This window comes from Triticum urartu, chromosome 5A (genome assembly GCF_056163025.1).
Source record: "Triticum urartu cultivar PI428250 chromosome 5A, HENAU_Tu73, whole genome shotgun sequence".
Taxonomy (NCBI): Eukaryota; Viridiplantae; Streptophyta; class Magnoliopsida; order Poales; family Poaceae; genus Triticum; species Triticum urartu.
The window spans coordinates 399,199,275-399,271,363 of NC_141877.1; the positions used below are offsets into that span (position 1 = coordinate 399,199,275).

Sequence of the window (72,089 nt, forward strand, 5' to 3'; positions counted from 1 at the left end):
ATAAGATGATCTCTCACTAAATTATCAAGAAGTGTTCTCCCTGAGTATGCACCGTTGCCAAAGTTCGTCGTGCCCAGACACCACGTGATGATCGGGTGTGATAAGCTCTACGTCCATCTACAACGGGTGCAAGCCAGTTTTGCACACGCAGAATACTCGGGTTATACTTGACGAGCCTAGCATATGCAGATATGGCCTCGGAACACGGAGACCGAAAGGTCGAGCGTGAATCATATAGTAGATATGATCAACATAGCAATGTTCACCAATGAAACTACTCCATCTCATGTGATGATCAGACATGGTTTAGTTGATTTGGATCACGTGATCACTTAGAGGATTAGAGGGATGTCTATCTAAGTGGGAGTTCTTAAGTAATATGATTAATTGAACTTAAATTTATCATGAACTTAGCCCCTGATAGTATCTTGCTTGTTTATGTTGATTGTAGATAGATGGCTCGTGCTATTGTTCCGTTGAATTTTAATGCATTCCTTGAGAAAGCAAAGTTGAAAGATGATGGTAGCAATTACACGGACTGGGTCCGTAACTTGAGGATTATCCTCATTGCTGCACAGAAGAATTACGTCCTGGAAGCACCGCTGGGTGCTAGGCCTGCTGCTGGAGCAACACCAGATGTTATGAACATCTGGCAGAGCAAAGCTGATGACTACTCGATAGTTCAGTGTGCCATGCTTTACGGCTTAGAATCGGGACTTCAACGATGTTTTGAACGTCATGGAGCATATGAGATGTTCCAGGAGTTGAAGTTAATATTTCAAGCAAATGCCCGGATTGAGAGATATGAAGTCTCCAATAAGTTCTACAGCTGCAAGATGGAGGAGAACAGTTCTGTTAGTGAGCATATACTCAAAATGTCTGGGTATAATAATCACTTGATTCAATTGGGAGTTAATCTTCCAGATGATTGCGTCATTGACAGAATTCTCCAATCACTGCCACCAAGCTACAAGAGCTTCGTGATGAACTATAATATGCAAGGGATGAATAAGACTATTCCCGAGCTCTTCGCAATGCTGAAAGTTGCGGAGGTAGAAATCAAAAAGGAGCATCAAGTGTTGATGGTCAACAAGACCACTAGTTTCAAGAAAAAGGGCAAAGGGAAGAAGAAGAGGAACTTAAAGAAGAACGGCAAACAAGTTGCTGCTCAAGAGAAGAAACCCAAGCCTGAAACTGAGTGCTTCTACTGCAAGCAGACTGGTCACTGGAAGCGGAACTGCCCCAAGTATTTGGCGGATAAGAAGGATGGCAAGGTGAACAAAGGTATATGTGATATACATGTTATTGATGTGTACCTTACTAGAGCTCGCAGTAGTACCTGGGTATTTGATACTGGTTCTGTTGCTAATATTTGCAACTCAAAATAGGGACTACGGATTAAGCAAACACTAGCAAAGGACGAGGTGACGATGCGCGTGGGAAATGGTTCCAAAGTCGATGTGATCGCAGTCGGCCCGCTACCTCTACATATACCTTCGGGATTAGTATTAGACCTAAATAATTGTTATTTGGTGCCTGTGTTGAGCATGAACATTATATCTGGATCTTGTTTGATGCGAGACGGTTATTCATTTAAATCAGAGAATAAAGGTTGTTCTATTTATATGAGTAATATCTTTTATGGTCATGCACCTTTGAAGAGTGGTCTATTTTTGATGAATCTCGATAGTAGTGATACACATATTCATAATGTTGAAGCCAAAAGATGCAGAGTTGATAATGATAGTGCAACTTATTTGTGGCACTGCCTTTTAGGTCATATCGGTGTAAAACGCATGAAGAAACTACATACTGATGGGCTTTTGGAACCACTTGATTATGAATCACTTGGTACTTGCGAACCGTGCCTCATGGGCAAGATGACTAAAACACCGTTCTCCGGTACTATGGAGAGAGCAACGGATTTGTTGCAAATCATACATACAGATGTATGTGGTCCGATGAATATTGAGGCTCGTGGCGAATATCGTTATTTTCTCACCTTCACAGATGATTTAAGCAGATATGGGTATATCTACTTAATGAAACATAAGTCTGAAACATTTGAAAAGTTCAAAGAATTTCAGAGTGAAGTTGAAAATCATCGTAACAAGAAAATAAAGTTGCTACGATCTGATCGTGGAGGAGAATATTTGAGTTACGAGTTTGGTGTACATTTGAAAAATTGTGGAATAGTTTCGCAACTCACGCCACCCGGAACACCACAGTGTAATGGTGTGTCCGAACGTCGTAATCGTACTTTATTAGATATGGTTCGATCTATGATGTCTCTTACAGATTTACCACTATCGTTTTGGGGTTATGCTCTAGAGACGGCCGCATTCACGTTAAATAGGGCACCATGAAAATCCGTTGAGACAACGCCTTTTGAACTATGGTTTGGCAAGAAACCAAAGTTGTCGTTTCTTAAAGTTTGGGGCTGCGATGCTTATGTGAAAAAGCTTCAACCTGATAAGCCCGAACCCAAATCGGAGAAATGTGTCTTCATAGGATACCCAAAGGAGACTGTTGGGTACACCTTCTATCACAGATCCGAAGGCAAGACATTCGTTGCTAAGAATGGATCCTTTCTAGAGAAGGAGTTTCTCTCGAAAGAAGTGAGTGGGAGGAAAGTAGAACTTGATGAGGTAACTATACCTGCTCCCTTATTGGAAAGTAGTACATCACACAAAACTGTTTTAGTGACACCTACACCAGTTAGTGAGGAAGCTAATGATGATGATCATGAAACTTTAGATCAAGATACTACTGAACCTCGTAGATCAACCAGAGTGAGATCCGCACCAGAGTGGTACGGTAATCCTGTTCTGGAAGTCATGCTACTAGATCATGATGAACCTACGAACTATGAAGAAGCGATGGTGAGCCCAGATTCCGCAAAATGGCTTGAAGCCATGAAATCTGAGATGGGATCCATGTATGAGAACAAAGTATGGACTTTGGTTGACTTGCCCGATGATCGGCAAGCAATTGAGAATAAATGGATCTTCAAGAAGAAGACTGAAGCTGACGGTAATATTACTGTCTATAAAGCTCGACTTGTCGCAAAAGGTTTTCGACAAGTTCAACGGATTTACTACGATGAGACCTCCTCACCCGTAGCGATGCTTAAGTCTGTCCGAATCATGTTAGCAATTGCCGCATTTTATGATTATGAAATTTGGCAGATGGATGTCAAAACTGCATTCCTGAATGGATTTCTGGAAGAAGAGTTGTATATGATGCAACCAGAAGGTTTTGTCAATCCAAAGGGAGCTAACAAAGTATGCAAGCTCCAGCGATCCATTTATGGACTGGTGCAAGCCTCTCGGAGTTGGAATAAACGCTTTGATAGTGTGATCAAAGCATTTGGTTTTATACAGACTTTTGGAGAAGCCTGTATTTACAAGAAAGTGAGTGGGAGCTCTGTAGCATTTCTGATATTATATGTGGATGACATATTATTGATTCGAAATGATATAGAATTTCTGGATAGCATAAAGGGATACTTGAATAAGAGTTTTTCAATGAAAGACCTTGGTGAAGCTGCTTATATATTAGGCATTAAGATCTATAGAGATAGATCAATACGCCTAATTGGACTTTCACAAAACACATACCTTGACAAAGTTTTGAAAAAGTTCAAAATGGATCAAGCAAAGAAAGGGTTCTTGCCTGTGTTACAAGGTGTGAAATTGAGTAAGACTCAAAGCCCGACCACTGCAGAAGATAGAGAGAAAATGAAAGAAGTTCCCTATGCTTCAGCCATAGGCTCTATCATGTATGCAATGTTGTGTACCAGACCTGATGTGTGCCTTGCTATAAGTTTAGCAGGGAGGTACCAAAGTAATCCAGGAATGGATCACTGGACAGCGGTCAAGAACATCCTGAAATACCTGAAAAGGACTAAGGATATGTTTCTCATATATGGAGGTGACAAAGAGCTCATCGTAAAAGGTTACGTTGATGCAAGCTTTGACACTGATCCGGACGATTCTAAATCGCAAACCGGATACGTGTTTACATTAAACGGTGGAGCTGTCAGTTGGTGCAGTTCTAAGCAAAGCGTCGTAGCGGGATCTACATGTGAAGCGGAATACATAGCTGCTTCGGAAGCAGCAAATGAAGGAGTCTGGATGAAGGAGTTCATATCCGATCTAGGTGTCATACCTAGTGCATCGGGTCCAATGAAAATCTTTTGTGACAATACTGGTGCAATTGCCTTGGCAAAGGAATCCAGATTTCACAAGAGAACCAAGCACATCAAGAGACGCTTCAATTCCATCCGGGATCTAGTCCAGGTGGGAGACATAGAGATTTGTAAGATACATACGGATCTGAATGTTGCAGACCCGTTGACTAAGCCTCTTCCACGAGCAAAACATGATCAGCACCAAGGCTCCATGGGTGTTAGAATCATTACTGTGTAATCTAGATTATTGACTCTAGTGCAAGTGGGAGACTGAAGGAAATATGCCCTAGAGGCAATAATAAAGTTATTATTTATTTCCTTATATCATGATAAATGTTTATTATTCATGCTAGAATTGTATTAACCGGAAACATAATACATGTGTGAATACATAGACAAACAGAGTGTCACTAGTATGCCTCTACTTGATTAGCTCATTAATCAAAGATGGTTATGTTTCCTAACCATAGCCAAAATAGTTGTTATTTGATTAATGGGATCACATCATTAGTTGAATGATCTGATTGACATGACCCATTCCATTAGCTTAGCACCCGATCGTTTAGTATGTTGCTATTGCTTTCTTCATGACTTATACATGTTCCTATGACTATGAGATTATGCAACTCCCGTTTACCGGAGGAACACTTTGGGTGCTACCAAACGTCACAACGTAACTGGGTGATTATAAAGGAGTACTACAGGTGTCTCCAAAGGTAGATGTTGGGTTGGCGTATTTCGAGATTAGGATTTGTCACTCCGATTGTCGGAGAGGTATCTCTGGGCCCTCTCGGTAATGCACATCACATAAGCCTTGCAAGCATTACAACTAATATGTTAGTTGTGAGATGATGTATTACGGAACGAGTAAAGAGACTTGCCGGTAACGAGATTGAACTACGTATTGGATATCGACGATCGAATCTCGGGCAAGTAACATACCGATGACAAAGGGAACAACGTATGTTGTTATGCGGTCTGACCGATAAAGATCTTCGTAGAATATGTAGGAGCCAATATGGGAATCCAGGTCCTGCTATTGGTTATTGACCGGAGATGTGTCTCGGTCATGTCTACATTGTTCTCGAACCGTAGGGTCCGCACGCTTAAAGTTACGATGACAGTTATTATGAGTTTATGCATTTTGATGTACCGAAGTCTGTTCGGAGTCCCGGATGTGATCACGGACATGACGAGGAGTCTCGAAATGGTCGAGACGTAAAGATTGATATATTGGAAGCCTATATTTGGACATCGGAATCGTTCCGGGTGAAATCGGCATTTTTCCGGAGTACCGGGGGGTTACCGGAACCCCCCCCCCCCCGGGGGGGGTTATTGGGCCTACATGGGCCTTGAGGGAGAAGAGAGAAGGAGGCAAGAGGTGGCCGCGCGCCCCTCCCCTTCCTAGTCTGAATAGGACAAGGGAAGTGGGGCGGCGCCCCCCCCCTTTCCTTCATCTCTTCCACCTCTTTCCCCTCTCTCCTTGTCCAACTAGGAGTCCTACTCCCGGTGGGAGTAGGACTCCCCCTTGGCGCGCCCACCTTGGCCGGCCGCCCCCTCTCCCTGGCTCCTTTATATACTGAGGCAAGGGGCACCCTAGAACACACAAGTTGATCCTCGTGATCGTTCCTTAGCCGTGTGCGGTGCCCCCTGCCACCATATTCCACCTCGGTCATATCGTTGTAGTGCTTATGCGAAGCCCTGCGTCGGTAGAACATCATCATCGTCATCACGCTGTTGTGCTGACGGAACTCTTCCCCGAAGCTTTGCTGGATCGGAGCCCGGGGAGCGTCATCGAGCTGTACGTGTGCTAAGAACTCGGAGGTGCCGGAGTAACGGTGCTTGGATCGGTCGGATCGGGAAGAAGATGTACGAATACTTCCTCTACGTTGTGTCAACGCTTCCGTTGCGATCTACAAGGGTACGTAGATCATACTCTCCCCTCTCGTTGCTATACATCACCATGATCTTGCGTGTGCGTAGGAAAATTTTGAAATTACTACGTTACCCAACAGTTCTCTAGTTTCTCGCTCGTGCTTTGTCTCCTCTTCTCGCTCTCTTTTGCGAATAAGTTATCCACCATATTTTGCTAGTCGCCTGCTGCAGCTCCACATATTTACCTTGACATACCTATAAGCTTAAATAGTCTTGATCGCGAGGGTGCGAGATTGCTGAGTCCCTGTGGCTCACAGATTACTATTACACCAGATGCAGGGCCTGATGATTTCGCTCCAGGAGACGCGTTTGAGCTCAAGTGGGAGTTCGACGAAGACTCTCAACGTTACTATGTTTCCTTTCCTGATGATCAGTAGTGGTGCCCAGTTGGGGGTGATTGGGACCGTGTCGCATGTTGGGTTCTCTTTTATTTTGGCGCAGTAGTCGGGCCATGAGTGTTTGGATGATATAATGTTATTTATGTACTTGATTGACGTGGCGAGTGTAAGCCAAGTATGTTATCTCCGCTTTATGATTTATATTACATGGGATGTTGTGAAGATTGCCTGACTTGCGACATATGCCTTCAATGCGATTATGCCTCTAAGTCGTGCCTCGACACGTGGGAGATATAGTCGCATCGAGGGTGTTACAGCCTCCTCCAAGGCCTGGGCCTCAGGGGTTTCTCCAACGATAGGAGTGTGAAGTGCATCCATGTTCCAGCGGCGAAGTTCTTCTCTCCGCTGTGAAGAGAGGGGTTCGGGGCGGTACTCTTCATGAACACGCGACGGATCACCGCCCCCATCGCCTCCGTCTTCACGGGTGAAGCCAGGAGGACTGCGTGGTCCATTGACCATAAAAACTTCCGCCGCAGGGTCGCTGCTGTCGCACTCGGATGCAGTCTCTACGGAGCCAGTCGACAGATCGAACAGGCCGTAGAGGGTTTCGTCGGGCTCGATTGCCGCGACTTGGGGGGTGGTTGACTGGCAAGCCACCGCATGCTTCACCCACCGCTGAAGCCTCGATCGACCGAAACGTTTGCTCCGGCGGGCCGCAGGGAGGGGGGAAGCCACAGGATTTGACCGATACTGGGTAGATGGCTGCCGCAGGAGGATGTCGCGGATGCACGCGTGAAAGTGTGTTGCCCCGCAGACAGGGAGTGCGTCGACGTCGAGTGGAGCCTCCTGAAGCTAAGCGGAGTCGTCGGCGACAAACATGAGCGCGCCGAGACGGATCTCGCGGCCCTCAGCCAAACCTCCGCCTGAAACCATGATGAAGGGGATCGGAAAAATTGCAACTTCTCCAAAAAGTCGCTAAGACACCTGCCCTACGGTGGGCGCCAACTGTCGTGGTTTTAAGTCTGACAGTAGAATGGGGGGTAGGAATGTAGAGGCAAGATCTTAGCTATGGAGGAGTTGTACTCGGGAGTTTTATGAGTTCAGGCCCTTCTTCGGAGGAAGTAACAGCCCTATGTCTCGGAGCCTGGAGGTGGTCGACTGGATTATATGTGTGTGTGTTACAGAAACTGCGAACCCTTGTCCCCGAGGAGGGGGTGGCTTATATAGAGTTTGCCAGACCCCTCCCACCCTCAGTTACAAAGGTTTTAAGGTACATAAAGATGGAGACGTTACGGGTAACTCCTGTAATAAAAGTACATAATGACCATTAAGGCTATGACTTAAATCCCGACCGTTGCAGAGTAGAGTGGCTCTAGATCTTCTGGTAGTCGAGTGGTTGTCCGTTCGGTCGAGTGTCTTCAAAATTGTCGAGTGGAACATGGCTTCATGGTCGAGTGGATGATGATTTTTCTTTGACTACTTCTGGTTCTTTTAGAGATGTCCTTGGGGAGGGTATCTTGGACAGATCTATGACCCTACCCTAGGTACATGGCTTCATCAGTAGGTGCATGCAAATACTGACAAACTTTGTTCACAGAATAAGAAATATCAGGACGAGTGAGAGTTAAATATTGTAGTGCACCTACCACACTTCTGTAGTTTGTTGCATCCTCTTGTCCAAGTGCTTCACCACTTTCAACTGTGAGTTTTTCCGAAGTTGAGATTGGTGTACTTACATATTTGCAGTTTTCCAATCCTACTATCCTGAGTATGTCATGAGCATATTTCTCCTGAGACAGAAGTATACCATCTTTTATCTGTTTGACCTCTATACCAAGAAAATAATGAAGATCTCCCAAATCCTTAAGAGCAAACTCCATCTTTAAATCCTTGAGTAAACAAGTGGTGTCATCTGAACTTGATCTAGCAATAATAATATCATCAACATATACTAGAACATATACAGTGACATTGCCTTTTTGATAGAAAGATAGTGAGGTATCTGCCTTGGATGGTATAAACCCAAGTTGTTGTAACTTTGTGCTCAACCTTGAGTCATGCTCTTGGAGCCTATTTCAAACCATACAAAGCTTTGTCTAACTTGCAAACAGAATGATGGGTGCTTTTGTTCTCATATCCTGGTGGTTGTCGCATAAAAACCTCTTCTTACAGAACACCATGAAGAAACACGTTCTGAACATCTAGCTGCCTTAAACTCCAACCCTTAAAACCGCAATGGATAACACAAGTCGAATAGTAGCTGCTTTAACAACAGGACTAAAAGTATCATCATAGTCAATACCAAACCTCTGCTTGAAACCTTTTGCAACTAACCTTGCCGTATATCTGTCTATACTTCCATCAGATTTCCTCTTGATTTTGTATACCCACTTACAATCTATAACATTTCTGCCCCTTGTTGGTGGTACTAGGCGCCAAGTTTTATTTTTCATAAGTGCTTCATATTCTATATCCATGGCCTCCTTCCAATCTTTACTAGCAAGTGCCTCATGCAAATAAGTTGGCTCACCCATACTAGTAAGGAAAGCGCGTTTAATTTTGTCATACCTTATAGTACCGTCTTTGTACTCCTTTTCTTAATAATACCAGACTGAGATCTGGTGTGTCGATGAGGAACCATAGAGATAGCAGGAACACCAGAATCCCTATTCACTGAAGATCCAGCCAGATCCGCTGCATCCGACCGCTCCAGATCCGATGATATCTCCCTCGCGATCGGTGCTCCAGTAGAGGCGAGCCGCGTGTCGCCCTCGTTGGCCGCCCGCTCGGTCACACGGGGCGAGGCGTTCAGGCTGGGTCCCGCCCCTGTCGTCTGGTCGGCCACTGGCCCATTCGTCGCGCGCGTGGCGCTCGGTGAGCCGCACCGGGCCGTGGTGGCTCGGCTGGAAGGGCCCATGCTGATGGGGCTGTCGGCTGCTGGCGCATGCAACGCATTGAGATCCTCCTGGGATCACGCGCCTGACATGCTGACGAGAGAATTTTCCTGGGACCGCGCGCGTGACATGCTGGCAAGAGAATTTTCCTCGGATCTGCTTTCTGGATCATCCTGGGATCCCGTGATAGCTTTGGTAGCATCTCCTTGCATGAAATCACACCCTGTAGCTGCATTCTTATCATCAAAAAGCAAATTTTCTTTTGGATTAGTGACATGATCAGCACTATTTAACTCGCTCCCATGATCTGGACTAGACATATACTCCGGAAGCAGTGCAATTTCTACACGAAGAAGGGCTCCGGCATTTGGATGGAGTTTCACAAAAGGGAATATTGTTTCATCAAATACGACATCACGAGAAATATAGATACGACCAGTGGAGATCTCAAGACACTTGTACCCTTTGTGAAGATTACTATAACCAAGAAACACACATTGAGTAGACCGAAACTCAGGTTTGTGATGATTATATGGACGGAGATTAGGGTAACAAGCACACCTGAAAGTTTTTAGGGAATTGTAGTCTGGTGTTTGATGAAACAATTTTTCGAAGGGAGTAATGTGTCCAATAACTTTGCTAGGAAGACGATTGATAAGGTAAGTGGCAGCAGTAAAGGCTTCATCCCAATATTTCAATGGCATGGATGCATGAGCTAGAAGAGATATACCTACTTCAACGATGTGGCGATGTTTACGCTCAGCGGAGCCATTCTGCTGATGAGCATGAGGACAAGAAACATGATGAGCAATACCAACATCACGAAAGAAAGAGTTGAGTTTCTCATACTCTCCTCCCCAGTCACCTTGGACTGTGATAATTTTTCTGTCAAACTGACGTTCAACAAGTTTCTAAAATTCTTGAAAGATGGAAAAAAACTTCAGATTTGAATTTAAGCAAATATATCCAAGTAAACTTGCTAAAATCATCAATGAAACTGACATAATATTTTTTTTCTTCCAAAAGAATCTCTTGCATGACCCCATACATCACTAAAAATAAGTTCCAACGGAGCATGAGACACACTATTTGACCTAGGATAAGGGAGTTGATGACTCTTTGCACATTGACAAGCATCACAAACAGACTCAATACTTTGACTAGATGACAATGGAAGATTGCCTTTATTCACTATTTGCTTAACTATGACCGAAGATGGATGCCCTAATCTTTGATGCCATCTTGCCAAGGAAGGCTTAACGACGGAGTGAACTTGATGACGACACTTTTGACTAAATGCTCCGGATGTGATGGGATACAAGCCTCCAATGCATCTACGTGGTGAATGAGCTCCCTCGTTGCCCGATCCTTTATGAGAAAATAAGTGGGATGTGTTTCAAAGAAGACATTATTATCGGCAGTTAAACGAGACATAGATGCAAGGTTTTTGTCGGCTTGTGGAACATGAAGAACATCTTTTAGAGCTAGATCACGTTTAAGAGTAAGGGAGGAATTAATAGATGCTTGACCAATATGACAAATATCCATACCTCCGCCGCTAGCGGTGTGAATCTGATCATTGCCGAAGTACCTCTCCCTCATGGACAGCTTCTCAAGTTTATTGGTGACATGATCAGTAGCCCTTGAATCTGCATACCACACGGTGCCATCTCCACCACCTTGCTCCCTGATTGCTGCAGCTACATGGCGAGCATCAGGAACATAATCCTCATCGAAGCGGTGCCAACACTCCATGACCTCATGGCCAGGTTTCTTGCACAGTTGACACCGGACGCGGCTGTTGGAAGAAGATGACCCAGAGGGAGCGTTGTGGTTGGAGTAGCCACCCCCTCCAGATCGTGTCGGGGCATTGCTATTGGTGTAGCCACCCCCGCCAGAGCGCATGTTCTGGGTGTTGCCGCGCCCGCGCCCGCCACTGCGGCTCCGCCCTTGATGATCGCACCCAGGCCCACGGCCACGTGACGCGACATTGGCAGAGGACTGGCGGATGTTCGTCCCGTGAAGGAGATTCAGGCGAGCGTCGAAGCTGAGGAGCTGATTGAAGAGTTCCTGGACCATAACTGGTTCAACACGGGCTGCAAGGGCCGACACTACCGGGTTGTAGTCGAGGTCGAGACCGGCCAAAACATGGGAGACGATCTCGGCGCTGCCTAGCGCCACTCTTGTGCAAGCAATTTCTTCGGAGAGCATCTTGATCTTAGCAAGATACTCAGTCATGCTCAAGTTACCCTTCTTCAGGTTCGTCGGCTCAATGCGTGTGTTAATGGCTTGGGCTTGAGTCTGAGCAGTAAAAGTGGCATGGATCGCCGCCCACACCTCCGCTGGAGTCTGCAGGGTGACGACCTGTGCAAGGATCTCGCAAGACAAAGAGCCCATCAAAAAACCTTGAACCTGTTGCTGCTGAGCGTACCAAAGATAACAAGCGGAGTTGACGATCTGTTCCTCCTTCCCGTCCTTGGTGACGGTGAGGGTTTCCGGCGGCGCCTGGCTTGTCGGGTCGAGGTGGTGAGCCATCTGTGCGCCCTTGATTTGTGGCAGTACGATGGCTTTCCACATGAGGAAATTGTTCCTCGTGAGCTTCTCCTGTGGTGGTGCGCCTGGATGAAGGGGCGAAGGTGGATGATGAGGTAAGGGAGGTGATGAGCACACTCATGGTGCTTGATTGGGTGGAGGAAGAAGTCATGGCGCGGTTTTGGCAGGGCTAGATGCAATCTCTTCTCGATTTAGGAAGAAGATGCTCTGATTACCTTGTAAGATAATGTGGGAAGCGTTAAACCCTTTGCTCGGGCCGCACTTGTATATATATTGGTAATGGCGTGGCTTACAAGTTGATACGATCATCAGATCATTTGCAGGAGGTCGGTAGGAGAGTCCTGGACAAAAGAAGAGATAGATGAAGAATACAAGTTAAACATAGAGTTCTATCTCTATACACCTATTCCAACATGCGCAACTCCTCCATTGGCGCGCCGGAGCCATGGATGCACCATGGGCGTCGTCCGACGCAAACATGGCGCGGCGTGCCCGACGTGCGAGGCAACAGGTGCGAGAGGCGGCGGTAGCCCTCGCGGCGATGGACGTCGGCGAGGCGGAGTCGCATTCTCAGGCGTCTCGTATGGTGCAATAGTCCGGGCGTCGCGACCATGTCGTGGTGGATGTCCCCGGCTCGTCCCAGGACGGATCCATCATCGATCTGACATCCACCGGGACAGTTTGGGTTCCGGGCTCCGACGAGGAAGAGTAAGGCATGAGAGACGGCGGTGCCTTGAGTCCCTTGAGCCGGCTCATGTCCCATGCCCTACACTACCTTGCCGGTGACCGGACCAACACTTGGGGAGCGCAGCCGCCCGCCGGACATAGGCACAGCGGAGCCGGACGAGCTCCGCTTAAAGATCGGTTTACGTAGCATGTAATAATATGAATTTGAGGTTTCTAATTTGAGGTATCCGGTTGCAGAATCAAATATTTGAGGCGTGACCGATTACTGTGCGCAGACGTGCGTCGCGTTCGCGGGCGTTTGAGGGCTTGGATTTGCCAAGCCGGGCTGTCAGTGGGAATTCCATATGTGTGCACGGCACAGAAGGTACCGACGCCTACAGGAAGGAGGGGCACAACTGCATCGATGACCGAAAGGGGAAGGGGCTGGCGAGGAAATGGTGATTTCCTCTGCCCTTCCCCGTTCTATTTATATTTTATCTATGTTTTAAGTAGTTTATAGTATGGATTTGGCGTAGTTTTGCCGTTGAACTCCGACGAACTATGCTCCTTTTATCTGACGTGGGAAGTGAGTGTCTCGCAAGGCATCATAAGAACACTCTAATCTTTACCGAGACTTGAGTACTCCAGAGATAGGTCCAACCCTTTTCTTCATAAGAAGAGTTGGAGGAGCTGGCCCTTCCTTCCAGTTCGGCTTCTCTGTTCCGTTTGATCAATATTAAAAGCCTATGAGCAGATCGTACTGCGAATGTTCATGTTTTCTCAAATTGCCATGCCCAAAAATCCTCCACATTATTAGTACACAAGTGTATTTGTTTGATTGCTTGTACATCCGTCCAGAGGAAAAATTTGTCCAAGATATTTGTGCGCCATGAAGCAGAGTTACTATCAATCATTTCACTCATATGGATTGGGGGTTTGGCACGAGACACAAAGGGGCACATGGATAATTCCTTCGGAATCCAGTTGTGATCCCAGACCCTATTTGTTTGTCCATTGCTAATTCTGCGAATAATACCGTGTGTCGAAGCATCTTTCCCCTCCATGTGCAAAATGAAAATTTGCGTGAAAAGTATCTTTTTTTAGAAGAGAGTGAAAAGTATCTTAGTTGCCATTCGGTATGTAGCCCCCATACCGTAGCTCATATATGGGCCGGCCCATGTAGGTTTATTCTCATCGGTTTTATGAACCTTCTAGAAGGTTCCCCGAGTTTTCTCTGGGAGTTTTTCTATTTGGTTTTTTCCTTTTTCTTTTTTCAGTGTTCATTTTTATCATGAATTTTCTAATAGGTTTTGAATATATTTTAAAATTCAGGAAGTTTAATTATATTTGTGGTTTTTTTTCAAATTCGTGAGCATTTTAATTTTCTTTTGATTTCTAAATCCATGAAGCTTTTTTTAATTACTGAACAACTTTCATATCCACAAACAACATTTTTTTTAAATTAGTGATCATTTTTTCAAATCCACAAACTTATTTTAAATTGATGACATTTTTAGAAGTTTGTATTCATGAATAGTTTTTGAATTCACAAATATTTTGAAACTTATGACCTTTTTTCAATCGCAGGAACTTGTTAAAATCCACGAACTACTTTTAATAATTATGAACTATGCATGAATTGTTTAATCCATAAATACAGGGAGCCAGTTCCGTCTCTAAAACTGTGTTCTCAAACAAAAAAAGTTCGTCTCTAACCAACAACTATTGGTTTTTCCTGAACTAGCAGCGAACAAGCGATATGAACTAGTGCACGAGGAGCGAACGTACCTCCTTTTTTTTGAGGGGCTGCGAACGTACCTTTTTTTTTTTAAAGAAAGTTCAAGTTTTATTCATTAGAAATAATCATTACATCGTTTATGAGGATTGGTATAATTGCATTATGTGGTTCCTTAAACTAATCAGAAATGAATGAAAATCTAGCCAACTTAACAAGTTCATGAGTAACTTTATTTACTTCTCTATTACAATGGTCGAATTTAGAAAGAAAAATCGCAAGCTAAGTGAAAACAGTCATCAAAAATTGCAGCTGCTGCACCCGACGACCGTCCTCCTTCATTCATGGTCTCGATCACCTCCATATTATCTGAATTAATAATTATGTGATTACAACCCGTCCTTTGCGCAAGTGATCGGCCAAATTTTAATGCCAAAACTTCAGTCACCAACACATCTGCACACCAGTCAATCTTATCATTTCCCCCACCGATGAACCTACCTTTGTCATCTCTTAAGACAGCCCCGATCGTACCCCTAAGAAGGTCGTGGTCAAAAGAAGCATCAACGTTAAGTTTAACAAATCCTGTCTGGGGGTTAGACCATCCTCCTTTTTTCATGGAAGCCTTCGGCGAGGAGGCATTAACAAAATTGGCAGCGAGAGCGCGTATCCCCATGGATATCTGTTGTGCATTCTGAGTAGTCTCATTGTGTACCAATTTACGCCTTTCCCATCACAAGTATCAGGCTGATATGGCAATCATGTCACGCACATTACGAGTGCCCATAATACATAGTTCCTGATCTGGTAATGAAAGTAAATATTTCAAAATTGCCTCACCCGCATAGTCTATTTTACTAGCTCTGTCGATAATATCGTTCATTCCTAGTTTTTTTCAGACTTCTTTTGCTCTATCACATAGAAACGATTAATGTTTTGTGTCTTCTGACCCAGATGAGTAGGCAAGACACTTAAGCGAGACTTTTACATGTCTATTAGCTAAGTTAACACGACATGGAATAGTGCCGTGAAGTGTACGCCAAATAGGCTGCGAACGTACCTAATAGACCGATCTAGCTGACCAGACCCGTGAGCGCTGGTATACCAATCTGTCTGTGAAGCGATGTAGAGGACCCAATTCCTATTTGGTGCCTTAAGCGCTAGCTATAGACATTTTTGCTAACTAGCGCACCCCCCTCCTAGCACTACATGACAATGGCCGGGCAACATAGAGTTTTTCTTTCAACTGTTTGTTTCTGTTCGAATTTTTTGGGTTTTTTTTTCTAGCGGTTTTTCCTGACATGGATTTTACTCGATTATCATTTTTGTTTTTCTTTTTCTTTTTCTGTATATCTTCTCTTCTGGTTTTCCTTTTGTTTTTATTTATTTTTATTTTTTCATATGCATGATTTTTTCAAATTCATTTCTTTTTGCAAATTTGTGAACTTTTATCTAATTCAAGATCTTACTCAAAATGCATGAATTTATTAAAATCCACGAACTAATTTTAAGTGTATGCATTTTTTAATCCATAAAAACGGGAGACAGTTTTTGTCTCTAAACCAGCAACTATTGGTTTTTCCTGGACATGTAGCCTGAACTAGCAGTGAACAAGAAACCTGAACCAGGGCATTTCCTATTCAGCGCCATTTGCGCCCGTTAACATGCTTTACGTGAACTGGCACTCTTACCTAGGCTAGCCCATCTAAGGGTGCAGCGGGAGAGGCCTGTTCCCGGTTTTGGGACGCATAGCCATTTTTCTCTTTATTTTTTTTGATTTTATAATTTTTTTCCCGGACTGGTCTTGTTTGCTTTTTTCTTTATTTTTCGATTTCTTATTTTTATTTATTTTTCTACTCTTTATTATTTCCATTTTTACTTTTTTCAATAGACAAACTTATTTCCAATTTGATGAACATTTTTTGCCGGGGGTGTGGGGGGATAAAAAAAATCGATGGACGTGTTCTAGATCGATGATATTTTTTTTCAAAATTGATAAACTTTTTTCCAAGTTCATGATCATTTCGAAAATGAACGAACTATTTATTTAAAATCCATGAATTATTTTCCAAATTTATTCTTTTTTCAAAATTGATAAACTTTTTTTCAAATTCGGGGAACGTTTTTTCAAAATCAATGAAGTTTTTTATTATTTTTGATACCTTTTAAAAATTGTTTTTTTTCTAATTCGATGAGCTTTTTCAAAATTGATGTTTTAAAAAATCATGAACTATTTACAAAATCCACGGCATTTTGGAATTTACTATTTTTTGCACTTTTTTCCTTTTTTCAAAAGTCAACGGTTGTCTAGGCAACTGGCCAACCATCGACTGTCAACCTCTGAGCGACGTGAAATGCGTTAGGGCGAGGTACTTCATGGCGATGGTGTTTGAACGAGGAACGAATGTACTTCCTGGAGCGGCCCAGCCGAGCATACGCGTGAGCGCTAGTATGCCAATCTACGTGTCTGGAAGCTTTTAAGCCTGTTGTCTAGATGCTGCTGCCTCAAAGTCAAAGTAGTTCTTGTAAATTGTTTTCTTGTGGTCTTGTTCTATGTATTGTTTTTGGAAACAAAGTACTCTCTATTGAAGTGATTCTCAAAAAAATAAAATAAAAAAATCTACGCGTGAAGCGATGTATAGAACACAGATCCTATGTGGTACCTTATAATCTCCAGTTATATGCAATTTCGTTAACTGGCGCACACCAGTCCCAATACTACGTGACAAATGGGCCGGGCCATGTATAGTTTTTTTCCAGCTGTTTGTTTCCGCGCGGTTTTTCTTGATGTTTTTTAGCGTTTATTCCTGACATGGGTTTTCCTTGGTTTTTTATTTCTCATTTTCTTTATATTTTTATTTTGGTTTTTCATTTTTCTTTCCTTTTAAAATATGTGATGTTTTTCATATTCGTACTTTTCTGAGAATTCATGAAAATTTCTTAAATTCAAGAAGTTTTCAAAATTTGTGAACTTTTTTTAAGTTTACAAAATTTTAAAAAATTAATAACTTTTATCACTTTTGTGAACTTGTTCCAAATTATGAACTTTTATCAAGGCGCAAACATCTTAGATTTTCTGTGGACTTTTTTATATAACAGCTAATGTTTTACAAATTCCTGCACTTTTTTCAAATTACAAATCTTTTTGAACTTCTTTGTTGATTCCATGATTTTTTTTCATTTTTGTGATATTTTTTCAATTTACGAACTCTCCAAGTCTTCAAATATTTCGAATTTGTGGACCTTTCTTCCAAACTTTATGAAAAAAATTAAATACATTTTTGAACCTTTTATTTTGTGGGTACATTTAAAAAAAAGTCAACATGAAGTATTCTTGTTCAATGGTCCACGGTCGTTGGTGAGCCTGTCAATGGTCAACACGATATGGTGCACCGGTTAAACGATTAAAAAAACAACTAGGCTGGCTCAAATACTCTAGCGCATGAGCACCCTTTACCATAGATGGTGCCAATTAGGCGGTCTCTGTAGAGGTCTTCCCCAAACTTGAAGCTCATGGATGTAAATTTCCCTAATTATGGGGTATGCCTTGCAAAGGTCACTTCGATCTTCTCCGGTCGCGACCAGTGGAGTGCTATATGTGCGACATTTGTTATAACTTGGGAGTTTTGGTGGGATTTTCCTCTGCATACGAGAGACATTGGTGGGTTTGTTTGTGTCTTTTTGTAGATTTGTTTGTTTCCAAGATATTTTATCTGTTGAATTGTGAGTCCATATCACATACTGTTTTACTGTTGTGTTTCTCACGTTGAAATCTCCGGAACTATATCCCATGTTGATTGGTTTTGATGAACTTTTTTGTGTAAATTTGTGCTTCCAACTAGTAGCAAGTTGTTCTTCTAAACTCTAATAACTAGAGGATACCCCGCCGTTGCTACGAGGATTTGTTGATGAAATTTTATGTTGATAACAGGAGAATCAAAATTAAAAGTACATATGACTCATTATATTTGATTATGTATAGTTGTAACAAAATTTATTGAATATAAGCAGAATAACTGAATAATTTTTTTCCATGCATGGTTGAATGTTATGGTGTGTTTTTTTCATGCATGATTCCATGTTGAGGCGGGGCTTATCCAATTCATAATTATTAGGTGACATGCTTATATGTTAAGATAAATAAGTTTGTGGAGATGACCTGCTTCCAAGTAAACTAACTTGTGTTTCTGCTATAAAAATACTAACTTGTGAGGCGTGTGCTTCACACGGAAGAACACCTTTACTTCACTTTTGGGTAAACATAGAGGCACATATGTGCTTCACTTTTTTGAGAAATAGCATAAACACAGTTTTTGTGCTCCACGCGGAAGCATGACAGTGCTTCACTTTTTATGGAAAGATAGTTGGGCTTTCACGCGAGAAGCACAACTCTGTCCTATACACAGGAAACAAAATAAAATCTGAAAAAAAACAGGAGGAAAAAAGTTTGAAAATTGAAAAAAAAAACAAAAGGCCAAAAAAAAAAACCAAAGATCGAGAAAACATAAAATAAAAAAAATCACGGAAGCACAATTGTACTCACACATAAGCACATTTCTTCTTCAACTTTTTAGGAAAACACGGAAGAACAACTTGTGAAAGCATATTTGGGCATACACGCAGGAAGCCCAACTATGCTTCAAACACAAAATAATCCTAGAAAACCCAAAAACCAATAACCAAAAACAAAAAAAGAAGGAAAAAGAAAGAAATATTTTGAATGGAAGAAGCACCCAGCACGCGCCACAGGGCGGCGCTGGAGTGCTCCGCACCAGAAAATTATTCATTGGCATTTTTTGGATTCCCTTTGGTTAGATTATTTTAAAGTAACCCGTTTGGTTTTTTTATTTTTGGAGAATCACCCCCTTTGGTTAGGGGTGTTGCTCCCCGTGACTTTGGGACCTGTCCGTCAGCTTCGGGAGCCCATATTGGTCCATAGGACTGGATCTTGTTCTTACTCCTACTAGCCCAAGTGGGCTGCGGCCCACATAAGATGTCAGATGTACTAACCAACCAGGATTGTATCCCTAAAAAAACCACCAGGATTATTGTTCACATGAAAAAGGGAACCATTGCTCAAAAAAGAAAAGAGAGCCAATATGAGGAGGAAGAAGAACATGATTAGGGCGCTCTCTAATGCTTTGGGTATACGCAGAGATGATCCGACAGGGATGAAACAGATGGTGACCGATTTTTACCGCAATTTATACTCACCAGAGGGGGTGCAGGGCGTTGATGATGTCCTTCAGCATGTGCCACAGAAAGTTACTCACGGGATGAATACTGCCCTATGTGCTCCATACACCGCCGACGAGGTCAAGAATGCACTATTTCAGATGTTTCCCACGAAGGCCCCATGGCCTGATGGTTTTGCAGCACATTTTTACCAGCGTCATTGGGACATATGCAGGGAGGAGGTGACCAACGCGATGCTCCGGATAGTCAAAGGTGAAGAAAGTGCGACATGTATAAATGATACTATTATGGTTTTAATACCCAAGGTATCGGATCCCACTCTCTTAACCCAGTTTAGGCCAATCGGTCTTTGCAATGTGCTTTATAAGATAGCTTCAAAGGTGGTAGCCAACAGGTTAAAGTTGATACTATCGGATATCATATCGGATGAACAGTCAGCTTTTGTACCAGGAAGGTTAATTACCGATAATATCATATGTGCTTATCAATGCTTGCATTTTATGAAGAGGAACAAATCCAAATCTAACAGTTTCTGTGCACTGAAGCTGAATATGATGAAGGCCTATGATATGCTAGAATGGCCGTACCTAAAGGCCATTATGGGAAAACTTGGTTTTGCAACCTAGTGGATTGATATGGTAATGAGCTTGATCACTTCTGTATCCTTCTTAGTTATGTTTAATGGCGAGAAGTTGGAAAGTTTAAGCCAACAAGATGTATTCAGCAGGGAGATCCTATTTCCCCTTATCTTTCCTTGATTGCAGCGGAGGGCCTTTCGTGCCTCTTAAAACATAATACTCAGTCATCAGCGCTTGGTGGTATAAAGGTGGCTCCCCCTGCTCCAGCAGTAAATCACCTTTTGTTTGCAGATGACAGCCTGCTGCTTTTCAAGATGAGTACTCAGGGGGCAAATGAGGTTTCAAACTTACTGGATACTTATTGTTCAGCCTTAGGGCAGAGAGTCAACCATGACAAATCTTATATATTTTTCAGCATAGGTTGTCATGAGAGCCTTAGAGCGGAGATAAAAAACATTCTTAATGTTCAAAATGAATCTCTAAGTGACAAGTATCTGAGCATGCCTACAGATGTAGGACAGTCAAGGAATGGTGCTTTCAAGTACCTGCGAGACAGAGTGTGGGAGAAGGTAAAAGGCTGGATGGAAAAGCTTTTGTCGACAGCAGGAAAGGAGGTGCTTATTAAATTAGTGTCCCAAGCTATTCCAGTGTTCTCTATGTCTTGCTTCCGACTGCCCAGAGGGCTCTGCGAGAGTGTGACTTCAATCATACGGCAATTTTGGTGGGGTAGTAAAAGAGGGAAATGCAAACCTCTTGGGTAGCATGGGATTTGATGACAAGACCAAAGAGTTTGGGAGGCCTTGGATTCTGGGATATAGAGATCTTTAATCTGGCTTTACTGTCAAGACAGGTGAGGGAGTCCTGGACTAAGGGGTCCTCGGGCGTCCGACTTGTTAGCCATGGGCCGGACTGATGGGCTGTGAAGATACGAAGACCGAAGACTGCACCCGTGTCCGTATTGGACTCTTCTTGGCGTGGAAGGCAAGCTTGGCGACCGGATATGTTGATTCCTTTCTTTGTAACCAACCTTGTGTAACCCTAAATCCTCCCGGTGTCTATATAAACCGGAGGACTTAGTCCGGATAGAAGAGACTCATCATCATAGCCATACGCGCTAGACCTCTAGGGTTTAACCATTATGATCTCGAGGTAGATCAACTCTTGTAACACTCATATTCATCAATATCAATCAAGCAGGACGTAGGGCATTACCTCCATAGAGAGGGACCGAACCTGGGTAAACATCGTGTCCCTTGTCTCCTGTTACCATCGACCTTAGACGCACAGTTCGGGACCCCTTACCCGAGATTCGCCGGTTTTGACACCGACAACAGGTCTAGAGAATCATGAATGAGCCATCAACATTGAGTGCCAGGATTCTCAAAGTTGTATACTTTCCCAATTGCTCTATTCTGGAAGCAGAATTGGGTGCACACCCCTCCCAGGTATGGCGTGCCTTCTTGGATGGGAGAGATATTGTCAAGCAGGGTGCAATCCGAAGGATTGGAGATGGAGCTTCAATGAGCATATGGTCACAGAACTAGATACCGAGGAGCGGAGTGATGAAGCCTATTTCGTCCCTAGTAGCCAACCCCCCCATAGTTGGTTTCAGAGTTAATTGACCACTCCACAGCTTCATGGCGAGAGGACATAATTCGACAAGTTTTCCTTCCTATTGAAGCAGAGGCGATCTTACAAATCCCACTTTGCTCGCATCAAGTTGACGATTTTTTGGCTTGGCACGAGGATCCTAAAGGTCGCTTCTCTGTACGATTAGCATACAGAATGGTACTCAAAACAAAGATCAGTCGCGAGGCTTGGCTGGAAGAAGAGAGGACCCATCAAATTCCGAAGCTGAATCTAAGGGGTGGCAATCACTCTGGAAGATCACAGTTCCACCCAAGTTGAGGTTCTTTGCATGGCGTCTGGCTCAACATCCGCTCCCCATGGGGGATGTTCTTCTCCACCGGAACATGGCAACAACCTGCCTTTGCCCCCTTTGTGGCGCGCCCGACAATTGGCGCCACGCTCTGCTGGAGTGTACCGCATCTCGTTGTGTGTGGGCACTGTCAAACGAGGAACTGGTCAAGCATTTGACCATGACCACGCAGACAGAGGCAAAGCTTTGGCTCTTCTCAATGAGCGAGTCCCTCCCGCCGGAGCAATTTCTTTTGATGACGGTAACTCTATGGGCCATTTGGAGCGCACGTCGTAAGGCGATACATGAGGATACTTATCAAACACTGTTTGGAACTGACAGGTTCATCAGGTCATATCTCACGGGCATTGAGTTTTTATAGGGAAAGAAGGACGAGCCACATGTGATGTCGACAACAAGGGCAAGGTCGTGGATTTCACCACCCCCCGAGCACATGAAAACCAATGTGGACGCTGCTGTATCCAGGATAGGGAGGTTTGGTGCTGTTGGAGCTGTATGTAGAGATGAAGCAGGAGGTTTCTTGGGGGCATCGGCACTTGTCTTCAACAACATTTTTGATCCCCAGATCCTGGAAACCTTAGCAATCCGAGAAGCTCTTGCCCTTGCCGAAGATCTCTATATAAACAAGATGTCCATCGCGTCCGACTGCAAGGTGGCCATCGATGCGATCAAGGAGGGGAGTGATGCAAACTTTGGTGCCATAATACAAGAGATTAAAGCTAGATCTAGTAATTTTTCTTTTTGTATCTTTAGTCATGAGTATAGGACCTCGAATGAGGAGGCCCGTAATCTCGCAAAGTATGCTTTATCCTTAGGGTTTGGCAGCCATGTTTGGTTAGGTCAGCTTGGAGATCTTGTATTCGTCCCTACCAACATTGTGACCAGGGTTCAAATCCTGGTGCTCGCATTATTCCTAGATTTATTTCAGAATTTCCGGCGATGCGCTTTCAGTGGGAGGAGACGTTTCCGTCGACGACGAGGCGCCTACGGTGACTTCGTAAATCTCAAGATGATATGCCGGCTCAGTCTCTCGGAGGTGCTCATAGGGGTAGGGTGTGCGTGTGTGCGTTCATAAGGATGAGTGTATGCGCGTGTATATGAGCGCTTGTGTCTGTACTGATGCTCAAAAAAAAAGCTTTGTGAGATTCTAAATAAACCCACCAGGATTATTGTTCACATGAAAAAGGGAACCATTCCATCGCAAAAAAAGAAAAAGAAAAAAGGAACCATTGCTCAAAAAAAGAAAAGAAAAAAGGAACCAGGAGTTGGTTTTGGATCACGTTGCGGCACCCGTGCTCTCAGCCCCTTCCGTCAGGGTGGCCACGTCGCAGAAAGAGAGAGAGAGAGGGGCGGTTACAGAGAATGATGGGGAGGTGGGACCCGCAGGAACTACGATTTAGTAGGACGTTTTAACCGCTTAAGAGAATCCAAGACAACAATTACTGGAACATACAAGAGGAAAAATGGAGGGGAAATAGCTTCGTTTAGCCACAGAACGACGTGGCATATTACGCGGTAACCGGCCTGATTGGCTCCTCTATTCTCTTCTTCTTTGCAATCCAGTCCTCCATTTTCCAGGAAAGGTGCCGACACGTACACATTTTTGCACCGAAAAAAAAGTGTGTGGCATCTCGCCTAAATATAGAATACGGACTGTAATTCCCTGCGCCTTATTCTCGATATACATTCAGAGTTTTTTTCGATATACATTCAGAGTTCAGACCCCATTATTGAGCAATATACTAGCATGCAATGCCGAATTAATTATTGCATCAATCAGTAATAATGTTGGCAATTGTAAATGCAATGCCTGAGCATCTAAACAAAATTCTTTTGTTAAATAGGGGCGCTCAGTACTGTGCGGAATTTGCAAAAATGGGAGGGATGAGATGAAAAAGCCATAACCGCGGGAGAGAATGGCATGGCGGTTAATGAGGAGCGAGTGGGTGGCGCCGCCCCGGCGTCCCCGGCTTTCGAGGGGCGGTTACCGCGCGAAGCAATCGTTAAGACCACCACTAATCACTGCGCTTGCCTCTGTGTTAAGACCCACCCCAGCAAACTCGAGTTGAGCCGCCGCCTCCGCCTTCGCCTCCACCTCCACCTCCTCCTCCACCCCCTTGACCCCGTCCCAAGGCGGTTGAGCTCTGCAGCGCGCAGCATTAGCAAAGATAGCAGCAAGCAACCACGCCCCGATGTCCATGGCCCCGCTCAGCTTCCGCCCGACAGCCACCGCGCGCCCGCTGTTCCGCTGCTTCGATGACGGCGCCGACCGGGACGTCAGCTTCCTGCAGGACGTCCACCCCGACGTCGGCGACGCGCTCCTCGGCTTCGTCTACGACCCGCTCGACCCCGCCGTCAACGCCGGCCTCGACGAGTTCCTCAATATCCCGCCCTACGGCGACGGCGACGACGACGACGAGGACGGCCGGCAGCGCTGCGCCAAGAAGCCGCGCGCGGCGGGCTTGGAGGAGGACTCGTGGTTCGACTTCACTGCGGCGGACGGAAGCATCGGCCAGAAGTGGGACAATGCCTGCACGCAGCAGGTGCCGGAGTTCCTCCCCGAGTTCGTGCTGCCACTGCCCCCGCCCCCGCCCCCGCCTCCGCCGCCGCAGGTGTACCCGCCGTTCGTGCGCGGAGCGGACGCCAAGAAGCTGCAGGCCGCGGGCAACGGGTCCTCGCAGAGCGCCGCGGCGAGGGAGCGCCGGAGGCGGATCAGCGAGAAGACGGCGGAGCTGTCGCGCCTCATCCCCGGCGGCCACAAGCTCAACACCGCCGAGATGCTGCAGGAGGCCGCGCGCCACGTGAAGCTCCTCCAGGCCCAGGTCGGCATGCTCACCCTCCTGAACAGCATCGAGGTAATTAACACAGCCACGGCATTACGCACGTACCTTGAATCCTTGATCAATTCCTCTCGTTCAATGCAGTACCAATCGTGTTAAAAATTCTCGTCGATTTTTCCAGGACGAGAAGGTGCCGGCCATGGCGCAGGAGCACATGCACGCGCTGCTCGTGTGCGGCGGCATGCAGGAGCGGCTGGCCGCCGAGGGCAAGTGCCTGGTGCCGAGGGCGCTGGTGGACACCATTGCCAAGGACGCCGCCGTCAGGTCGAACGCGCTGGTGAACAGGGACCTCACCCGGTTCACGGAGTCGCTGGCCGCGGAGAAGAAGTAGCCAGGTGCGCGCGGAGTCGCCGGTCGTGGCTGCCGCGCGCGCGCATCGGAGAGCGCGCGCCCGTGCACGGCGTGGGCGTCCTTTTTTGAGAACGCCGCCGGTGCATGCATGCGCGCGCCGCCGCTTGTCGTCGTCGCGTGTATTGCTGACCCCTGACGACGCCTGTCTATAACTGATCGGTGGATTAGGTGTAGGCAATCACGATTGATTTAGAAAGACCACGTCCTTTTAATTTCATTATTATTGCTGGCATATTTTAATTCGTTTCGTAGGGCACCTGTGCAGTGACACTGACATTGTGTTCCACACAGCTGAATTTTGTAGTAATCTCTTCACTGATGTTGTGATTCTCGGTACATTGGTGACTGATAGTTGGGGTTCATTTATCTTCTCAATAATAAGATCTTTGCAAGAAAGACCATGTTCTCTGAGTTTTTTTCTTGTATCCTTTTTTTAAGATTCTTTCTTATCCTTTTGCGTGTCCCTAAGTACATGGTTAGTCGCACGATTGCAGTACGATGCTGCAATTCTCGTTCGTCACAGTACATGTATTTTACCCTTCTCCTGCCGTGCTAACATTTTTGCTAATCAGTTTGGTGTTTTTATATTAAAAAAATCACATTGGTTCTTGTTTCACTTAGGAAAGCGACTAGTATTTTCTTTTAGAGGAAAGCAGATCGCTTAGTCACCTAAAAAAGCAGAGCGCTCAGGGCATCTCTAACGATGGCCCGCAAATTTGCTTCGGCATCTATATGCGGACATGGGGCAGTTAGCGGACGCCGATACCCAAAGCGTCCATCCAACGCTGCCCGCATACATTTTAAAACATTTTTTAACTAACCGAAGGAAATTAATGCAAACACGACAAATTTTCATACAAACCAAATGAGATTCATGCTAACATGACGGTTTTGATTACATTTCAAACATTTAGAACCAAAAAAATGTTCCAACCATAAACCTATCCTACACCGGCGGCCGGCGTCCACTTCCGTTGTATTCCACATCGGCGACCACGTCCTCCATCTGCCGTCTACATGAACGACGGTGTGACGCCCCCGATTCAATTGTACACTAATCATACACGCAAACGTGTACGATCAAGATCAGGAACTCACGGGAAGATATCATAACATAACTCTACAAATAAAATAAGTCATACAAGCATCATATTACAAGCCAGGGGCCTCGAGGGCTCGAATACAAGAGCTCGATCATAGAAGAGTCGGCGGAAGCAACAATATCTGAGTACAGACATAAGTTAAACAAGTATACCTTAAGAAGGCTAGCACAAATTGGGATACAAATCGAAAGAGGCGCAAGCCTCCTGCCTGGGATCCTCCTAAACTACTCCTGGTCGTCGTCAGCGGCCTGCACGTAGTAGTAGACACCTCCAGTGTAGAAGGAGTCGTCGTCAACGGTGTCGTCCTGCTCCTGGACTCCAACGTCTGGTCGCAGCAATCGGATATAGAAAAGGGGAAAAGGGGGAGCAAAGCAACTGTGCGTACTCATCCAAAGTACTCGCAAGCAAAGAACTACACTACATATGTATGCATTGGTATCAAATAGAAAAGGGGTAACATATGTGGACTGAACTGCAGAATGCCGGAATAAGAGGGGGATAGCTAGTCCTGTCGAAGACTACGCTTCTGGTAACCTCCATCTTGCGGCAAAAGAAAAGAGTAGATGGTAAGTTCACCAAGTAACATCGCATAGCATAATCCTAACCGATGATCCTCTCCTCGTCGCTCTGTTAGAGAGCGATCACCGGGTTGTATCTGGCACTAGGAAGGGTGTGTTTTATTAAGTATCCGGTTCTAGTTGTCATAAGGTCAAGGTACAACTCCAAGTCGTCCTGTTACCGAAGATCATGGCTATTCGAATAGATTAACTTCCCTGCAGGGGTGCACCACATTTCCCAACACGCTCGATCCCCTTTGTCCGGACACACTTTTCTGGGTCATGCCCGGCCTCGGAAGATCAACACGTCGCAGCCCCACCTAGGCACAACAGAGAGGTCAGCACGCCGGTCTAAATCCTATGGCGCAGGGGTCTGGGCCCATCGCCCATTGCACACCTGCACGTTGCGTACGCGGCTGGTGAGCAGACCTAGCCTCCCTTATACAAGAGCAGGCGTTTCAGTCCAACCCGGCGCGCGCCGCTCAGTCGCTGACGTCACGAAGGCTTCGGCTGATACCACGACGTCGAGTGCCCATAACTGTCCCCGCGTAGTTGGTTAGTGCGTATAGGCCAGTAGCCAGACTCAGATCAAATACCCAGATCTCGTTAAGCGTGTCATTTTGAAGTAACCGCGAACGCCGACCAGGGCCAGGCCCACCTCTCACCTAGGTGGTCTCCGCCTACCCTGTCGCTCCGCCTTAAAGTAACAGTCGAGGGCCATCGGGAACCTAGGCCCACCACTACCTGGGTGGAACCACCTGCCCCTCCAGCCCCCAACATCAGAATCACTTGCGGGTACTCAACGAGCCGACCCGACTTTAGTCATAACATGTATAGTATGTATGTATAGTATATACCCATGATCAACACACGACGTGATCACGGCTCGATAGTATAGCATGACAGATAGACAAGAATGTAGGGCCACTGATGATAAACTAGCATCCTATACTAAGCATTTAGGATTGCAGGTAAGGTAACAACGGTAGTAGCAAGGACAGGCTATGCATCAGAATAGGATTAACGGAAAGCAGTAACATGGTACACTACTCTAATGCAAGAAGTAGAGAGAAGAATAGGCGATATCTGGTGATCAAGGGGGGGGGGGGGGCTTGCCTGGTTGCTCTGGCAAGAAGGAAGGGTTGTCAACAGCGTAGTCGATCTGGGCACCAGCAGCGGCGTCAGTCTCGTAGTCTATCGGAGAGAAGAGGGGGAATAAACAATGAATATATTGCAAACAGATGCATAGTGATGCATGTCATGACAAGTAGCGGTGCTAGGGGTGCCCTAACACGGTATGAGGTGATATCGGTGAAGGGGGGAAACATCCGGGAAAATATCCCCTGTGTTTCGCGTTTTTGGACAGACGAATCGGAGGGGGAAAGTTGCGTGTTTGCTATGCTAGGGATGCGTGGCGGACGAACGGGCTCCGTATCCGGATCCGTCTCGTCGTTCTGGGCATCTTCCGTGTACAAAGTTTTTCCATCCGAGCTACTGTTTATTTTATATTAATTTTAAAAGATTTTATCATTTTCTGAATTTAATTTAATTCGAAAATAAAAGTGAAATACTAGGTGCACCCAGCTCTGGGTACATAGGAGTGTACCAGAGGGGCTGACATGTGGGTCCAGGGGGTCCCAGTTGACTAGTCAAACTTTGACTGGTCAATAGAGTGTGGGCCCCCCTGTCATTCACTATTTTACCAACCAAACAGATTAAATAGACTAATTAGGATATTAGGATGATTATGTGTAGTTAAACCAAATTAATTAAGTTAATTATTTACTTCATTAATTAATATTTAGTTTTGTACTCCATTTCGTTTAACCCAGGGCGGGCCCCATCTGTCATTGGCCCCAGCAGGGCATTGGAGATGTCGGACACGCACACAACCACGACAGAGAACCGGGCGCGATGCGGCCGGCCAACAGGGGCGTCGACGTGCGCAGGCGAGCGGTAGTGGGGGAACACGGCGGAGCCGACAAGCAACGGCAACGGGCGCAGCCGAGCAGCGCGACTGACGAATGGGGAGAGCATAGAGGGTCGCAGGGTTATGCGACGACGACGGAGCGGGGCGACCAAGGTGCGGCTCAGCGCTGGAGGCGCGGCGCGACGCGAAAAGGGGCTTCCGGCGAGTGCGACAGCGGAGGGTGGTGCGATTGTGGAGCCGAAGCAGGGGAGCCCGCAGACGACCGGTGACCGTGGCGGCAGGGAGCGCGGGCACGCGGCGAGGGCGAGGCGTGGTCGGGCACGGAGTGGGGTGTGGTGACGTCCGGGGGCAGGGAAGAGAGGAAAAGGGGTCCTCACCCCCGTTGAAGGTGTACGGGGCGGCGAGGCTCGACGACGACCGTCGATGCAGAGGCCGGGCGGGGTCGAGGAGGCGGTCCGACGGCGTCATGGTTCCGGCGCGGGGGGAGGGGGGCTCCGAGCAGCGGCGGCATCGAGGCCGAGCCCCGGTTCCAGATCAGGGGCGAAGGGGACGAGGCGGCGCGCGGATGGGCGTCGGGGATGAGGTGAGGCAGCGACGGCGACGAGGACGGGCACCCTGGGCGCGGGCAGTCATCCAGATCGAGCGGGGGTGGGGGTCATGCGAGAGAGAGAGAGAGGGGATCGTGGGGTCGAGCGCCCTCTCCTGTGACGGCGCTGGAGGGAGAGGGTGGAGATCGTGGGGGGAGTGGGTGCGGCAGGGGTAGTGGGCTAGGGTTCCTGGTGAGAGGGGTAAGTAGGTGGAGGGGTGGGCCGGCCTGTGGAGAGGCCGACTAGGCCGGTTGGCCCAGTTGGCCGGGAGGGTTGTTTCTCTTTTTTTATGTTTATTTCCCTTTTCTGTTTTCAAAAATGTTTAACACCTAATTGATTGATTTTTTTAAATATGGGAGCTAGCTCATAAATTGCAGTGCATTAGATCCAAGCACCAAAAACTAGTTTGGGTGAAATACTATTTCATATTAGATTTAGATTAATTAAAAAGTTATTAATTAATGTTTTCAGCCACTCTTTAAGGTTGTTTAAGTCACTTATCAACTTTCAATAATGTTTTTTACAATTTTTTTAGCCTCTGATTTATCTACTATTTATTGAACATTTTATTTTTAATATTTGAAAACTTTTATTGTTTGCTTGATTTTAAATTTTGAATTTGAATCGGTTTCGAACTAATGCGAGATTAGCAACAATAACCGAGGTGACGTGGCATCGTTAACGTGGGATTACTGTAGCTTAATTATCCGGACGTCACAATTCTCCTCCACTACAAGAAATCTCGTCCCGAGATTTAAGAGGGGGGGGGGGTAAGGGGGAAGGGATTTGGTTACGAAATTCTAACAAATCTTCTTGGTCTTGGATGCTCTTCTTGAAGAGGTCGATCCCTTATATTGACGTCTTCATTTCTCTGCTTCAGGTCATCATGGTGAAGTCGTCCATTTCTTCGGGAACTCTAACATACTTACGAATAGGTAAGTGGTGATATGTCTCCAATGTATCTACTTTTCCAAACACTTTTGCCCTTGTTTTGGACTCTAACTTGCATGATTTGAATGGAACTAACCCGGACCGACGCTGTTTTCAGCAGAATTACCATGGTGTTATTTATGTGCAGAAACAAATGTTCTCGGAATGACCTGAAACTTCACGGAGCAACTTTTTGGAAAATATAAAAAATACCTGCAAAAGATGAAGGCCAGGGGGCCCACCACCTCTCCACGAGGGTGGGGGGCGCGCCCCTACCTCGTGGGCCCCCTGGTGCCTCTCCGACTCCGACTCCAACTCCAACTCCATATATTGTGTTTCGGGGAAAAAAATCAAAGAGAAGAATTCACCGCGTTTTACGATACGGAGCCGCCGCCAAGCCCTAAAACCTCTCGGGAGGGCTGGTCTGGAGTCCGTTCGGGGCTCCGGAGAGGGTAATCCGTCGCCATCGTCATCATCAACCATCCTCCATCACCAATTTCATGATGCTCGCCACCGTGCGTGAGTAATTCCATCGTAGGCTTGCTGGACGGTGATGGGTTGGATGAGATCTATCATGTAATCGAGTTAGTTTTGTTAGGGTTTGATCCCTTGTATCCACTATGTTCTGAGATTGATGTTGCTATGACTTTGCTATGCTTAATGCTTGTCACTAGGGCCCGAGTGCCATGATTTCAGATCTGAACCTATTATGTTTTCATCAATATATGAGTGTTCTTGATCCTATCTTGCAAGTCTATAGTCAGCTATTATGTGTTATGATCCGTTAACCCCAAAGTGACAATAATCGGGATACTTACCGGTGATGACCGTAGTTTGAGGAGTTCATGTATTCACTATGTGCTAATGCTTTGTTCCGGTACTCTATTAAAAGGAGGCCTTAATATCCCTTAGTTTCCATTAGGACCCCGCTGCCACGGGAGGGTAGGACAAAAGATGTCATGCAAGTTCTTTTCCATAAGCACGTATGACCATATTCGGAATACATGCCTACATTATATCAATGAACTGGAGCTAGTTCTGTGTCACCCTAGGTTATGACTGTTACATGATGAACCGCATCCGGCATAATTCTCCATCACTAATCCATTGCCTACGAGCTTTCCGTATATTGTTCTTCGCTTATTTACTTTTCCGTTTCTATTGCTATCATCACTACAAATTACCAAAAACATTACTTTTACTACTGTTACGTTTTGCAACCGTTACCACCACTATCATATTACTTTGCTACTAAATACTTTGCTGCAGATATTAAGTTTCCAGGTGTGGTTGAATTGACAACTCAGCTGCTAATACTTGAGAGTATTCTTTGGCTCCCCTTGTGTCGAATCAATAAATTTAGGTTGAATACTTTACCCTCGAAAACTGTTGCGATCCCCTATACTTGTGGGTTATCAAGACTATTTTCTGGCGCCGTTGCCGAGGAGCATAGCTCTATTCTTTGAGTCACTTGGGATTTATATCTGCTTATCATTATGAAGAACTTGAAAGATCCAAGAACCAAGATCTATTCCTCAGCTACGAGGGGAGGTAAGGAACTGCCATCTAGCTCTGCACTTGATTCACCTTCTATTTTGAGTAAGCTTGCGACACCTAAAACTGCTTCTGCTATTCGTTCTGATATGTCGCATGTTATTGATGATGCCACTTCTGCTATGCATGATACTTATGATGAAACTACTTCTATGCTTGATACTACTGTGCCACTTGGTGATTTTCTTGATGAACAACTTGCTAGGGCTAGAGAGATTGAAAATATTGAATCTGATAATACTGATGAAAGTGATGATGAAGAATCACTTGTTATTCCTGAGGGTTATGTTTTTGATCAAGAAGCTTCTTTAGCTATTTTAGCTTGCAAAGATAGATACGAACTTATGAGGTTATTATCTAAATGGAACAAGCAATCTCTAAATGCTAGAATAAAACCTAACCCTGCTTTTGCTACTTCACCTATTTGTGTTACCGATAAGGATTATGAATTCTCTATTGATCCTGATATAATTACTTTGGTTGAATCTGATCCTTTTCATGTCTATGAATCTAAAACTGTTGTGGCACATCTTACTAAATTAAATGATATAGCCACCCTGTTCACTAATGATGAGAGAACTCGCTACTTTTATATCATTAAAATATTTCCGTTCTCCTTAAAGGGTGATGCTAAGATATGGTTTAATTCTCTTGATCCTCGTTGTGTGCGTAGTCCCCAGGATATGATTTATTACTTCTCTGCTAAATATTTCCCTGCTCATAATAAACAAGCTGCTTTAAGGGATATATATAATTTTGTGCAAATTGAAGAAGAGAGTCTCCCACAAGCTTGGGGGAGGCTTCTCCAATTACTTAATGCTTTGCCTGATCATCCTCTTAAGAAAAATGAAATACTTGATATCTTTTATAATGGACTAACCGATGCCTCCAGAGATTACCTGGATAGTTGTGCTGGTTCTGTTTTTAGGGAAAGAACACCGGATGAAGCTGAAATTCTATTGAACAATATGTTGACAAATGAAAATAATTGGACACCTCCGGAGCCAATTCCTGAGCCTATTCCTAAACCAACTCCGAAGAAGAGGGATATTCTATTTCTCAGTCCTGAAGATATGCAAGAGGCAAAGAAATCTATGAAAGAAAAAGGTATTAAAGCTGAAGATGTTAAGAATTTACCTCCTCTTGAAGAAATACATGGTCTTAATTTGCCGCCTATTGAAGAAACATATAATCCAAATCCTTCTCCTATTGAATAAACTCATGGTCTTGATAACCCGACACAGGTAGTAAAGGTAAATTCTGTCTGTAGATATGATAAAGCTGAAATCCCATTTACTAAGTTTGCTAGCCCATGCTTAGATGAGTTTGATAAATTTATGGATAAGTAAGAAGATTTTAATGCTTATTTTGGTAGACAATTGAAATACAATTCAAATATGCTTGAACACTTGGGTGATTATATGGCTAATGTCAAAGGTGAACTTAAACTTGTTAGTAAACATGCTTCTATGGTTACCACTCAAGTAGAACAAGTACTTAAAGCTCAAAATTATTTGCTCAATGAATTGAATAGTAAGGATAATGATAATGCTGTTAGAGTGGCTACTAGAACTGGTAAAATGACTTAGTAACCTTTGTATCCTGAAGGCCACCCTAAGAGAATTGAGCAAGATTCTTAGAGAAATAATATAGATGCACCTAGTCCTTCTAAAAGGAAGAAAAAGAAAAATGATAGGACTTTGCATGCTTCTAGTGAACCTGTTATTGAACCACCTAAGAACCCAAATGATATTTCTATTTCTGATGCTGAAAATCAAGCTGGTAATGAACCTGAAACCAGTGATAATGTTAATGATAATATTCATGATGATGCTCAACCTAGTAATGATAATGATGTAGAAATTGAACCTGCTATTGATCTTGATAACCCACAATCAAAGAATCAACGTTATGATAAGAAAGACTTTGTTGCTAGGAAACACGGTAAAGAAAAGAGAACCATGGGTTCAGAAACCCATGCCTTTTCCTCCCAAACCATCCAAGAAAAAGGATGACGAGGATTTTGAGCGCTTTGCTGAAATGATTAGACCTATCTTTTTGCGTATGCGATTAACTGATATATGCTCAAAATGAATCCTTATGCTAAGTATATGAAAGATATTGTTACAAATAAGAGAAAGATACCGGAAGCTGAAATTTCCACCATGCTTGCTAATTATACCTTTAAGGGTGTAATACCAAAGAAACTTGGAGATCCCGGTGTACCAACTATACCATGCTCTATTAAAAGAAACTATGTTAAAACTGCTTTATGTGATCTTGGAGCCGGTGTTAGTGTTGTGCCTCTTTCTTTATATCGTAGACTTGATTTGAATAAGTTGACACCTACTGAAATATCTTTGCAAATGACTGATAAATCAACTGCTATTCCTGTCGGTATTTGTGACGATGTGCCAGTTGTAGTTGCAAACGTTACTATTTTAACGGACTTTGTTATTCTTGATATACCCGAGGACGATAGTATGTCTATTATTCTTGGAAGACCCTTTTTGAATACTGCAGGGGCTGTTATTGATTGCACTAAAGGCAATGCCACTTTTCATGTTAATGGTAATGAGCATACGGTACACTTTCCGAGGAAACAACCTCAAGTTAATAGTATCAACTCTATTGGAAAAATTCCATCGATTATATTTGGAGGTTTTGAATTGGGATAATTAGATTTATGCCCCTAGTTGTGTCCCACTCGTCTGTTTTACCCCTAATTCCCAAAAGTCACCGGTTCTGTCCAAGTCACTTTGCTCTTCTTATGCTTTTGCCCTTTGACCGTTTGACCGTCAGTTTGAAAAATTCATAACTAATTCATACTAAATCAGAAAAATGCAAATAAGATACCAAAATGTTCGGAAAAACATCACCTATATGTGAGTGTCATTTTCATTCATGAAAAAAGTGTTGGAAGGTGCCCATCCAAGTTTTAGCTCTTATGCTACCACCATGAATAGTAAAATCTAAAAAAGTTCAAAAAATTCAAAAGAAAATTTGGTGGCAAAGAATGACAAATTTTTGAAGTGCCTGCCAAGTTTCATCAGGGAATAGCATTCTTGGGTGCCCCGGCAAAAAAACAACCAGCACTCCAAAATAGATTGTTTTTTTGCCACGACTTCCATGAATGTCATTCCCTGGTGAAACTTGGCAAGCACTTAGAACATTTGACGTTCTTTGCCGTCCTATTTTTTTTAATTTTTTTTAATTTTTTTAGATTTTACTATTCATGGTGGTATCAAAAGAGCTAAAACTCGGATGGGCACCTTCCAACACATTTTTCATGAATGAAAATGACACTGGCATATAGGTGATGTTTTTCCAAACATTTTGGTATCTTATTTGCATTTTCCTGATTTAGTATGAATTAGTTATGAAGTTTTCAAACTGACGGTCAAACAGTCAAAGGGCAAAAGCATAAGAGGAGCAAAGTGACTTGGACAGAACCGGTGACTTTTGGGAATTAGGGGTAAAATAGACAAGTGGGACACAACTAGGGGCATAAATATAATTATCCCTTTGAATTTCCTCTTCCTACTGTCAAGAAGAAATATGATATTCTTATTATTGGGGATGTGCATATCCCCGTTGAGGTAACATAGTGTTATTCGAAATTTCTCCGGTTCCATGTTATTCGGAACGAGTTCGTTAACAAGACTTGATCAACCTTGTTAGTGGATTCCTTTTGATGAGCATGAGGTGGATGAAAGTAGAAGGCACGACCTTCTGTACCCTACTTTTACTTTCTGTTATTTATATTAAATAAAATAAAAATAGTATTTTCTGTCTGTTATCTGAATTATCCATGCAATATAAAAATACGCCGAAAATAAAAGTTCTCCAAATGCCCTGAAATTTAAATATGATTTTTTCTGCAATATTTGAGAATATTTGGCACTGAGAACACAACAGGGGGGTCAACCACCTGCCCACGAGGGTGGAGGGCGCGCCCCCTGCCTTGTGGGCCCACGGTGGCCCTCCTCCACTTATCCTTTCACCCACACACTCCTTCTTCCTCCCCCAAACACGAATATCCAGTTCATACCCGAGTCCAAGCTCGTTTTGCTGCCATTTTCGATCTCCTTGCTCAAAGCACCTCTCACAAAACTGGTTGGGGAGATTGTTCCTTGGTATGTGACTCCTCCATTGGCCCAATTAGTTTTTGTTCTAGTGCTTTATTCATTGCAAATTTTTGCTGCTTAGGTGACCATGTTCTTGAGCTTGCATGTCAAATTTATTTGGTCAAAAGTAGTTTTGATGCATGATATAGGCCCTAGGCACTTGTAGGAGTAGTTGCTATCAATATTATTGAGTTTGGTTTACTTTTATTTTGAAGTTACTAAAAATTTCAGAATTTTTCAGAAAATGATGAAGAGACTTTTGAGGGGCTCATCGAGCCAAAGCTCGAAGGAAAAGGCACCAAGCCTAAGTATAATCTGCCTCGCACCGCGGAGGTTCGAGCGTGTGAATGGCCTTCCGATGATTTCTTGAGAGCAGCCGGGATTTATGAAGATTTTCATGAATTGGCTAAGAATGCAGGCCTCACCGCTTTCCTCCACGACTAATGCGATCAGTATCTCTTACTCACAAGTACCTTTGTGCAAAACTTTCATTTCCATTCTAGGAGCTCACCACCTACGGTGGAGTTTCATTTATATGATGAGCATAAGGAGATGTCACTTTATGATTTTTGTCGGGTTTGTTTGGTCCCTTTCGAGGGCAAGACAGAAGAACCACATCATGATGATGTGGACGGGTTTATTGATACTATCATTGTAGGGGAAACAAGGAAGGTTTCCGATGCACGAATCACTAGCATACATTTTCCTGTTTTATGCTATTTTGCATTATTTGCTAGTCGTTGTTTAATTGGTCACAGAAACTGTGGAAACCTTAGTATCCCTGATATTATTATTTTGCTCCATGGTTTATACGGTGATAACTCTGTTAGTATGGGCGGCATTATTGCTAAACGGTTAAGTCTGAACCATACCAAGGGCCCCATCTTTGGAGGCATCTATGCTTCACGCCTAGCTGCACATTTTAACATACCTATTAGACATTATGAGAAGGAAGAAAAAATGCTGCCTCGTGTTTATTTAGATTATAAAAGTATGGTGGCACATGATTTTATTGTTAAGAATAGGGCAGGAGAGCTTAAATATAAATTGTTCTTTGATAAACATCATCCTGAGACTATTACCCTGCCTGCTCCTTCTTTGTTTGATTTATCTGCAGGCCGGTACCTTGTTCCGTTGAAGGCTATTCACGCCTACCGGAACCCTGCACCAGCTATGGAGCCAGAGCCGGAACCACAAGTTGATCCCTCACGACAGTCTAATTACCATTGAGATCCAGAGATGATTGTCAGCTAGTGGCAATCGGAGTCTTCTTCTTCTTCTCAGTACGACCCCAACTACTATTATGGATATCCGCCAAGCCAGCCGCGGACATAGACCAACTTAGGCCAAAAGCCTAAGCTTGGGAGAGTACGTATTTCCCACCGACATTGCATTTATGTTCACACACTCATTGCTAGATGTCGGTGCTCATACTTTTTCATTGTATCATCCATGCTAGTTTATTTTCCTTTTTATGCTTTCTTCTTGTGTGTTTAATAAACCTTAAGAAAAACCAAAAAAAATTAGTTGTAGCTTTTAGTTAGTTTAATTTACATGCTTGTAGTAGTAATTAAAAAGAAAACCCAAAAAGATTTCTTGTTCTTCTTTTACTTGTTGGGAGCTCTCCCGTGTATATAGTTTTATTTATTTTCTTTCCTTTGGGGGTCGATGGGAGAAGACCATAATTAAATTGTTGAAGTGGCTCTTATATGCATTATTGTTGATCTGACAAAAGAGCCCATATTGCCTTGTCTTCTCCTGTTCATTGAATGCTTGTAGATTCCAGCTTAGTCCAATGCACACGCACTATTATTATTATTATTCACATCGTTCGGTCGTGCAAGTGAAAGGCAATTATGATGATATATGATGGACCGACTGAGATGAGAAATGTTGGTATGAACTCGACCTCTTTTGTTTTTGTAAATATGATTAGCTCATCGTTCCTGATTCAGCCTATTATGAATAAACATGTTTGCAATGACAACTAGATATCATAGTTTCTTGTGCCATGCTTGATTAGCTATGATTTATAATGGTTTACCTTGCGTGCCAACATGCTATTGAAATGGTTATGATGTGGTCTGATAGGGTGGTATCCTCCTCTGAATGTTTTAAGTGACTTGTCTTGTGATAACCCACAAGTATAGGGGATCGCAACAGTTTTCGAGGGTAAAGTATTCAACCCAAATTTATTGATTCGACACAAGGGGAGCCAAAGAATACTCTCAAGTATTAGCAGCTGAGTTGTCAATTCAACCACACATGGAAACTTAATATCTGCAGCAAAGTGTCTAGTAGCAAAGTAATATGATAGTAGTGGTAACGGTAGCACAAGGTAACAGTAGTAAAAGTAATGTTTTTGGTGTTTTGTAGTGATGATAGCAATAGCAACGGGAAAGTAAATAAGCGAAGAACAATATATGGAAAGCTCGTAGGCAATGGATCGGTGATGGAGAATTATGCCGGATGCGGTTCATCATGTAACAATCATAACCTAGGGTGACACAGAACTAGCTCCTTCATTGATATAATGTAGGCATGTATTCCGAATATAGTCATACGTGCTTATGGAAAAGAACTTGCATGACATCTTTTGTCCTACCCTCCCGTGGCAGCGGGCTCCTTACGGAAACTAAGGGATATTAAGGTCTCCTTTTAATAGAGTACCGGAACAAAGCATTAACACATAGTGAATACAGGAACTCCTCAAACTACGGTCATCACCGGTAAGTATCCCGATTATTGTCACTTCAGGGTTAACGGATCATAACACATAATAGGTGACTATAGACTTGCAAGATAGGATCAAGAACACTCATATATTGATGAAAACATAATAGGTTCAGATCTGAAATCATGGCACTCGGGCCCTAGTGACAAGCATTAAGCATAGCAAAGTCATAGCAACATCAATCTCAGAACATAGTGGATACTAGGGATCAAACCCTAACAAAACTAACTCGATTACATGATAGATCTCATCCAACCCATCACCGTCCAGCAAGCCTACGATGGAATTACTCACGCACGGCGGTGAGGATCATGAAATTGGTGATGGAGGATGGTTGATGATGACGATGGCGACGGATTCCTCTCTCCGGAGCCCCGAACGGACTCCAGATCATCCCTCCCAAGAGGTTTTAGGGCTTGGCAGCGGCTCCGTATCGTAAAAGGCGATGATTTCTTCTCCCTGATTTTTTCTCCCCGAAACTCAATATATGGAGGTGGAGTTGGAGTCAGAGATGCAACAGGGGGCCCACGAGGTAGGGGGCGCGCCATAGGGGGGCAGGCACGCCCCCACCCTCGTGGCAAGGTGGTGGTCCCCCTGGCCTTCATCTTTTGCAGGTATTTTTCTTATTTTCGGAAAAGTGGCTCCGTGAAGTTTCAGGTCATTCCGAGAACGTTTGCTCCTGCACATAAATAACACCATGGTAATTCTGCTGAAAACAGCGTCAGTCCGGGTTAGTTCCATTCAAATCATGCAAGTTAGAGTCCAAAACAAGGGCAAAAGTGTATGGAAAAGTAGATACGTTGGAGACGTATCAACTTCCCAAGCTTAAACCTTTGCTTGTCCTCAAGCAATTCAGTTGACAAACTGAAAGTGATAAAAGAAAAACTTTTACAAACTCTGTTTGCTCTTGTTGTTGTAAATATGTAAAGCCAGCATTCAAGTTTTCAGCAAAGATTATAACTAACCACGTTCGCAATAACGCATAGGTCTCAAGTTTACTCATATCAATAGCATAATCAACTAGCGAGCCATAATAATAAATCTCGGATGACAACACTTTCTCAAAACAATCATAATATGATATAATAAGATGGTATCTCGCTAGCCCTTTCTGAGACCGCAAAACATAAATGCAGAGCACCTTTAAAGACCACGGACTGACTAGACATTGTAATTCATGGTAAAAGAGATCCAGTCAAGTCATATTCAATCTAGAATAACAGTAATGAATGCAAATGACAGCGGTGCTCTCCAACTAGTGCTTTTTAATAAGAGGATGATGAATCAGCATAAAAGTAAATAGATAGGCCCTTCGTAGAGGGAAGCAGGGATTTGTAGAGGTGCCAGAGCTCGGTTTTGAAACAAAGGTGAATAATATTTTGAGCAGTATTCTTTCATTGTCAACATAACAACCAAGAGATGGCGATATCTTCCATGCTACACACATTATAGGCGGTTCCCAAACAGAATGGTAAAGTTTATACTCTCCCTTCCACTAACAAGCATCAATCCATGGCTTGCTCAAAACAACGAGTGCCTCCAACTAACAAGAGTCCCAGGGGGAGTTTTGTTTGCAATTATTTTGATTTAGTTTGCATAAAGCATGGGACTGGGCATCCTGGTGACCAACCATTTATCTCGTGAGTGAGGAGCGGAGTCCACTCCTCTTGAGAATAACCCGCCTAACATGGAAGATACGGACAACCCTAGTCAATACATGAGCTATTCAAGCATACAAAACAGGATATTTATTTGAAGGTTTAGAGTTTGGCACATAAAAATTTACTTGGAACGGCAGGTAGATACCGTATATAGGTAGGTATAGTGGACTCATGTGGAATAATTTTGGGGTTTAAGGGATTGGATGCACAAGCAGTATTCCCGCTTAGTATAGGTGAAGGCTAGCAAAAGACTGGGAAGCGACCAGCTAGAGAGCGACAACAGTCATGAACATGCATTAAAATTAATCAACACCTAATGCAAGCATGAGTAGGATATAATCCACCATGAACATAAATATCGTGAAGGCTATGTTGATTTTTTTTCAATTATATGCGTGAACATGCGCCAAGTCAAGTCACTTAAATTATTCAGAGGAGGATACCACCCTATCATACCACATCATAACCATTTTAATAGCATGTTGGCACGCAAGGTAAACCATTATAACTCATAGCTAATCAAGCATGGCATAAGAAACTATGATCTCTAGTTGTCAGTGCAAACATGTTTATTCATAATAGGCTGAATGAGGAATGATGAACTAATCATATTTACAAAAACAAAAGAGGTCGAGTTCATACCAGCTTTTCTCATCTCAACCAGTCCATCATATAACATCATAATTGCCTTTCACTTGCACGACCGAATAGTGTGAATAATAATAATAGTGCACGTGCATTGGACTAAGCTGGAATCTGCAATCATTCAATAAACAGGAGAATACAAGGCAATATGGGCTCTTTTGCCAGATCAACAAGTATGCATATAAGAGTCACTTCAACAATTTAATTATGGTCTTCTCCTATCGACCCCCAAAGAAAATGGAAGAAATAAAACTATTTACACGAGAAAGCTCCCAACAAGCAAAAGAAGAACAGGAAATATTTTAGGGTTTTCTTTTTAATTACTACTACAAGCATGGAAATTAAACTAACTAAAAGATACAACTAATTTTTTTGGTTTTTCGCACGGGCTAGCATGCAATACAACTTTGTATGATATGAGATTGTAGTTTATTTTTGTGCTATGGCTTGTCTCCTATAAAAAAACTAAAAACGTATGGACAAACTAAAATTAAAGCTACGCCTATTTATTAATTACAAAAATTAATGATATGAAAAAGTCACATTAATTAGAAGTATAATCATTACATAAATTTTAGATATAATTATTAACAATATAATTTTGGCTATATAATTTTTTACTTATAATTTTTGATTGGATTTATCTTTAATACTAAACATTAATAATTTCAAATTGGTATGTCTAGCTGGTGGTCTGAGAAGGTTCAAGTCAAGCAAACTTTCTCACAAAATCAAAATATACATTTGATATAATTCAATGAGATTGCACAATATTCTGCTGGAAAATAGACTCCACATTGTTCTTTTCACCATGGAAGATCCCACAATATTCTTAAATACATAACATGTAACATCCCAAATTTTCAATTTGGAATGTTATATATTAGATCATCAATGCATATCATATTTCTTTTGCATTCTGGTTGATCCTAGAAATTCTACGCAACTCAATGACCCACGGAGAGAGTTGGGGATTTCGATATTTTCATATTTGAGTTCTCTCAAATTTTGAGAATAGGATCATTTGATTTTATTTATTTTATCATCAATTATTTCTATTACGAAAATATGAGAGAGGGAATAAAATGAATTTCCCAAAATAAAGAAATATTAAGGATTTAATAATAAAATCAAATAAGAGTTTTTTTCGGGGTTTTTTAGTGTTTTATTTGATTTTAGGAAAAATGCGTTTTTCAAAAATTGCATTTAGGTCCCAAATAAATGTTCACCTTGTGAGGCTTGATTTTAGAAGCCCGTGAAGATTTATTTCGAAATTTTTGGAGTCCATTTAGTATTCCCTTTTTTTTCTTCCGAGCGGAATTTAAAAAAAAACCGCGCCCGACTGGGCCAAGGGCCCAGCCGAGCCAGGCCGGCCCAGCCGGCGCCGCCTCCCGCTCGAGCAGCCGCCGGACTCGGGAGGAGTCCGAGCCGGAGCCGCCTCGCCGCAGCTCGACCCCCTCCCCAAGTCAGCCCCCCTCTCTTAAATAGCGGACCCCCGTCGCCCTCACCTCACCCCGCCCCGCCCCGAGCCAGCCACCGAGCCGCAGCCGCCCCGCCGCCTGCGCTGCAGCCGCCGCCGCCGCCGTTGCTGCGTCGCCCCGCCGCCCCGCATAGCCGCCGCCGCCACCGGAGCCCCGCCCCGCCCGCCGGAGTACCTCGCTGGAGGTATACCCGTTGCCGTTCGCCGTTCGTTTTTAAAAAAAAAACCGCCTCGGTTTTTTTTCGAAACCCTAGATCAGTTTATTTTTTCTGGTCTATTTATTAGTGAACGTTCACCGATCCGTTCGTTTTAGCGAACATGTTCACCGGTTAGTTTCTATTAATGAACGTCCGTTCGATAAACTGTTCGTCAGTTTTCTTCTCTCGGATTAAATCCGCGATTTTTCTGATCGCGATTCCTGATCCGATTTTCGTTTTAGTTTAACTTTTCGCTCGTTTATCGGAATCAGGCGATTCAAGCGCCTAGAGTTTCGTCTCGAAACCCTCTATCCGTTTAACCAACTTGAACAAGATTTTGCTACTGTAAAATTTGCCCTAGATCCAGATTGCTAGAACGAAGTTGTTTTTCTTTCGCCGTTTGTCTTTCATTGCTTCGTTCAATTTGATTCTTTTTGCCAACCGGAGTTCTTAAGTTGAACCTTCTGGTTAGATCTCTTATTTGAGTTTTACCTGTGCATTAGATGAGTACTTATTGTATGCTCGTTTGTTTGTTTGCGATAGAGTATCCGGAGTGCGCCGCCTGTTACTTTGAATCGCTAGGTTCCCGGATCATTAGCAAGGCAAGTAACACTTTGATCATACCTTTCTACTACCCAGTTTTATTGCATTAGATCAATCCTCACACATTGCATGATTAGGATCTAATTAAATTGTGGGATGGTAAGTAGATGAGGTAGTACCTATTACCTATTTATTTTCAAACCTTTGGGAGTTACTTCTACGTTTGCTATTTATGCCATGCTATGCTAGTAGACGTGGATTGGGTGAGTGATATCCATGATAGATGTGAGATTATTAATTAATGGTTTATCTAAGGTGGCAACTTAAACACACATCTGGGTGAATTGAGGCACATGGGTATTCCAGGACTTGCCTGTTTTCTTTTGGACCGCCACCCAGGCTCAAAGGGATCATAAGACTATTCATACTAGAAACTTCCGTGTGCAGCCACAAGCTATTATGGGCTCTAGCATAGTTGACTAAGTTGTGCGAACTCTTACAGTGGTAGACTAGCAGATGTAGGGGATGCAGGTGGTACGGTCTACCCGATCGTAAGGTGCTAGCGCTTCTGAAAGACTATGTCTCGGTCATCCGTCTTCTCAAACACCCTGTAGTGCGAGAAAACAAACGGAGGCGATCGAGTCTTGTGGGGAAAAGTGCACAAACCTCTGCAGAGTGTAACAAACTAATCATGATTAGCCGTGTCCCCGGTTATGGACATCTTGAGTATCTAGTACCTGGATTTTCATGTGAATCTCAAAATGTTACTCTAAATTAATTTTGTTGGGTTATGTTTAATGATGATGCTTAATTGGGATTGAGAATGCTGTCAACCATTCTCAATGTTTAACAACTACCATGTTAGTTAAATAAATTTATTCCTTTGAAGTAGGGAAAAATTGGCTTTACGCAAAAACTGTAACCATAGAGCTTTCCACCAGCCAAATATGCATATAGTATAGCGGTTTCATTCCATTACTCTCTATGTGTGACATTGCCAGCATATTCCATGTGCTGACCCGTTTTTGGGCTGCAACGTTAATGTTGCAGACTTTTCAGACGATGTTTAAGGAGTTTTAGGTCGTGGTTCTATACTCAGTGATGCCGTTGGAGTTGATGGACTCACTTATCTTCCAAGCCTTCCGATGTTATCGTTATTAGATGGCCTTAAGCCATATTTATTGTAATAAGTTCTCTTTTGAGACACTCGATGTAATAAGTGTGTGATTGCTACTCTGCTATAAATCCTCCGAGTACTGTGTGGTGTCAGCATTACTAATCCAGGGATGACACCGGAGCACAGAGATCAGACTGTTTGAGGTCTGGTCACTACAGAGATGGTATCAGAGTACACGCTGACTGTAGGACACGACCACTAAGCTAAAAGACCTAGATCACTATTCACTCTCTCTTCTTTTCTGACTTCTCATGTTTTCTACTCTTTAGGATGGCGGATGCAAGGAACAAGTTCTCACAACCGGATGAAGATACACCCTTTGGACGACACTTGAAGGAAGTCACTAGATACCTGAACATAGGAGTACCAAGCTTCACGGGAACCTACAACGCCACTTTACCGGAAGAAGAGCGCTGGATGATTCAAGTTCAAGTTCTAGGCAGGACGTTCATGCCAGTCACCGAGCCCATAGAGTTTTCATTTGATGCACCAACTTGGAGTCTAGGAAAGAGCATGGCAGCTCACATCGCCATGGGATGCATTGGAGAAGTCTACCACAAGGATCTCAAGGATACTATCTACCAGATTTGTGGGCACCGAGATGAACACTGGGAGATGATCAGCACCAGGAAGGATAGATCAATTGCAGCTTTTATCCAGGAGTTAAATCAGCACATTCGACGACACGAGAACCAGATGTGCGCCGACATGATAGATCTGAAGAAGGCTAAGACAAGAATCAAGGAACTGGAGGAAGAACTCAAGGCTACACGTGAAGATTATGAAGAAGAAATTGAAGTATTGGTGGAGAAGAATGACGACCTAATCAAGAAGATTGGAATATTTATGGGAGGCCCTACGCCAGTAGATGAAGACGAAGAACCCCAGGAAATTAGCCCGGAAGACTACATCATCATCGACGGCACCGACTCGGAAGCAGATAGTAGCGATGATGACTATGTTGATGAAGCTGGAGCAGATATCATGGAGTCTGCAACCGAAGAATATTTCTAGTAGACCACCTCATCAGTAGTAGTAGTCCACCATGTAAATATAGTAGTCTGAGCACTTTTGCGATAGTCAGATCGATTGTATGCCCTTGTTTGATTGATTGAAGTGAATTGTTTGCTTTTGCCTCATGTGCATATGGGTAGTGTTTTCTCTTTAGACCCCCTCTATTCTTATATCTCATCTTTTCTAAACCCATAGATGCCTGCGAGACGTGACCCCGGATTTGCCTTTCCACCGGAGCTCACCCAATTGATCCAACAGCAGAACACATTGATGCAGTTGCTAGTCCAGAATCAGAATCAGGGGAACAACAACAACAACCCACCACCACCACCACCTGTTGACCACTTAGCCCGTTTTCTTAGGCTGAATCCACCGGTGTTTTCCAGTAGCACCGAGCCGATAGTAGCAGATGATTGGCTCCGCAAGATAGCTAGGGAGTTGACCACAGTAGGATGCACAGATGCGGAGAAGGTGAAGTTTGCCGCACATCAGCTAGAAGGACCCGCAGCATCATGGTGGGAGAATTTCACAGCCACTTTTCCTGTAGACACTGTCACATGGGACCAGTTTCAGCAGGCTTTCCGTACTGCCCATGTTTCATCAGGAGCTATGGCCATGAAGAAGCGTGAGTTTCGTAACTTGCGCCAAGGAGGACGGACAGTTGGCCAGTATGTGGAGGAATTTAGTAAGTTAGCACGTTATGCCCCAGATGACGTCGCTACGGATGCAGCTAAGCAGGAGAAGTTTCTGGAAGGACTGAATGATGAGTTGAGCATGCAGTTAATGGTAGCCACCTTCAACAACTACCAGGAGTTGGTAGATCGTGCACTTATGATTGAAGGGAAGCAGCAGCAAATTGAGAATCGTAAGAGGAAATATGGACAAGGAAAGTACAATTCAGGAGCTCAGCAGAAGCCACGTTTTACCCCTAGACCGGGAGGACATTTTCAGCATACTCATGGAGGAGTTAGCTCGCACAATCACAATGGCACCAAGAATGGTAATGGCAATGGAGGAAGCAACGGCCAGAACCGCACCAACCCCTCAACCCCAGCCAAGAAGGACCTAAGCCAAGTCACTTGCTTTAAGTGTTCGAAGACAGGACATTATGCCAATGAATGTCCTGAATTACAAAATGGAAATACCAATGGAAGTTCTGGGAAGAAGCCGAACCCTTTCAACAGGGGACAGGTGAACCACGTTAGCGTGGAGGAGGTTGAAGCTCAGCCTGATGCAGTAATAGGTAAGTTTTTGGTTAAGTCATTTACTGCACTAGTTCTTTTTGATACTGGTGCATCGCATTCATACATCTCAAGGGGATTTGTGGATAAGTATAAACTACCAACCCAAGCCCTTAGGTCACCCATGTTAGTAACCTCACCCGGAGCAGAGTATGTGGCTAGTCTATGGTGTGATCGGTTACCATTAAGGATTGGTAACTATGTTTTTCCCTCAGACCTAATAGTATTGGAATCTCAAGGATTGGACGTGATATTAGGCATGGATTGGTTATCAAAGTATGAAGGGAATATTGAATGTGCTAGTAAGTCAATTTTGCTTACTACCCCAGAAGGGAGAAGGATCAAGTATGTATCCCGGCATGTGCCAAAGAGGGCCCAAGTAAATTGCCTAACAGGAGTCGTGCAGGAGGAAGTACCAGTGGTAAGGGATTTCCCTGATGTATTTCCATAAGAGTTGCCAGGCATGCCACCGGATAGAGATATTGAGTTCTTGATTGAGCTATTGCCAGGCACATGGCCAATATCAAAGAGACCATATAGGATGCCAGCAAAGGATTTGGTGGAAATTAAGAAGCAGATTAAGGAGTTATTGGATAAGGGATATATTCGCTCAAGTTCTTCACCTTGGGGATCGCCAGTACTTCTAGTGGAGAAGAAGGATGGATCGTTAAGGATGGTTGTTGATTATCAAGGATTGAATGAAGTAACGATCAAGAACAAGTACCCATTACCAATGATCAACGATCTGTTTGATCGATTGCATGGAGCTAAGGTATTTTCCAAGATCGATCTGCGATCAGGATACCACCAGTTGAAGATCCGAGAACAGGATATTCCGAAGACAGCTTTTACCACCAGGTATGGGTTGTATGAGTACACCGTTATGTCATTTGGTCTGACTAACGCACCTGCCTATTTTATGAACATGATGAACAAAGTTTTTATGGAGTTTTTGGATAAGTTCGTCGTAGTGTTCATTGATGATATCCTGGTTTATTCGAGGAATGAAGAGGAACATAAGGAGCATTTGCGTTTGGTACTTGGAAAACTCAGAGAACATCAACTATATGCCAAGTTCAACAAATGTGAGTTTTGGTTGAAGGAAGTAGGATTCCTCGGACATGTTATATCTGGTGAAGGTATAGCAGTAGATCCCACTAAAGTTGAAACCGTGATCAAGTGGGAAGCCCCAATAACGGTTGGAGAGATCCGGAGTTTTCTTGGACTCGCAGGATACTACCGGAGATTTATTGAGAATTTCTCAAAGATTGTGAAGCCTATGACTGAGTTATTAAAGAAGAATACCAAGTTCATATGGACAGAGGAGTGTGAGGCTAGTTTCCAGGAGTTGAAGAAACGCTTAGTTACCTCACCAGTGTTGATTTTGCCAGACCAGACCAAGGATTATGAGGTGTACTGCGACGCTTCACGTCGAGGACTTGGAGCAGTGCTTATGCAGGAAGGGAGAGTTGTTTCATATGCCTCAAGACAACTGAAACCTCATGAGTTGAATTATGCTACGCATGAATTGGAGTTAGCAGCCGTAGTGCATGCATTGAAAACATGGAGACATTTTCTCATAGGAAATCATTGTGAGGTGTACATGGATCATAAGAGTTTGAAGTACATTTTCACACAGAAGGAGTTAAATCTCAGACAAAGGAGATGGTTGGAGCTCATCAAAGATTATGACATGAAATTACATTATCACCCCGGAAAGGCTAATGTAGTAGCTGACGCATCAAGCCGTAAGAGCCATATCAATACGTTAATGATGGGAGAAATACCCAAGGAGTTAGTAGAAAATCTTCGTGAACTATGTTTGGAAATAGTTCCGAGAGGCTATGTAGCAGCATTGGAGATTCAGTCAACTTTGATGGATAGAATCAGGGAAGCTCAGAAAACTGACAAAGAGATTGCCACTATAAAGGAGAAACTGAGCAAAGGAAAAGCTAAAGGATTTTGTGAGGATGAACACGACACCCTATGGTTTGAAGACCGCGTTTACGTGCCCAATGACCCGGAGATCAGGAAGTTGATTTTGCAAGAGGCACACGATTCACCATATTCAATTCACCCAGGAAATACCAAGATGTATCTGGATTTGAAGGATATTTTCTGGTGGACCGGAATGAAGAAGGATATAGTGGAGTATGTAGCCGTTTGTGATGTATGTCAGAGAGTAAAGGCAGAGCATCAGAAGCCAGCAGGATTGTTACAACCATTGCCGATACCCGAATGGAAGTGGGATAAGCTAGGCATGGATTTTATCACGGGATTGCCCAGGACTCGTTCAGGCTATGACTCAATTTGGGTTGTAGTTGATCGATTAACGAAAGTAGCTCATTTCATCCCAGTAAAGACCACTTACACCAGTGCTAAGTTGGCAAAGATACACATGATCAAGATCGTATGTCTGCATGGAGTTCCAAGGAGTATCGTATCAGATAGAGGAACCCAGTTTACCTCAAAGTTCTGGAAGCAGTTGCACGAAACTTTGGGTACCAGGCTAGAGTTCAGTACAACTTTTCATCCACAGACAGATGGACAGACCGAGAGAGTAAACCAGATTCTGGAGGATATGCTGAGAGCTTGTGCGCTAGATTATGGATCTAGTTGGGACGATAATTTGCCATATGCAGAGTTCTCTTACAACAACAATTACCAAACCAGTTTAAAGATGGCCCCTTTCGAAGCCTTGTACGGAAGGAGGTGCAGGACACCGTTGTCATGGGACGAAGTTGGAGACCGTCAGTTGTTTGGACCTGACTTGATTAAAGAGTCTGAACGGAAGGTGAAGTTGATTCGCGATATACTCAAGGTAGCCCAGTCTAGACAGAAAAGTTATGCAGATTCGAAACGCAAGGAGACAGTTTACGAAGTTGGAGATAGAGCTTATCTTCGAGTATCACCACTTCGGGGAACAAAGCGTTTTGGAGTTAAAGGGAAGTTAGCGCCATGATTTGTAGGACCATATCGAGTTTTGGAACGTATAGGAGAAGTGGCCTACAAGTTGGAATTGCCCGAAGGATTGTCAAGAGTTCATGATGTGTTCCACGTTTCTCAGCTAAAGAAGTGTCATGCGGAGATGGCTGACATACCGTTGAGAGATACAGTGCCTTTGGAAACTATTCAGTTGGATAGCGATTTGACCTACAAGGAGAAACCAGTCAAGATTCTCGAGTTTGCCAGTCGAGTTACTCGCAGCAAGGTTATCAAGTTTTGCAAAGTTCAGTGGAGCCACCACTCAGAGGATGAAGCCACCTGGGAGCGAGAGGAAGATTTGTTCAAGGACCACCCTCACCTATTTTCTAGCCAACCCGAATCTCGAGGGCGAGATTCATCTTAAGGGGGGTAGGTTTGTAACATCCCAAATTTTCAATTTGGAATGTTATACATTAGATCATCAATGCATATCATATTTCTTTTGCATTCTGGTTGATCCTAGAAATTCTACGCAACTCGATGACCCACGGAGAGAGTTGGGGATTTCGATATTTTCATATTTGAGTTCTCTCAAATTTTGAGAATAGGATCATTTGATTTTATTTATTTTATCATCAATTATTTCTATTATGAAAATATGAGAGAGGGAATAAAATGACTTTCCCAAAATAAAGAAATATTGAGGATTTCATAATAAAATCAAATAAGAGTTTTTTTTGGGGGTTTTCGGTGTTTTATTTGATTTTAGGAAAAATGCGTTTTTCAAAAATTGCATTTAGGTCCCAAATAAATGTTCACCTTGTGAGGCTTGATTTTAAAAGCCCGTGAAAATTTATTTCGGAATTTTTGGAGTCCGTTTAGTATTCCTTTTTCTTTTTCTTCCGAGCGGAATTTTTTTTAAAAAAAAACCCGCGCACGACTGGGCCAAGGGCCCAACCGAGCCAGGCCGGCCCAGCCGCCGCCGCCTCCCGCTCGAGCAGCCGCCGGACTCGGGAGGAGTCCGAGCCGGAGCCGCCTCGCTGCCGCCCGACCCCCTCCCCAGGTCAGCCCCCCCTCTCTTAAATACCGGACCCCCGCCGCCCTCACCTCACCCCGCCCCGCCCCGAGCCAGCCGCCGCCGCGCGCCGCACGCCGCCGCCGCTGCGTCGCCCCGCCGCCCCGCATAGCCACCGCCGCCGCCGGAGCCCCGCCCCGCCCGCCGGAGTACCTCGCTGGAGGTATACCCGTTGCCGTTCGCCGTTCGTTTTTTTTAAAAAACCGCCTCGGTTTTTTTCGAAACCCTAGATCGGTTTATTTTTTCTGGTCTATTTATTAGTGAACGTTCACCGATCCTTCGTTTTAGCGAACGTGTTCACCGGTTAGTTTCTGTTAACGAACGTCCATTCGATAAACTGTTCATCAGTTTTCTTTTCTCGGATTAAATCCGCGATTTTTCTGATCGCGATTCCTGATCCGATTTTCGTTTTAGTTTAACTTTTCGCTCGTTTATCGGAATCAGACGATTCAAGCGCCTAGAGTTTCGTCTCGAAACCCTCTATCCGTTTAACCAACTTGAACAAGATTTTCCTACTGTAAAATTTACCCTAGATCCAGATTGCTAGAACGAAGTTGTTTTACTTTCGCCGTTTGTCTTTCGTTGCTTCGTCCGATTTGATTCTTTTTGCCAACCGGAGTTCTTAAGTTGAACCTTCTGGTTAGATATCTTATTTGAGTTTTACCTGTGCATTAGATGAGTACTTATTGTATGCTCGTTTGTTTGTTTGCGATAGAGTATCCGGAGTGCGCCGCCTGTTACTTTGAATCGCTAGGTTCCCGGATCATTAGCAAGGCAAGTAACACTTTGATCATACCTTTCTACTACCCAGTTTTATTGCATTAGATCAATCCTCACACATTGCATGATTAGGATCTAATTAAATTGTGGGATGGTAAGTAGATGAGGTAGTACCTATTACCTATTTATTTTCAAACCTTTGGGAGTTACTTCTACGTTTGCTATTTATGCCATGCTATGCTAGTAGACGTGGATTGGGTGAGTGATATCCATGATAGATGTGAGATTATTAATTAATGGTTTATCTAAGGTGGCAACTTAAACACACATCTGGGTGAATTGAGGCACATGGGTATTCCAGGACTTGCCTGTTTTCTTTTGGACCGCCACCCAGGCTCAAAGGGATCATAAGACTATTCATACTAGAAACTTCCGTGTGCAGCCACAAGCTATTATGGGCTCTAGCATAGTTGACTAAGTTGTGCGAACTCTTACAGTGGTAGACTAGCAGATGTAGGGGATGCAGGTGGTATGGTCTACCCGATCGTAAGGTGCTAGCGCTTCTGAAAGACTATGTCTCGGTCATCCGTCTTCTCAAACACCCTGTAGTGCGAGAAAACAAACGGAGGCGATCGAGTCTTGTGGGGAAAAGTGCACAAACCTCTGCAGAGTGTAACAAACTAATCATGATTAGCCGTGTCCCCGGTTATGGACATCTTGAGTATCTAGTACCTGGATTTTCATGTGAATCTCAAAATGTTACTCTAAATTAATTTTGTTGGGTTATGTTTAATGATGATGCTTAATTGGGATTGAGAATGCTGTCAACCATTCTCAATGTTTAACAACTACCATGTTAGTTAAATAAATTTATTCCTTTGAAGTAGGGAAAAATTGGCTTTACGCAAAAACTGTAACCATAGAGCTTTCCACCAGCCAAATATGCATATAGTATAGCGGTTTCATTCCATTACTCTCTATGTGTGACATTGCCAGCATATTCCATGTGCTGACCCGTTTTCGGGCTGCAACGTTAATGTTGCAGACTTTTCAGACGATGTTTAAGGAGTTTTAGGTTGTGGTTCTATACTCAGTGATGCCGTTGGAGTTGATGGACTCACTTATCTTCCAAGCCTTCCGCTGTTATCGTTATTAGATGGCCTTAAGCCATATTTATTGTAATAAGTTCTCTTTTGAGACACTCGATGTAATAAGTGTGTGATTGCTACTCTGCTATAAATCCTCCGAGTACTGTGTGGTGTCAGCATTACTGATCCAGGGATGACACCGGAGCACAGAGATCAGACTGTTTGAGGTCTGGTCGCTACATAACATTATTTTTTAGATCAATGTTATTGTCTGTTTTTATCTTGAATAATGCAGTTTTGATAGAGAGAAGGAATTTTCAGCTGTATCTTGTACCAATCACTCAAATTTCTAAATTCTTTAGTTGTAAAAGAAATTTACACGATGAAATAAACATTCTCTCACTTTGTATTTTTATTCACTGAATGATACAAATAATCCTTAAATCCGTAAACACTATCGATAAAGAAGAATAGGGCCTTTTATATTTGCATGATCTCTACAGAGCATGATCGACCATAAAAGAGCATAAGTAGGAATGACATAGCGTTCAGTCTTTAAATGGTGGGAAATAGTGGATTGAAGATAGTACCAGATATTTATTGAGGATACCATTGGATATGTATAGAAACATGTGAGACATTGGACATCCCATTTTGTCCTGCAACCCGCAAAAATCTTTGTTGAAACATAGGATGATGCATTTAAGAATTGAAATTCGGCCAAACAAACATGCCCTTTTTTGTAAAATCATTTAGATGGATGAACCAATAATTCAGTACATGCTCCAAACAGGAGTTCCAAGTTATTATATACATGGAGCAAGCGTCTCTTATCCCATACAAAGTGGCACTCGTCTGAAAGATGCTATTGAGGGTCTTGACAACAGTATATATTTAAACAGTATCTATTAATATGACTCACCTTACGTACCTTGAGGATTGCCCAGAATTAAGGCCATAATTTTTTTCCGCTCAACTTACATACCATGATGGTAACCCAGAATTAAGGACACACTCTTCTATCTGATACCTCTCCAAATGTCTGAGACATAATATGTTAAACTGGACGCTTCAGAATTAATCAAAACATAATGCATAACATACACTTAATTCGAGATCTGACATGATAGTGTCTATCATCACGTGCATGCATCCATATTTGTACAATCTATTGGGCTGCTACCTTACAGAAATTTGTCAGCAATTTTCATTCAGCCACAGAAATTAAATATCTCATATAAACTCTTTCTAATTTCATATTAACTACAGCTGCATGTGCATGCCTGTTATTGTACAAATATATCTTCCAACAACCATGTTAGGACTTATCATAGCTCTTGCGCTGTTAACCTGTCATTATCTTAAGAATCCACCTATTGTTGAAAGAAAATCTGCTTTCACATCATCCTAAAGTAATCGTGTTTTACTTCCCAGCTTTTCCCTTTCTTGGAAACCATCTTCTCCATCTCATTCCTAAAGATGCTTGTTCACAGGCTTCCTTCAGCACAATATAGACCATGTGCTCATCCTCGAAATGCTACAGAAACAGGCGCAGATTTTCAAAACATCCTGCCTGGGGGTTTTTAATTGCAGAAAACACATCAAATATTAGCATGAAGCGAGCAATCGACCAACATGGACATTCAGAATCACCGTTTGGCTAGATGTCTCGTCTCTAAGACCCCTTTGCCTAAACATGACACATGGCACATCTGGGTAGTTCTTCTGGATCATAGTTTTGCCGAGTGTGGAAAACAACAAAACTATGTTAAAATTGGTCATAGTAGAGCTACCCAGATGCGCCATGTCTCGTCATTCAGTCTCTATCATTTGTTTGCCGAGTTACTGTGTTCTGCACTTGGCAAAGTTTTTTGCAGTTGTCTAGTAAGTGCATGTGGAAAAGAACACAGCAAAATAAACATTGCTGGCAGGCATGCAGCATAGTCGTGTTTTCTCAGTGCTGCCGTGTTCTTTTTTGGCCTTTGCCGAGTGCATTTGGCACTCATCAAAATTGGGAATTCCAGTAGTGAGCATGTCCTGTGCCTAATATATATTGTCCATGCATAGAAATAAAAAAGAGTATGTAAATATACTTAAAATACTCTTTGCAACATATGTGAGGAAAAATGTATATATTATATCGACCAGATTTTCTTCAAGTCTCTATTGACTGATAGAATTGTGAAGACCATTAAAATTTATATCTATACATGAGTAGTAAAACAATCTTCACTGTCTCGAGAAAATTAGCACAGAAGTGAATGGTTATCCAACATAAAGGGACAATATATATTAGAGGAGCAAAAGAGGGACAAATAGTCTTGAAAAGCCATAAGTTTCGAACCATAAGTTTTGACGTACATGTACTTAATCCAACAACTCGGCAGACTTGTTTTAATCCTTTGTGAATTTATAAAGTTGGAAGAAATAAAATCCATAAGCTAAGCAAATACGCAGTTGGGAACATATTTATAGAAGTCTGAATAATATAATGTCCGAAAGTAGCAGGAGCATCAGTTCACATATCTCGGGGAAGTTATTTTAACAATCTCAAAGGACAATAGGCATGAAATAACCGTAGGTATTTAGCCTCATTGACAAATTGGTCAAGAAATTAAGAAGACAAACTGAACATACACATGTTTTGCTTGAGCAAAATGTGAGGAAAATTTGAACAAATAACAAATTTAAGTATACATGTCAAAACATCAGATCAAGTGCATAAAAGCAGGTAGTAGTGAGTGCATGTTACAAAAATTAAAAGGCTACATACGGGTACTCTTAAGAGCATCCATGTTGGATATTCCTCCATAGGTAGATGATAGAATTATGCTCCAGTGTACCTGCATGCGTGCATAGCATAAATGTAAATTTCGAAGTGCATCGTTGTAAGTCGAACTTAGAAATTAGAAGATACTGTGTTGGAGCATCATATGGTTTTTTTTTTGAAATCAAGTACCACAACTTTCAGACTGCACTTCCATTTGTGATTAATTTTTAGAGGAAAGATCACAGCCCGACTTTATAAATAAAGCCACCAGGCAGAGTTAACAAAGACCCAAACAACCAGCACACAATCACCAAAGTATCACGCCAGAACACGAATAAGGATGTCTAAGTACATGGCTCCCAGGCCAGTACACAGCACGCAAGCCGGAAGAGGATAAGATAACGTAGCAACGCCGCAACGTCTACGGGCCCGCTTGGATTGGAAGGATGGAGATAGCAGAATTTCGGATCTTGGCCAACATGGCGTCAAATGCATCCCTGTCCTCCTCCTTAGTCAATAATCTCCACTGCTGCAGAAATATACAAGTCTTAAATAAGCAATCAGCAGGCTTAGCAGGAAAAACATGTTCGATAGTAAATTTACTCCTTGTCGTCCATAAGGACCACCACATGGCAGCAAAGCCGACCCAAAATAATCTCCTCTGGGCCCCAACCAAAGAATTAGCCAAGGCACGTAAGTCCGCAAAGGAGGTCGGAGCCCAGGAGACATGCAACCATGATCTGATACAACACCAAAACAGTTTAGCCAGGACACAGTTAAAGAAAATATGAGGTGTATCTTCTCTCGTCCCACATAGAACACAACAGTCAGAACCCGGACCATTACGTTTACGAATTTGGTCACCCGTAGGTAGACGCCCACGAGAGGCTTGCCAGAGAAACACTTTAATCTTAGGGGGGATGTGAGCTTTCCAAATCCACTTAAATTTGGAGGTGATGGATCCCTCAACGAGTCTGACCATTTGTGATTAATGGCAGCAATTAGATGGCAATTTAGCTGAATGCACACATGTGAAAAGGGAAGACCCCATCCGACCTAAATTCTGGAAGATAGTAATGTTGGGTACCATCAGCCCTAGAAGGACTTACGATTAGACTGATTTGAAGGAAAAACATCAAACACATGTTATCAAATTTCCAACTTATAAGATAAAACAAAACAAAGATGGTGACATTTAGAAAATTGGCAGTCATTGGCTTCAAACTGCAGCCAATGCATCTACTCCTTGGATCCATAAGCCGTCGTGGCCTAGAAGCTCTTAGAAAAATTAATACTACAATTCAGGAACACTCGATCATAATGTTATATATCTAACATAACATGATTCTTTTATTTGTTTTGGACATATCATAGTGTTCATGCTTACCCTGCTATTGCGCTGAGGGGTTTACTTAGCTTATGATCAAAATCGTCCTTGTTGAAGTCATCAACCGTGGCAAGGTCTTGTCATGCTGCCAGCAAGGAACATGGATGGTCGATTTCTTGGTGAGATAATTGTTCTTCAAGATTACCTTCTCTCCATGGCACAACATGGCAAACATCCACCGACAGCAGGAGCTCCGTCCTTCTCCATATCCCCCACCCTGCCTCCCTTGGTTGAGGGATTAAGAAAACTATGATTGGGAAGCCCAATCACAGAGAGAGTCAATGACCAAGTTAGGCTTAATTAGTAGAGAAAATAGAGATCCACCCGTACAGGAAGGATTGACATTGTACTTGGACGTATCTTTTTATACATATATGGTGCATGTTTCTTTTCTGTACGCCGAAGAAAGATCTATTTCCTGTTTTTGGAGGGATAGAGAAAACTGATTTAATTTTGCCATCGCTATCATCTGCTTCAAGTAGATGCACGATAAAGGAAATTGAATCCCTAGACTGCACTATTAAAGGACACGACGAAAAGAATTAGATCCAAACCGACAAAAAGAATTTAAAAAAAAAATCAGTGTGCGGACTGAGAAGACGAACCTGATCTGGATGAGGGAAAAAATTGTAATAAGCTGCACGAGCGTAGGAGATCCATGCCATAACTTGGTTGCTGTAATTTGGGACAGACATGATCTGTTTCCATGTAGACGGGAGCGCAAAAGGTCCATGCCATACATTAGAGAAGCATGTCATAACTTCCTTGCAGCAATTTGGGAGAGACACGATCTGTTTCCATGTGGAGAGGATCGCAGAAGATCCACGCCCTAACTGCCTTGTTGCAATTCGGAGAGACAGAAGATCCATGCACTAACTTGTTGCAATTGGGAGAGACATAGATCTGTTTCCATGTGGATAGGAAGAGAGAGATGGGGGTTTGGGAGAGGGAGACGTGAGACATTGAGAGAGGGATCCATGACCAACTTTGTTGCTCCAAATTGAGAGAGACGTGGATCTCTTTTCCATGAGAATATGAACAGAGACGTGAAAGAGGAGGGAGGTCAGAGATTGAGCGAGAGAATAGGGTTTGCTTCTAGGGTATTTTTATGGGAAAAAGGTGGAGGTTGATATTTTACGGGCATCTCTTTTAGATTTTTTCCGCAACTTTTATGAGTTAATCTAGACCGTAATAACTTGGTCCCATTAGATGGACGACTCCTAATTTCTAATTAACGTCAAAATTTTTGTAACTTTTATGAGTTAATCTAGACCGTAATAACCTGGTCCCATTAGATGGACGGCGCCTAATTTCTAATTAACGTCAGAATTAGTAGGAAGTCTGTAATTAGTATAGGTATAGATAGATGATACAATGAAAAAGTATGAGCACCGACATCTAGCAATGAGTGTGTGGACATAAATGTAATGTCGGTGGAAAATACGTACTCCCCCAAGCTTAGGCTTTTGGCCTAAGTTGGTCTATGGCCACGGCTGGCCTGGCGGATATCCATAATAGTAGCTGGGGTCGTACTGCAATGCAGCGGCTATCGCCTGCTGAGCTGCAGCGTGGCGACGAGCGGCCTCCTCTCTCCTCTCATACTCATCTGCCTCCTCTCTGGTGATAGTATATCTTCCTCTTGCCAGATAATCAAAGAAGGCAGGAGCAGGGAGAGTAATACGAACAGCACGACGTCTGTCAAAGATTAGTCGATACTGGAGAGGTGATTCGTTCCTCTCGAGAAATTGGTGGTGAACCATAGTATTAAAATCTAGATAAGCAGGTGGTAATTCAATATCATCTTCGCTTATGTCTATACCAAGAAAATTAGCTATGCAGGTTGCATAAATTCCTCCAAAGAAATCTCCATTAAATCTATTAAGATGCAACCTACGTGCAACAATGGCTCCCAAATTATAAGATTGGTCTCCTAACACAGCACTCCTAAGAATACTGAGATTGGGGACACACATGTGACATGCCTCATCTTTACCATTGGTGCATCTACCTATGAAGAGAGCAAAATAATGTATAGCAGGAAAGTGAATGCTCCCTATGGTAGCTTGTGTAATATCTCTAGATTCTCCCACAGTTATGCTAGCAAGAAAATCTCTAAATTCAGATTTGCGAGGATCCCTTATACTACCCCATTGTGGAAGTTTGCATGCAGTGGTAAAATCCTCTAAGTCCATAGTGTAAGATTTATCATAAAGATCAAACAGGACAGTTGGAGAATTACGTGAAGTTGAAAATTCAAAACCTCCTCACAAAGGTACTGGCTGCACTTCTCTTCCTCGAAGCTCACAAGATCAGCGTTACGCAAATATGTGTTAAATTCTTCCTTAATTCCCGCTTGATCCATAAAGTTCTCAGAGGGCCATTCACAAGGACGCACTGGAGCGTTTCTTGGTGGCTCGTCATCACCATCACACATTGCAAGCCTGGGTCCTTGCTTCCTTGAAGAACCACCTTGGAACATTTTCCTAAGCATATTTCTTCCTCTGAAAAATTCTGAATTTTTTTAGTAACTTCAAAATAAAAGTAAACCAAACTCGATAATATTGATAGCAACTACTCCTACACATGCCTAGGTGAAGGAAATATGCCCTAGAGGCAATAAAAAAGCTATTATTTATTTCCTTATATCATGATAAATGTTTATTATTCATGCTAGAATTGTATTAACCGGAAACATAATACATGTGTGAATACATAGACAAACAGAGTGTCACTAGTATGCCTCTACTTGACTAGCTCGTTGATCAAAGATGGTTATGTTTCCTAACCATAGACATGAGTTGTCATTTGATTAACGGGATCACATCATTAGGAGAATGATGTGATTGAGATGACCCATTCCATTAGCTTAGCACCCGATCGTTTAGTATGTTGCTATTGCTTTCTTCATGACTTATACATGTTCCTATGACTATGAGATTATGCAACTCCCGTTTATCGGAGGAACACTTTGTGTGCTACCAAACGTCACAAAGTAACTCGGTGATTATAAAGGTTCTCTACAGGTGTCTCCAAAGGTACATGTTGGGTTGGCGTATTTCGAGATTAGGATTTGTCGCTCCGATTGTCGGAGAGGTATCTCTGGGCCCTCTCGGTAATACACATCACTTAAGCCTTGCAAGCAATGCAACTAATAAGTTAGTTGCAAGATGATGTATTATGGAACGAGTAAAGAGACTTGCCGGTGACGAGATTGAACTAGGTATTGAGATACCGACGATCGAATCTCGGGCAAGTAGCATACCGATGACAAAGGGAACAACGTATGTTGTTATGCGGTCTGACCGATAAAGATCTTCGTAGAATATGTAGGAGCCAATATGAGCATCCAGGTTCCGCTATTGGTTATTGACCGGAGACGTGTCTCGGTCATGTCTACATTGTTCTCGAACCCGTAGGGTCCGCACGCTTAACGTTACGATGACAGTTTCATTATGAGTTTATATATTTTGATGTACCGAAGGTTGTTCGGAGTCCCGGATTTGATCACGGACTTGACGAGGAGTCTCGAAATGGTCGAGACATAAAGATCAATATATTGGACAACTATATTTGGACACCGTAAAGGTTCCGGGTAAGATTGGGACAATACCGGATCACTGCGTGGTTATCGGAACCCCTCGGGAGGTATATGGGCCTTATTGGGCCTTAGTGGAAAGGAGGGGAAAGGATCAAGGGAGGGGGCGCCCTCCCAAGCCCAATCCGAATTGGGAGGGGGGCGGCTCCCCCTTTCCTTCCTCCCTCCTTCCTCTTCCTTCCCTCTCCTACTCCTAATAGGAAAAAGGGGAGTCCTACTCCAGGTGGGAGTTGGACTCCCCCCTTGGGCGCGCCACCCTCCTTGGCCGGCCCCCTCCTCCACTCCTTTATATACGGGGGGCAGGGGGCACCCCAGAGACACAAAAATTGATCCTTGAGATCTATTAGCCGTGTGCGGTGCCCTCCTCAACCATAATCCTCGATAATATTGTAGTGGTGCTTAGGCGAAGCCCTGCGACGGTAGAACATCAAGATCGTCACCACGCCGTCGTGCTGAGGAACTCTTCCCCGACATTCTGCTGGATCGGAGTCCGGGGATCGTCATCGAGCTGAACGTGTGCTAGAACTCGGAGGTGCCGTAGTTTCGGTGCTTCATCGGTCGGGCCGTGAAGACGTACGACTACATCAACCGCATTGTGCTAACGCTTCCGCTTCCGGTCTACGAGGGTACGTAGACAACACTCTCCCCTCTCGTTGCTATGCATCACCATGATCTTGCGTGTGCGTAGGAATTTTTTTGAAATTACTATGTTCCCCAACAGTGGCATCCGAGCCTAGGTTTTATGCATTGATGTTATGCACGAGTAGAACACAAGTGAGTTGTGGGCGATATAAGTCATACTGCTTACCAGCATGTCATACTTTGGTTCGACAGTATTGTTGGATGAAGCGGCCCGGACCGACATTACGCGTACGCTTACGCGAGACTGGTTCTACCGACGTGCTTTGCACACAGGTGGCTGGCGGATGTCAGTTTCTCCAACTTTAGTTGAACCGAGTGTGCTACGCCCGGTCCTTGCGAAGGTTAAAACAGCACCAACTTGACAAACTATTGTTGTGGTTTTGATGCATAGGTAAGAACGGTTCTTCCTAAGCCCGTAGCAGCCACGTAAAACTTGCGACAACAAAGTAGAGGACGTCTAACTTGTTTTTGCAGTGCATGTTTTGATGTGATATGGTCAAGACGTGATGAGATATAAGTTGTTGTATAAGATGATCATGTTTTGTTGAAGTTATCGGCAACTGGCAGAAGCCTTATGGCTGTCTCTTTATTGCATAAGATGCAAGTGCCAAATAATTGCTTTACATTATCGCTATGCGATAGCAATAGTTGCAAGAGCAATAGTTGGCGAGACGACCATGTGACGACACATTGATATAGATCAAGATGATGGAGATCATGGTGTCATGCCGGTGACGATGGAAATCATGACGATGCTTTGGAGATGGAGATCAAAGGCACAAGATGATGATGGCCATATCATGTCACATATTTTGATTGCATGTGATGTTTATCTTTTATGCATCTTATCTTGCTTTGATTGACGGTAGCATTATAAGATGATCTCTCACTAAATTTCAAGATAAAAAGTGTTCTCCCTGAGTATGCACCATTGCCAAAGTTCGTCGTGCCCAGACACCACGTGATGATCGGGTGTGATAAGCTCTACGTCCATCTACAACGGGTGTAAGCCAGTTTTGCACACACAGAATACTCAGGTTAAACTTGACGAGCCTAGCATATGCAGATATGGCCTCGGAACGCTGAGATCAAAAGGTCGAGCGTGAATCATATAGTAGATATGATTCAACATAGTGATGTTCACCATTGAAAGCTACTCCATTTCACGTGGTGATCGGTTATGGTTTAGTTGATTTGGATCACGTGATCACTTAGAAGATTAGAGGGATGTCTTTCTAAGTGGGAGTTCTTAAGTAATATGATTAATTGAACTTAAATTTATCATGAACTTAGTCCTGGTAGTATTAGCATATAAATGTTGTAGATCAATAGCTCGCGTTTAGCTCCCCTGTTTTATTTTTGATATGTTCCTAGAGAAAACTAAGTTGAAATATGTTAGTAGCAATGATGCGGATTGGATCTGTGATCTGAGGTTTATCCTCATTGCTACACAGAAGAATTATGTCCTTGATGCACCGCTAGGTGACAAACCTATTGCAGGAGCGGATGCAGATGTTATGAACGTTTGGCTAGCTCAATATGATGACTACTTGATAGTTTAGTGCACCATGCTTAACGGCTTAGAATCGGGACTTCAAAGACGTTTTGAACGTCATGGAACATATGAGATGTTCCAGGAGTTGAAGTTAATATTTCAAGCAAATACCCGAGTTGAGAGATATGAAGTCTCCAACAAGTTCTATAGCTAAAAGATGGAGGAGAATAGCTCAAGCAGTGAGCATGTGCTCAGATTGTCTAGATACTACAATCGCTTGAATCAAGTGGGAGTTAATCTTCCAGATAAAATAGTGATTGACAGAATTCTCTAGTCACCATCACCAAGTTAGTAGAACTTCATGACAAACTATAGTATGCAAGGGATGACGAAAACGATTCTCGAGCTTTTCATGATGATGAAATCGATGAAGGTAGAAATCAAGAAAGAGCATCAAGTGTTGATGATTAACAAGACCACTAGTTTCAAGAAAAGGGTAAAGGTAAAGAAAGGGAACTTCAAGAAGAACGGCAAGCAAGTTGCTGCTCAAGTGAAGAAGCCCAAGTCTGGTCCTAAGCCCGAGACTAAGTGCTTCTACTGCAAAGGGACTGGTCACTGGAAGCGGAACTGCCCCAAGTATTTGGCGGATAAGAAGGATGGCAAAGTGAACAAAGGTATATTTGATATACAGATTATTGATGTGTATTTTACTAGTGTTCGTAGCAACCCCTCAGTATTTGATACTGGTTCAAGTTGCTAAGAATAGTAACTCGAAACGGGAGTTGCAGAATGAACAAAGACTAGTTAAGGGTGAAGTGACGATGTGTGTTGGAAGTTGTTCCAAGATTGGTATGATCATCATCGCACACTCCCTATACTTTCGGGATTAGTGTTGAACCTAAATAAGTGTTATTTGGTGTTTGCGTTGAGCATGAATATGATTTGATCATGTTTATTGCAATACGGTTATTCATTTAAGTAAGATAATAAATTGTTGTTCTGTTTACATGAATAAAACCTTATATGGTTACACACCCAATGAAAATGGTTCGTTGGATCTCGATCGTAGTGATACAAATATTCATAATATTGAAACCAAAAGATGCAAAGTTAATAATGATAGTGCAACTTATTTGTGGCACTGCCATTTAGGTCATATTGGTGTATAGCGCATGAAGAAACTCCATGCTGATGGACTTTTGGAATCACTTGATGCTTGTGAACCATGCCTCATGGGCAAGATGACTAAGACTCCGTTCTCCGGAACAATGGAGTGAGCAACAGATTTGTTGGAAATCATACATACTGATGTATGTGGTCTGATGAATATTGAGGCTCGCGGCAGGTATCATTATTTTCTGATGTTCACAGATGATTTGAGCAGATATGAGTATATCGACTTGATGAAACACAAGTCTGAAACATTTGAAAAGTTCAAAGAATTTCAGAGTGAAGTGGAGAATCATCATAACAAAAATAAAAGTTTCTACGATATGATCGCAGAAGTAAAATATTTGAGTTACGAGTTTGGCCTTCAGTTAAAACAATGTGAAATAGTTTCACTACTCACGCCACCTGGAACACCACAGTGTAATGGTGTGTCCGAACGTCGTAACCGTGCTTTATTAGATATGGTGCGATCTATGATGTCTCTTACCGATTACCACTATCATTTTGGGGTTATGCATTAGAGACAGCTACATTCACGTTAAATAGGGCACCATCTAAATCCGTTGAGACGACGCCGTATGAACTGTGGTTTGGCGAGAAACCTAAGCTGTCATTTCTTAAAGTTTGAGGTTGCAATGCTTATGTGAAAAAGTTTCAACTTGACAAGCTCAAACCCAAATCGGAGTAGTGCATCTTCATAGGATACCCAATAGAAAATGTTGGGTACACCTTCTATCACAGATCCGAAGGCAAGTTATTCATTGCTGAGAATGGATCCTTTCTAGAGAAGGAGTTTCTCTCGAAAGAAGTGAGTGGGAGCAAAGTAGAACTTGATGAGGTAACTGTACCTGCTCCCTTATTGGAAAGTAGTTCATCATAGAAATCTGTTCCTGTGACTACTACACCAATTAGTGAGGAAGCTAATGATGATGATCATGTAACTTCAGATCAAGTTACTACCGAACCTCGTAGGTAAACCAGAGTGAGATCTGCACCAGAGTGGTACGGTAATCCTATTCTGGAGGTCATGTTACTTGACCATGACGAACCTACGAACTATGAGGAAGCGATGATGAGCCCAAATTCCGTGAAATGGCTTGAGGCCATGAAATCTGAGATGAGATCCATGTATAAGAACAAAGTATGGACTTTGATTGACTTGCCCAAAGATCGGCGAGCCATTGAGATTAAATGGATCTTCAAGAGGAAGACGGACGCTGATAGTAGTGTTACCATCTACAAAGCTAGAATTGTCGCAAAAAGGTTTTCTACAAGTTCAAGATGTTGACTACGATGAGAGTTTCTCACTCGTATCTATGCTTAAGTCTGTCCGAATCATGTTAGCAATTGCCGCTTTTTATGATTATGAAATTTGGCAGATGGATGTCAAAACTGCATTCCTGAATGGATTTCTGGAAGAAGAGTTGTATATGATGCAACCGGAAGGTTTTGTCGATCCAAAGGGAGCTAACAAAGTGTGCAAGCTCCAGCGATCCATTTATGGACTGGTGCAAGCATCTCGGAGTTGGAATATACGCTTTGATAAGTTGATCAAAGCATATAGTTTTATACAGACTTGTGGTGAAGCCTGTATTTACAAGAAAGTGAGTGGGAGCACTGCAACATTTCTGATAAGTATATGTATGACATATTGTTGATCGGAGATGATGTAGAATTATTCTGCAAAGCATAAAGGAATGTTTGAAAGGAGTTTTTTTCAAAGAAAGACCTCGGTGAAGCTGCTTACATATTGAGCATCAAGATCTATAGAGATAGATCAAGACGCTTGATAAGTTTTTCAATGAGTACATACCATGACAAGATTTTGAAGTAGTTCAAAATGGAACAGTCAAAGAAGGAGTTCTTGCCTGTGTTACAAGGTGTGAAGTTGAGTAAGACTCAAAACCCGACCACGGCAGAAAATAGAGATAGAATGAAAGTCATTCCCTATGCCTCAGCCATAGGTTCTATAAAGTATGCCATGTTGTGTACCAGACCTATTGTATACCCTGCCCTGAGTTTGGCAAAGGAGTACAATAGTGATCTAGGAGTAGATCACTGGACATTGGTCAAAATTATCCTTAGTGGAATAAGGATATGTTTCTCGATTATGGAAGTGACAAAAGCTTCATCGTAAAGGGTTACGTCGATGCAAATTTTGACACTGATCCAGATGACTCTAAATCTCAATCTGGATACATATTGAAAGTGGGAGCAATTAGCTAGAGTATCTCTGTGCAGAGCATTGTTGACATAGAAATTTGCAAAATACTTACGGATCTGAATGTGGTAGACCCGTTGACTAAACTTCTCTCACAAGCAAAACATGATCACACCTCAGTACTCTTTGGGTGTTAATCACATAGCGATGTGAACTAGATTATTGACTCTAGTAAACCCTTTGGGTGTTGGTCACATGTCGATGTGAACTATGGGTATTAATCAAATGGTGATGTGAACTATTGGTATTAAATCACATGGCAATGTGAACTAGATTATTGACTCTAGTGCAAGTGGGAGACTGAAGGAAATATGCCCTAGAGGCAATAATAAAGTTATTATTTATTTCCTTATATCATGATAAATGTTTAATATTCATGCTAGAATTGTATTAACCGGAAACATAATACATGTGTGAATACATAGACAAACAGAGTGTCACTAGTATGCCTCTACTTGACTAGCTCGTTGATCAAAGATGGTTATGTTTCCTAACCATAGACATGAGTTGTCATTTGATTAACGGGATCACATAATTAGGAGAATGATGTGATTGACATGACCCATTCCATTAGCTTAGCACCCGATCGTTTAGTATGTAGCTATTGCTTTCCTCATGACTTATACATGTTCCTATGACTATGAGATTATGCAACTCCCGTTTACCGGAGGAACACTTTGTGTGCTACCAAATGTCACAACGTAACTGGGTGATTATAAAGGTGCTCTATAGGTGTCTCCAAAGGTACATGTTGGGTTGGCGTATTTCGAGATTAGGATTTGTCGCTCCGATTGTCGGAGAGGTATCTCTGGGCCCTCTCGGTAATACACATCACTTAAGCCTGGCAAGCAATGCAACTAATAAGTTAGTTGCAAGATGATGTATTATGGAACGAGTAAAGAGACTTGCCGGTGACGAGATTGAACTAGATATTGAGATACCGACGATCGAATCTCGGGCAAGTAACATACCGATGACAAAGGGAACAACGTATGTTGTTATGCGGTCTGACCGATAAAGATCTTCGTAGAATATGTAGGAGCCAATATGAGCATCCAGGTTCCGCTATTGGTTATTGACCGGAGACGTGTCTCGGTCATGTCTACATTGTTCTCGAACCCGTAGGGTCCGCACGCTTAACGTTACGATGACAGTTTCATTATGAGTTTATATATTTTGATGTACCGAAGGTTGTTCGGAGTCCCGGATTTGATCACGGACTTGACGAGGAGTCTCGAAATGGTCGAGACATAAAGATCGATATATTGGACAACTATATTTGGACACCGTAAAGGTTCCGGGTAAGATTGGGACAATACCGGATCACCGGGAGGTTATCGGAACCCCTCGGGAGGTATATGGGCCTTATTGGGCCTTAGTGGAAAGGAGGGGAAAGGATCAAGGGAGGGGGCGCCCCCCAAGCCCAATCCGAATTGGGAGGGGGACGGCTCCCCCTTTCCTTCCTCCCTCCTTCCTCTTCCTTCCCTCTCCTACTCCTAATAGGAAAAAGGGGAGTCCTACTCCAGGTGGGAGTTGGACTCCCCCCTTGGGCGCGCCACCCTCCTTGGCCGGCCCCCTCCTCCACTCCTTTATATACGGCGGCACGGGGCATCCCAGTGACACAACAATTGATCCTTTAGATCTATTAGCCGTGTGTGGTGCCCTCCTCCACCATAATCCTCGATAATATTGTAGCGGTGCTTAGGCAAAGCCCTGCGATGGTAGAACATCAAGATCATCACCACGCCGTCGTGCTGACAGAACTCTTCCCCGACATTCTGCTGGATCGGAGTCCGGGGATCGTCATCGAGCTGAACGTGTGCTAGAACTCGGAGGTGTCGTAGTTTCGGTGCTTGATCGGTCGGGCCGTGAAGACGTACGACTACATCAACCGCGTTGTGCTAACGCTTCCGCTTCCGGTCTATGAGGGTACGTAGACAACACTGTCCCCTCTCGTTGCTATGCATCACCATGATCTTGCGTGTGCATAGGAAAAAATTTGAAATTACTACGTTCCCCAACACTAGGGCCTATATCATGCATCAAAACTACTTTTGACCATATAAATTTGACATGCAAGCTCAAGAACAGGGTCACCTAAGCAGCAAAAATTTGCAATGAATAAATCACTAGAACAAAAACTAATTGGACCAATGGAGGAGTCACATACCAAGGAACAATCTCCCCAAGCAGTTTTGTGAGAGGTGCTTTGAGCAAGGAGATCGAAAATAGCAGCAAAATGAGCTTGGACTCGGGTTTGAGCTAGATACTCGTGTTTGGGGGAGGAAGATGAAGTGTGTGGGTGCAGGAATAAGTGGAGGAGGGCCACCGTGGGCGCACGAGGCAGGGGGCGCGCCCAGGGGGTAGGGCGCGCCCGCCACCCTCGTGGGCAGGTGGTTGACCCCCTTGCTGTGTTCTCAGTGCCAAATATTCTCAAATATTCTGGAAAAAATCATATTTAAATTTCAGGGCATTTGGAGAACTTTTATTTTCGAGGTATTTTTATATTGCACGGATAATCAGATAACGGACAGAAAAATATTTATTTTCATTTTATTTAATATAAATAACAGAAAGTAAAATTGGGGTACAAAAGGTTGTGCCTTCTAGTTTCATCCATCTCATGATCATCAAAAGGAATCCTCTAACAAGGTTGATCAAGTCTTGTTAACGAACTCATTCCGAATAACATGGAACCGGAGAAATTTCGAATAACAGTATGTTACCTCAACAGGGATATGCACATCCCCAATAATAAGAATATCATATTTCTTCTTGACAGTAGGAAGAGGAAATTCAAAACCTCCAAATATAATCGATGGAATTTTTCCAATAGAGTTGATACTATGAACTTGAGGTTGTTTCCTCGGAAAGTGTACCGTGTGCTCATTACCATTAACATGAAAAGTGACATTGCCTTTAGTGCAATAAATAACAGCCCCTGCAGTATTCAAAAAGGGTCTTCTAAGAATAATAGACATACTATCGTCCTCGGGAATATCAAGAATAACAAAGTCCGTTAAAATAGTAACGTTTGCAACTACAACAGGCACATCCTCACAAATACCGACAGGTATAGCAGTTGATTTATCAGCCATTTGCAAAGATATTTCAGTAGGTGTCAACTTATTCAAGTGAAGTCTACGATATAAAAAGAGAGGCATAACACTAACACCGGCTCCAAGATCACATAAAGCAGTTTTAACATGATTTCTTTTAATGGAGCATGGTATAGTGGGTACTCCTGGATCTCCAAGTTTCTTTGGTATTCCACCCTTAAAAGTATAATAGCAAGCATGGTGGAAATTTAAGCTTCCGGTATCTTTCTTTTATTTGTAATAATATCTTTCATGTACTTAGCATAAGGATTGGTTTTGAGCATATCGGTTGCATACGCAAAAAGATAGGTCTAATCATTTCAGCAAAGCGCTCAAAATCCTCATCATCCTTTTTCTTGGATGGCTTGGGAGGAAAAGGCATGGGTTTCTGAACCCAAGGCTCTCTTTCTTTACCATGTTTCCTAGAAACAAAATCTTTCTTATCATAACATTGATTCTTTGATTGTGGGTTATCAAGATCAACGACAGGTTCAATTTCTATATCATTATCATTACTAGGTTGAGCATCATCATTAACATTATCACTAGTTTCAGGTTCATTACCAAGTTGAGTTTCAGCATCAGAAATAGAAATATCATTTGGATTCTCAGGTGGTTCAATAACAGGTTCACTAGAAGCATGCAAAGTCCTATCATTTTTCTTTTTCTTCCTTTTAGAAGGACTAGGTGCGTCTATATTATTTCTCTGAGAATCTTGCTCAATTCTCTTAGGGTGGCCTTCAGGATACAAAGGTTCCTGAGTCATTCTACCAGTTCTAGTAGCCACTCTAACAGCATTATCATTGTTCTTACTATTCAATTCATTGAGCAAATCATTTTGAGCTTTAATTACTTGTTCTACTTGAGTGGTAACCATAGAAGCATGTTTACTAATAAGTTTCACTTCACCTTTGACATTAGCCACATAATCACCCAAGTGTTCAAGCATATTTGAATTGTATTTCAATTGTATACCAAAATAAGCATGGGCTAGCAAACTTAGTAAATGGGATTTCAGCTTTATCATATCTATAGAGAGAATTTACCTTTACTACCTGTGTCGGGTTATCAAGACCATGAGTTTCTTCAATAGGAGAAGGATTTGGATTATATGTTTCTTCAACAGGCGGTAAATTAAGACCATGTATTTCTTCAATAGGAGGTAAATTCTTAACATCTTCAGCTTTAATACCTTTTTCTTTCATAGATTTCTTTGCCTCTTGCATATCTTCAGGACTGAGAAATAGAATACCCCTCTTCTTCGGAGTTGGTTTAGGAATAGGCTCAGGAATTGGCTCCGGAGGTGTCCAATTATTTTCATTTGTCAACATATTGTTCAATAGAATTTCAGCTTCATCCGGTGTTCTTTCCCTGAAAACAGAACCAGCACAACTATCCAGGTAATCTCTGGAGGCATCGGTTAGTCCATTATAAAATATATCAAGTATTTCATTTTTCTTAAGAGGATGATCAGGCAAGCATTAAGTAATTGGAGAAGCCTCCCCCAAGCTTGTGGGAGACTCTCTTCTTCAATTTGAACAAAATTATATATATCCCTTGAAGCAGTTTGTTTCTTATGAGCAGGGAAATATTTAGCAGAGAAGTTATAAATCATATCCTGGGGACTACGCACACAACCAGGATCAAGAGAATTAAACCATATCTTAGCATCACCCTTTAATGAGAACGGAAATATTTTAAGGATATAAAAGCATATTCTCAAGTATTAGCAGCTGAGTTGTCAATTCAACCACACCTGGAAACATAATATCTGCAGCAAAGTATTTAGTAGCAAAGTAATATGATAGTAGTGGTAATGGTAGCAAAAGTAATGTTTTTGGTATTTTGTAGTGATGATAGAAATAGCAACGGAAAAGTAAATAAGCGAAGAACAATATATGGAAAGCTCGTAGGCAATGGATCGGTGATGGAGAATTATGCCAGATGCGGTTCATCATGTAACAATCATAACATAGGGTGACACAGAACTAGCTCCAATTCATCAATGTAATGTAGGCATGTATTCCGAATATAGTCATACGTGCTTATGGAAAAGAACTTGCATGACATCTTTTGTCCTACCCTCCCGTGGCAGCGGGGTCCTAATGGAAACTAAGGGATATTAATGCCTCCTTTTAATAGAGTACCGAAACAAAGCATTAGCACATAGTGAATACATGAACTCCTCAAACTATGGTCATCACCGGTAAGTATCCCGATTATTGTCACTCCAGGGTTAACGGATCATAACACATAATAGGTGACTATAGACTTGCAAGATAGGATCAAGAACTCTCATATATTGATGAAAACATAATAGGTTCAGATCTGAAATCATGGCACTCGGGCCCTAGTGACAAGCATTAAGCATAGCAAAGTCATAGCAACATCAATCTCAGAACATAGTGGATAGTAGGGATCAAACCCTAACAAAACTAACTCGATTACATGATAGATCTCATCCAACCCATCACCGTCGAGCAAGCCTACGATGGAATTACTCACGCACGGAGGTGAGCATCATGAAATTGGTGATGGAGGATGGTTGATGATGACGATGGCGACGGATTCCCCTCTCCGGAGCCCCGAACGGACTCCAGATCAGCCCTCCCGAGAGGTTTTAGGGCTTGGTGGCGGCTCCGTATCGTAAAACGCGATGATTTCTTCTCCCTGATTTTTTCTCCCCAAAACTCAATATATGGAGGTGGAGTTGGAGTCGGAGAGGCAACAGGGGGCCCACGAGGTAGGGGGCGCGCCCTAGGGGGGCAGGCGCGCCCCCCACCCTCGTGGCAAGGTGGTGGGCCCCCTGGCCTTCATCTTTTGCAGGTATTTTTCTTATTTTCTGAAAAGTGGCTCCGTGAAGTTTCAGGTCATTCCGAGAACATTTGCTCCTGCACATAAATAACACCATGGTAATTCTGCTGAAAACAACGTCAGTCCAGGTTAGTTCCATTCAAATCATGCAAGTTAGAGTCCAAAACAAGGGCAAAAGTGTTTGGAAAAGTAGATATGTTGGAGACGTATCATCTTGGCACATGTTCACACATGTAGTTGAAACAAAATCAACATAGCCTTCACGATATTTATGTTCATGGTGGATTATATCCTACTCATGCTTGCATTCGGTGTTGATTAATTTTAATGCATGTTCATGACTGTTGTCGCTCTCTAGCTGGTCGCTTCCCAGTCTTTTGCTAGCCTTCACC

The 72,089-nt window shown here is 43.0% G+C and overlaps 2 protein-coding genes across 2 annotated transcripts; one reads left to right on the forward strand and one right to left on the reverse strand.

Moving 5' to 3' along the window:
- Positions 1 to 24,100: 24,100 nt before the first annotated feature.
- On the forward strand, positions 24,101 to 25,568 carry LOC147971585 (uncharacterized). Its single transcript, XM_087522810.1, has 2 exons — positions 24,101 to 24,881; positions 24,988 to 25,568. Exons 1-2 carry the CDS (start codon positions 24,219 to 24,221, stop codon positions 25,195 to 25,197), a joined length of 873 nt encoding a protein of 290 aa, XP_087378936.1. The 5' UTR covers positions 24,101 to 24,218; the 3' UTR covers positions 25,198 to 25,568.
- Positions 25,569 to 53,928: 28,360 nt separating this feature from the next.
- On the reverse strand, positions 53,929 to 57,322 carry LOC147971586 (uncharacterized). Its single transcript, XM_087524032.1, has 4 exons — positions 57,268 to 57,322; positions 56,750 to 56,909; positions 55,281 to 55,361; positions 53,929 to 54,043 (listed from the first exon to the last, which is right to left on the reverse strand). The coding sequence occupies exons 1-4, from the start codon at positions 57,320 to 57,322 to the stop codon at positions 53,929 to 53,931; spliced, it is 411 nt and encodes a 136-aa protein (XP_087380158.1).
- Positions 57,323 to 72,089: the final 14,767 nt, after the last annotated feature.

Excerpts from the sequence above, each read along its gene's own strand:
- LOC147971585 (XM_087522810.1), top strand. The coding sequence starts at position 24,219 with ATGTCCATGGCCCCGCTCAGCTTCCGCCCGACAGCCACCGCGCGCCCG. Across the intron at positions 24,882-24,987 it reads CCCTCCTGAACAGCATCGAG|GACGAGAAGGTGCCGGCCAT; the intron begins GTAATTAACACA and ends CGATTTTTCCAG.
- LOC147971586 (XM_087524032.1), bottom strand. The coding sequence starts at position 57,322 with ATGGATCTCCTACGCTCGTGCAGCTTATTACAATTTTTTCCCTCATCC. Across the intron at positions 56,910-57,267 it reads TTTTCCCTCATCCAGATCAG|TTTTCTTAATCCCTCAACCA; the intron begins GTTCGTCTTCTC and ends TCCCAATCATAG. Across the intron at positions 55,362-56,749 it reads CATCCATGTTCCTTGCTGGC|TGCACGCATGCAGGTACACT; the intron begins AGCATGACAAGA and ends ACATTTATGCTA.